General features: G+C 37.4%; 2 protein-coding genes across 2 annotated transcripts; one reads left to right on the forward strand and one right to left on the reverse strand.

Annotated features, from left to right (window-relative positions):
• Positions 1-4842: 4842 nt before the first annotated feature.
• LOC149832105 (protein PLASTID MOVEMENT IMPAIRED 2-like) lies at positions 4843-23483 on the reverse strand. The gene is made up of 5 exons (XM_090013161.1): positions 23293-23483; positions 21424-23125; positions 5860-5905; positions 5504-5798; positions 4843-4857 (listed from the first exon to the last, which is right to left on the reverse strand). Exons 1-5 carry the CDS (start codon positions 23425-23427, stop codon positions 4843-4845), a joined length of 2193 nt encoding a protein of 730 aa, XP_089869287.1. The 5' UTR covers positions 23428-23483.
• Positions 23484-28190: 4707 nt separating this feature from the next.
• LOC149832106 (uncharacterized) lies at positions 28191-59924 on the forward strand. Its single transcript, XM_090014324.1, has 20 exons — positions 28191-28430; positions 30152-30301; positions 40155-40330; positions 47161-47268; positions 54010-54180; positions 54451-54990; positions 55100-55174; positions 55259-55387; positions 55483-55557; positions 55654-55863; positions 56058-56210; positions 56297-56529; positions 56658-56775; positions 56872-57004; positions 57075-57279; positions 57707-57812; positions 57892-58032; positions 58119-58242; positions 58411-58527; positions 59394-59924. The coding sequence occupies exons 1-20, from the start codon at positions 28232-28234 to the stop codon at positions 59762-59764; spliced, it is 3534 nt and encodes a 1177-aa protein (XP_089870450.1). The 5' UTR covers positions 28191-28231; the 3' UTR covers positions 59765-59924.
• Positions 59925-60740: the final 816 nt, after the last annotated feature.

Here is a 60740-nt window from a genome sequence, read left to right on the forward strand (position 1 = left end):
AATGACCCAACTGGGCAACTGCCCTTATTCCTATATGACTAGTCTCCTAATTTTGGTGGGTACAGGTTTTTTTTTTTTCGGACAGAAAAAGCTGGGGTTAGGCATACCCCTACCAGTTATACAACCATACCATGAGGTTCGAACTTGCAATGTCCCAACACAAGGTGACGTGCACTAACTGCTCCTGCCAGACAAACAGATCCCCGTTAGTATTGATGGGTACATGTTGATTCGAACTTTTCCCTATTCACACATGCAGCGGGAGTTTGTTCAAATTGGTTCCGTTCAATATTTTATCGGCTATGTATCTTTTTTTATTTCTCTTGTTTTATGTATAAACTTTTTTGGAAAAGATGGACAAGAAGTCAATGCCAAACAATCTTCAAACTTTCACAGAGTGGTATGCTTATGTAGAGTCCAAATTGATGACTAAAGGAGTCGGCTTATCAATGGGAGATCATGGTGATTTTGATGACTCGGTTACACTTTGGTGGTGTTTGGATTATGGACATTGCAGAGAACTGGAGGGAAACTGGGGAATTCACATTTCCTTTTTTTGTGATTTATCCGAGGAATGAAGGAACTAGCAATGACAGCTTCCCGTTTCCCAATTTAATTCCTCTCCAATTCTTCATTTATTTTTCCTTGAAAGGCTAGCTGAGTTAGGCCGACCCCCTACCAGTTGTACAACGATACCATTGGGATTTGAACTTGCAACTTTCCAACACAAGGTGACACGCACCAGCTGCTCCTATAAGACAAGAGGAGCCCCTATTGGTCAATTCTTCATTTTCAATGACATTCCTTAGGGGGTAATTGGGAAAAATCACCACAAATTCCCTTTTCACAATAAAACTTGTTTGCCTAATTGTTTATATTATTTATGTTTATATGAATAATATAAACAAATATTTTGCGAGAATTTCTTGAGAAAAAACTCGCTTTTTGAAAATACCACGAGATTTATTCCTCATGGACATTTTCCCAAGGACAAGATTTGTGACTATGGCCTTTAAGCACTTTGGTCCCTGTTTCTGGCTGGAAACTCTCATATCCTGAAGTGGGAATTCTAGGACATGTTCCTTTAGTTTCCACAGAATTGCTTTCTCAGGAAAACCCGAGAAAGCAATTCTAAAAGTAATACTTTTACAAATTATTTACAAATGGGTATAGGCCGATTCACTTGAATCGTTGGCCAAACGATTCAGGGCCAATACTGACACAATATGCAAACATACGATTTATGAAAGTAATACTTTTCAATTTTAAATATATGAAAATATATTTTTCATAAAGTGAATTTATTAATAAAATTCAATCTAAAAACATTTATAAATTATTTAAATATATTGAAAATAAAAAAACATGTGTTCCTAGATACGGGATCTCAAAGTGGGTGTCCTCGTGACATAGATTTAAGCTTAGTCCGTGCTCACAAGTTGCACAAGATTCATCATACGGGTTACACGGTTAGACAATGACTTGACCAAGTCCTTGCAAAGATGGTGGGCAACTGTGGTAGCTTAGCTCAGTAACCTGGATATGGCTCATAGAGCACCGTAGCTAAAACTGGTGAAATTGGTGCAGAACACCTCTACTGTCCAATTCACCAATCATCCACCTGAGTCTGAAATCTGGCCATCTGAGTCGATCGATGACTCGAGACGAGACGCAGTCCGATGCCCAAGCCAACTTGGGGCCAAGTCCAACCAAGTCTTTGAAGTTGGTAGAGAATTTTTGGGCTGATGCTGAGATCAAACTAAACCCAGCATTTTGGTCTCTATTTGGTTGGCATTAGTAAGTCAAAGTAAGTTTGTAGATGAGGTTGGTGAGCGCAATCAGAGGAGGCCTAAACCCTCTCCTTTTCATTGAACCATTGCTAAGTTGACTTTCTTTTCCTTCTTTTTATTATTGAGTTCAGAATCTAGAAACCATGGCTCCACATTGGTCACCAAATTTCATGACTTCGATAACGATTTGAAGACTTAGCAACACTATTAGGTAGAGGTGTCAACGGGTCGGGTTTGGTTCGGATATCCAATCTTTCTATTCTGTTTATTTAGGTTCAGTTGTGCATATCCGATTAGATAAATGGGTCTGATCTAGTTTTAGAGTTTTACATTCCCGACTAACATTTGAATCCAATCAATATAAAAATCATAGCCAATTAGCTTAAAAAACTATCAGATTCTACCATCGAGGTGGTGTGTGGTAAGCGGGGTCCTGTGTCAAGCTGAAGGCCCAGGATCGAATCCCTCTGCCACATGGGGCTGCTGTTGTTCTGGTAGGGGTCCGCCTAACCCCAGCTTGCCTTATAAAAGAAGTAAAAGTATCAGATCCAGAATCTGTAATAGTTTTTTCTCTCTTTTTCTTCAAATGCAAATCCTACTCCAAATCAAATAGGCCAGATCCAATTATGTCAGATTGAGTAATGCCCACATCCAAATTGAATCCGACCTGTTTACGTTTCCTGGTTTGGGTCCAAAGGCTGGGTCCTACACAACTTTGCAATGTTGTTTATGTTTTGTGATTGTGTGATCGAGCAGTGTCCGGACTTGGCCTAATTTGGACCCGACCTGATCCAAACATCTTTTTGGAGGGGTGGAGAGAAGAACCTGATTCACTTTCATATTCCAGTCAACTTATGCTGAACCATAAACTTGGTCAAGTTCAAGAGATCATTGAGTCTCATCAAGTTGATGAATTTCCAATTTTTCCATATGAACTAGAAGATTGGGATCATCAACTTGGCCATGTGAAGTATGATTTTTATTTCTCCCTGAATCATATATGTGAAGTATGACTTACCTAACATTTCCAAAAACTAGTAAAAACTTATCACAAACGTTGGAGTTCATGAACTTGGTCATGTTTCATGTGAAGCCAAACATACACATAGTTAAGCTCAAGATCATCATTGGCCTTATGAACTGGAGCTGTTCTTTCCAATTCTTTAAGATATATCCATTAAATGCTTGTGCAGGTTCCCCCAGTCTGCTTAAAGCGCGATTTTTTTTTACCACTGAGACCGAGCTCAGCTATGATTCAATGTGGACCCAAGGTACTTCAAAGACCAGTAAATCGCTTCATGCAATGCAGCCTTGTGTGCTTGGTGAAACTAGATAAGGCCATGTTTGGGTTGGGGACTTTGGATCATGGAAACCAATTCATGCAGCTAGGGCTGGTCAACAATTCGAGCAGCTTACTGCTCGGATCGATTGGCTCATGTGAAGCTCGTTTGAACTCATCAAATGAGCTTGGCAAGCGGAGCTACGAGTAGCTCATATAGTCTAAATGAGCCAAGTATGAACAATGGGTGTTTGTATAATTGACCATGTTTGAGTTTGATCACATTAGGGATGGCAGTGGATCGGGGGGGGGGGGAACGGGGTTCCACCCCTCCCCGTCCCATTTGGACCTGGGATGGAGGACATGAAACGGGGATGGATGTTAAAATCAAAACCCTTGTGGGGATGAAGGTTGGATGGAATTACGCTTTCTCCTGCCTCGCCCCATCCCCATCTCCATCCTGCCCCATCCCCAATCCTTCTTTAGAGATAGCAGTGGACCTAGGGAAAACAGGGCCCCACTCCGCCTCACCCCGTTTAGACCAAAAAAAAAAAAAGGACATGAGGCGGGGATGGAGGTTAAAATCAAAACCCGTGCGAAGATGGAGGCGGGGATGGAGGGTAGGAATTTGAGACGGGGTGGGGGTGAAGACCATGATAACTTAACTAGCTGGCAAAAATGTGCATTCTTCTCTTTTTCCCAAGAATGTGTAGTTTTAACAATACACATTGATGACTCTGCTTCGGGACATTTAGTTTGAAAATTGGACCCCACAATATCAGAGATTGGCTCTTGAGATTGAATTTCTGTCAGTATCCCATGAGCTCGGTGACACGAGAAATTAACAACTTATACTGCTAGCATTTATGCCCATTCCTCTCCTTTTTCCCCACAATGCGGTTACTGTTACATTGATGACTTTGTCATTTGGGCATCCTAAGTCTGAAAATTGGGCCCATAGTACCATATGACAAAGATTGGCTTAGCAAAAATGACCCCATCCTTTGACATATATGATGGGTTTCATTCTATGTCAATCATAACCGTCCAGTCCAAGTATCTGGACGGCTAGGGTCAATCCACCTCCAGTTGAAAATGTGGACCAATCCTAACTGTTGATTAGACGGTTAAGATTGAATGCAGGATGAAATCATCCTGTGTCAAATGATGGGATCCATCCTCTTGGCCCAGTTGCCATTTAATTTCTGCCAATGCTTAAGAAATTTTAAAGGATGGGCTTCAAGGACTTTTCCTTTTCATTTTCTTTTAGAATGATGACAAAAACCCAACTTGTTATCTAAATGCCTTAACTTTTTTACTATTTTCTTTACAGGTTTTGCTTTCCATAATCTTGCTCAAAAACACTTAAAAATATTGCTTATTAACCTTTCAATAATTAAATTGTTAATTATGATTTTGCCTATTCTCATATTTTTCATTCATCACAAGATGAAAGAGATGCTTAAGACATTTAAGTTGAAGGACGCCGTGAATTCAATGTCCGGGGTGTGCCGTCGGTTAGGCAGAGGGTGTTCTAGCTCGGCTCATTCTTGTGGCGTGAAGCTCAAGCTCAAGACAAATCCGAGTTAAGCAAGCTGAATTCAAGCTGGCTCATTAATGAAAAAATGTATTTTTTTTAATTAAAAAGAATAGAATTAGACTCTAAACCTACTAAGAGAAGCTCAAACTGGATCATTACAAAATATATATGATTTTGAAGCTGTAAGTGATAGGATTTGAACTCAAAGCTTATCACTTGAAAGACAAAACACTTCAATCATCTCTAATCTATGACATAAAAAATATGTAGAACATACCTGTAATAGGAGTGTCAATGGGTCGGATTTGGTTCGAATCCAGGTCGACCTAGACCTGATTTGAGATGAGAGTCCCGGGTCCGGACTTGGGTCTAATTGGGCCAGATCATATAATGATTATATCAAGTAAAATAATTTTTTTTTTGTCTTTTTTACATTGAAAATTTGGGGATCTTAGTCAGAACTCAGGTTGGGCCCGCGTCTGGTATAAAATTTCACAAACCATATCCAGCTCCATATATTAATCGGACCCTTCAGGTCTGACCCAGATTCTAATCCAACCTTCTCATTTATCACCAAATCCTGACCCTATAGTGTTTGGTACAGGTCAGGTCCGGGTCAAACCCGGCCCAGTGAGACCCATACTTGTTACTAGTTAAAGAACCTATATGAGCCAAACACTCATTGTTCGTGCTAGGCTTGCTAAGTATGAGTTCCAAGTGTGCTCTTACGAGCCTACATGAGCGGAACCATGTGCGGCTCAGTTTCCCAGCCCTATTAGTGTGTCTTACGCTACAAGGCCAATGCAGCATGTTGAAGGGGGCACCTTAGGGGTTTTACGCCATTGGGTACGGTGACCATAGTTTAGAATGGAGTTCATTGTGAGGTAGACAAACCTTGACAAGTGACTCCTTTGAAGCGGTGTCAAGGTTGCTACAACCACGCAACTGCAGGAGTTTCAAGAATTTCATCTTTTCAAGGCCACAAACACTCTGTAGACTTTCACTATCACACAGGTACAGTGTTTCTAAATGTGCCAAGCTTGAGAGGTCCACTCTTTCCAAAGCATCACAGCGACCAAGATCCAAGAAAGTCAGTGATGAGGGAAGATCCGGGAGAGGCTGAAGCTCTTGACAACCGCACAAGTAGTGTGTCTTGAGCAGAGGGAGGTTTTCAATACTTGATGCCAGGCTGCATAAGTTGTTGTCATCTAATCTTAAGAATTTCAATGAAGACAGGCATCCAAAATCACTGGGAATTGCAGCATCTGATAGGCTGCACACTGCTAGATCCAGTTCCTGCAAGGAACAAAGAGAAGAAAAACTAAGGGGGAGCACAGAGAGACCAAAACTGTTGTGCAAATTTAGAACCCTCAAGTTACTTGGGCTTCAAAAATTCTGTGGTAGTTGATCGATCTGAAAGAACTATATGTCTAATGTACGCTAGTTCGAAAGTGTTTCCATATCTTCGGGCAACTCTGAGATGTAGATCTTGAGCGCTAGATAGCCTTCTGATCGGTTGTGTTATTATCGATAAGAGTGAGTTAATCGCTCTAATAGATATTCATATCGAAAAGGTGAACATAAAACCTTTTATTATTTACATTTTCTAAGGCAGGCACAATAGATTCATTATCGTTTCACTTTAGCAAAAATAATAATACTTAGAGTTGTTACGCCTCCTTAATTTTCAAAAATAACTTCAATTTGTGAAACTAATAGATCATGTTACCAGCGACAATTCGGCACTATACTTTTGGGTATAATCATGTTTCATAGGCTAATGTATACACTTACTATTATACCATGTGTGTTTGAAACATAATGACCTATCTTTGGGTAGAATCATTACTTTATAAAGTCACACACAATCGCAATATTGAATATTGCTCTCAATACAGTCAAAACAACTCTCAATCAACAATACTCATGTTACTTTAGTGATATCAAGAGTGAGTTGATCAAAATATTTTACCATAAGCATACGTAAAGCATGTCATAACACAAAAATAGTGTATACATTCATAATCTCATGCTTAAATAATCATGAATAACTTAAAACAACATAAAATATACCAAATATCATGCTATAATTACCAAAAAAATATAAGATTAATGATAAAGACATGCATTTATGAGTCATATTCGGGATTGGGGTCTAAAAATAGCCTAAACAGGTCCTTAAAGACCCTAAATCGATCATAGAAACCCTGAATTGGTTCAGGAAACCTCCAAACTTGTCAGGAAAACCCCTGAACCGGTGTCATAAACTATTGAACTAGTCTCAAAATGCGAACCGATTTTCAAAACCTCATAACTAATCTTAGGTTGCATGAACCAGTTCCAAAAACCATTGAACAAGTCCAAAAAACCACCGAACTGGTTTTCAGAATACCTATATCAGTTTTAGAAAGGTTGAACCAGTTCCTGAAACCCTAGAACCAATTTTTAAAACTCCTAAATCGGTCTCAAAATGACCGAATCGTTTCCATAACTGGTTCTATTCTGGATGGGTCAACAAGGTTCGATTCTGGACCTAATCTGACCCAATATCGGACCAAGAGTTGGTTAAACCAGATATTGGGTCTTCTTTATGTCAGACTCAAACCCGGTCCACTCGGAAACCATCTAGGTCTCAGACAAAGTCCAAGCGCATCAAGGACTGACCTAGTCCATTCAAAAATCTTTTGGGTCCCTAACTGGGTTCACTAGGTCATACCCAAAAACCCCATAACAGGGTTTGAGTTCGGGTTCTGGACCGGGTTCGATCAGATTTGGAACATACTTGGTCCACCAGAAACCCCAAAATGATTCTAGAACCAAGACTAGGTCCTACGCTAACCTGATCCAGTCGAAAAACATGCTAATGGGTTTGGACCTGGATCGGGTCCCGTCAAGTCATGTTCAAACTCGATCCACCTGAAAACTTATAATTAGGTTCGAGCCAGGATCAAGTCCCCCCAAGATGGACTCAAACCCAATCCACCCGGAACCCTGTAATGATAGAACAGGAGATCAAAATAAAATGGCAGCGAGCAATAATGCCAATCAAAAGAAAAACAGGCTTATTCATGATGGTTTTATGTCAATAAATGGCATTATTTCCAAAATGAAACGTTTACGAGAATTGCCAACGAATATAAGAAACACATTTCTGCATGGTAGTCGTTTTATGTGAACAAAATGTAAATATATATGGCTCAAAACCACCTAGTATCACATAAATTGATCAAAAGGCCATAATTAACAAGAAAAACCCTTTTCAAATAGTATGAATGTTTTTTTTTCTCTAATAAACAAGATGAAAAACCTGATTTTAGGAACTACCACTTCAATCTTAGATGGTCGAAAATAACTGAGGTTAGCATCTAGGCTGTAGATGAAGTTTAAACCTTCTGAGTTTTCTATCAATTTGTCTGAATGTTCACAGGCTGATAGGCCACCATATTGCCTGATTTCTGAATCTAAGATCTCGATATTTATAGCTTGAAGCTTCCCCAATTTTTTTTGTATCATACATGTTTCTCATATTTAATAAAATATATTCATTAGAGTATTTAGAATCCATGTTTTCCTATTTTTCTGAAGAATTGAATAAAGCTCAGTTGTTGCCAGATGTTCTCCAATATTTGAGATAAATATACAGAGCTTTGAACGATACACGCAAACCCAAAATTACAGGGAAAATTAAATGGCATACAACATTAACAGTGATTTGCTGATGAATAGGGGTAAAATCCGCATCACACAGAGATACCTCCTGTGCGTGAGAGAGGATATCATGATTCATTAAATGCCAAAAATGTGATTAGCAAAAAGGGAGGGGGGGGAGGAATACGAAACACAATTATTCCATAATGAAATATTGTAAAGAAAATACAGATAGATTATAAAATGCAATTAAGAAGATGACTGAATGCACGTCAAAACCGGAGATCAAATGTAGACCAGAAATTAAAATGCAGAGAGATATTAATGAAAGAGCATGTAAAATGATACGATAGATGAATAACAGGGCACCAACAAAACATGGGGATTGATAGCATATTACAGAAATATAACTAAATGATGATATGCAGAAACAAAAATATAGAATGCAAACTAAAAGGCGAAGCGTGATGTTGAATGGGCTTAAAACAATCAAAAATAAAAAAATGAATACAGAAGTGCATAAACGATGTGGGTTATGTTGGATTAACATTACAAAACATAAATGAGAGGTAATGAAGGAAGCAAGAGTGTAATCCGAAAGCAAAAACATACATAAATTAATTGATAATCATGCGTCAACAATGATGGCCACAGGATTTGCAAAGGGACATTAGATCTAAACAATGTGAATTAAGATTTACATTTGCACAGACTGAAGAAAATCGATAAAAAAAATTAAAAAAAATTGTAAGCAAAATGTTGGGATCTCTCATCCTGTTAATATTGCATATCTGTAAATCGGTTTTGCTAATGAGCAAGCCGATGTTACAGGGATGCTTTAATGGGAATGATTGAAATAAAGAGAAGAAAGCAAAGAAAACCGGAGGAATGAGATAAAGGGAGAGAAAATCATAAAGGATTAAAAGAAATACAATAAGAAAAACGTAAAAGAATATAGAAGAGAAAAAGGGCGATCATTTACCTGTAACTGCAGGGGGTGGTCGATGAACTTCCTTCAGTCAAATGGGAGAAAACCAGAGAAATCAGAAGAAAAAAAAAAGAGGAGGAGGAAAGGGGAAGAAGAAGGAACCAGAGGAAGAAGAAGTGTCGAGAGGGAAAGGGTGAAAACGGATGAGCCAAGAGAGGAGCGGATGCCTGTTTATATAGGCAGAAAGAGAGATCAAGAATGATCGAGAGAGAGCGGCCTCTGCGATTTCTTTGCAACAGAAAGTTGTTAGGGGCTTTTTCAAAGCATGTCCTTCAAATTTTTAAATTTTTTGAAACAAAGGCTCTTTTTATAAGGTTTTTCAAAAAAAGTGGTTTTAACAAAAGACAATTTTCAAAAAGGGCCTTTCGAGCTATTTTCTTTTTGTATTTTCTTTTTTCATTTTGATTTTTTGTTCTTTTTCTTTGTAATTTCTGTACTTTTTTGTGTTTTTGAAAATAAAAACTCTAAAACTATGAGAAAACAAAGGATTTTGAATTTTTTTTGTGAAATTTAAAAGTATTTACAAAAGAAGGGTTTTCTAAGAATTTGGGTTTTGATCTTTAGAATTTTCTTAAAAAAAAATGGGTTTGGATCTAGGTTTTGAGGAAATATTTGAGTTTTTGGACCTCAAATTGAGAAGTACAGGGTAGTGGATCCAAAATGGATATTGGATGAACTGTCTGAGCCTTTCAGGAATTATTTTTGGTATTTTTTGTAAAATTGAAGATTAGATAAAGAGGCTCAGATTCGGGTTTTGACACTGGATCCTGATCCAAAATCGAGTCAGATATAGAAAATGGATTTTGATTCCAGTGAATTCGAGAAATAACTGGAATTTTAGCTCAAAATCGACTCAACTACTCAGAAAATGGGGGTCAGGGGCAAAAGGGAGATTTTTATAAAGTTTTGAAAAAATTGAGGTGTTCACAATTCCCTGAACCGATTTTGGAAACCTCAGAGCCAGTCTTAGATTGCATGAACGAATCTAAAAAACCATTAAACTAGTCCAAAAAAACACTAATACCAGTATCGGTTCTAGAAAGGCTGAATCGGATCCAAAAACCCCAAAACCGATTTTAAGAACCCCTAAATTGGTCTATGAATAACTGAATTGGTTCCAGAACCGGTTCTTTTTTGGATGGGTCAACAAGATTCGGTTTTGGGCCTGATCTGACCCCCATATCGGATAAAGATCCATTTAAATTGGATATTGAATCTTCTCCAGGTTGGACTTAGACACAGTCCACCTGAAAACCATCCAGGTTCTGAACTGGATCCAATTGTGTCAAGGACTGACCTGGTCCACCCAAAAACCTTTTGGGTTCTGAACCGGGTTCATTGGGTCTAACCCGAAACCCTTATAACAGGGTTCAGGTTCTCGACCAGGTCCAACTGAATCTAGAACAAACCTGGTCCACCCGAAACCCCAAAACAGTTTTAGGACCAAGACCAGGTCCTATACAGACCCGATCCAGTGAGAAACCTGCTCATGGGTCTATGCTTGGGTCAGGTCCTGTCGAGTCAGGTTTAGACTTGATCCACCTGAAAACTCATAAATGAGTCTAGGCCTGGATTGAGTCATCCCCAGATGAGCTCAGAAACGATCCACCTAGAACCTCGTAATGGGTCTGGGTCTAGATCGGGTCCCCTAGTTCAGGATTCATAATTGATCCACCTGAAACTCACTTATTCAGTTCAAGTTCTGATCGGGTCTCTCTGAGGTGGGCTCAGACCCGATTCACCCAAAAACCTCAAAATGGGTCTAGCTTCTAAATTGGGTCTACAAGGATGGCGTCTAACTCGGTCCACTCGAAAACCATGTAATGGGTTCTAGGTCCAAGACGAAGTCACACCAATGCAACCCAGACCCAAATTCACCCATAACCTAATGTATTGAGTTTGGGTCTGGATTGGGTCCAACGAATCAGGATTCACTATAGCTATAGTGCTACAATGAATTCCGACTCCCCATCTTCCCAAACATTTTTTTGAGGAGTTTACGCCCCTCCACCTTGCTATCTTCTTCCATCAGCAATCGGCCTTAGCTACTGATGGCGACAGTCAGTCGACGACGATCGTCTGTCAACAACTGTAGTGGCTGAAATAGGAACTCATGGAAGGGGGGAGGTGTGATCGTTGCAAAAAAAAATCCTTTTTTTTTTCTCTTCTTTTTCCTTTCTCGCCTTTTTTCCTTTTTGAAGGGGAAAAAGAAGGAAAGAAGAGAGAAGAGAAAGAAAGAAAGAAAGAAAAGAAACTCTTTTGCAAGGTTACACTTGACCTTTATTTGAAAAAGATTTAAAATTTTACTCACCTCCATTTTTGAAAATTTGCGGGAAAGATCGAGAGATGGGATTCGCTCGTCAGTACGAGGTTCAACCATTCATGGTGCCTTTACCAGAGGTAATTAAACCAAGGATCGAATTAATGCATTTTGCTTTACCTTAAAAATTATCTAAATAATTATTCTGAAGCCCTAAAAGCACATAGAGTCATGCTTGTGCAATGAAAATGCAAAGATGTATGCTTTTGAGAAATGCCTCAGAAATTTTGAGACTTTTTCAAGTGATTTTAAAATAAGTTTGAAAACATCTTTGAAGAAATGGTTCAAAAAGTTGAATTTGATTTGGAAAACTGGAATTTGAACCTAAATTTGGAATTTGAAATGAATTTGAGATTTGAAAAAGGAAATTTGAAATTCTGAAGTGTAAATAATCAAAGATTGAAATAGATTGAAATTCGAATTGAAGAAGAAAGATTTGAATTTGAAAATGGAATTTGAAAAAGAATGAATTTTGAAACTGGAGTTCAAAGTCGAATTTGGAGTTTGAAATTTAAAGTTTATAATGAAAATTGGATTCAGATTGGAATCTGAAATTGACTTCAAAATTCGATTTGATATATTGAAATCAGAATTGAATTGGGAAATGGCATTGGAAATTGGAATTTAAAATTGAATTTAGAAATTGAAACTTGAATTTAAAGTTAGAACTTGAAATTGAAGTTAAAACTGGAATTTGAAATCAGTAAGGACTTTGAAAGTTGAATTGAACTTAAAAGTTGGAATATTGAATTGATTTTGAAATCAGAAGTTTAAATTTGAAATTGAAAATAAATTTAAAAACCCTGAATTGATTTTAAAACTTGCCTTGAAATCAAGATTGAATTTGTAAAATCGATTCAGGAACTCAGAGTCAATCTCAAAATTTGATTTTGAAATCTCAAGGTAAATTTCAGAACTTTGAATTGAAGTTGAATTAAAACTCATGATTTGAAATAGAATTTGAAATAGAATTTGAAAATAAAGAATTTTGAATGAGACTTGAAGTTGAAATGTAAAATTCAAAAAGGTGAAATTCAGAAATAAGAATTGAAAGTTGGAATTTGAAGATAATATAGAATTGAGAAAGTTGAAATTTGAATTTATAAAATAAGAATTGAAAATGATTTTTAAATTTAGAAATGAAAACTATATTTTTGAAAGTTTATTTCAAAAATCACTTGGAATTTGAAGATAGTTTGAAATGATTTGAAAAAGAATGCAATTCTATCCTGAATGATGAATGATTTGAAAGAATTTAAAGATTGAAATTTAAAATCATATTTTATTCTTTAATAGAATTGAAATAAGATTAAATCATAATACATTCATGACTATGGCCACAAACATATTATAATATAATCTATATTTGAATTTTAATTAAGAATAAAATAAATTTTTGGTGCCTTTATAGGATTTAAAATGTAATTAACTTTTAATATTTCCATGACTATGGCCACAAATATATCTCAAGTTAATTCATATATTAAATTTTGATAAAGGAAGAAAATAATATTTCAGAAAAATATGATGATTTTCAAAAGAGACCTAAATGGGGTCAAATGTTATTCCATAAAAGATAAAAATTCTAAGTATTGTTCACATTTTGACTATGACCATAAATATGAATCATTTACTTAGAATTAATTACCTCTTATTAGAATGGTACACGTGCCATTCGTGTTTCACCATCATGAATTTTTTTTTAAATAAAAATAAAAATAAAATGAGATGTCACAGGCAATTATGAAATCTACATGCTCAGACATTTTATTCTAAGCTAGAAAGAAAAATTTTTCATTAATATCTAATTTATTACAGTCTTTAAATTGAAATTGAAATCATAAGATTCTTAATCTATGAAGGAAATCAAGAACTTCCGCGTTTTTTCTACAAAAACTGAGTTAGCATAAAGCAAATGCAAAATATGAAAAAAAATTAAGATGCTATATTGAAACTAAAATGCATATAATGATGCTTGAATGCTAATGGAAAAGTATACATGAAAATGCATATGCAATGCATTATGCTGATGAAAAGAAAATGCATATATATCTAAGTATGATATTCATGTTAAATCAAGAGTGTATATGGGAATGCATTTATCGAAATGCATATGGGAATGCATCTACCTAAATGTATCTGAGAATGTAGTGCATGTATTTAATGAGAAAATGCATATGACTATGCATACACAACACTAACGTCAATGGAGAATTACAACATGGGGATGTCCAAGGGTAAGATTAGTGCTAAATGAAGAATGAGATGAGGCTTACAACAATTTTTGCAAAACTACCGTGAAAACCAAAGATTCACAACAATGTTTGCAAAACTGCTGTGAAAACCAAAGATTCACAGCAGTTTGTAAAACTGCTGCGAAAACCAAAGATCCACAGCAGTTTGCAAAACTGCTATGAATGCTAAGGATTTATAGCCTTAGCGATATAGCTCTGTAATAAGGCAGCTTATTACGGGTATGTGCAACGTGAAAGCTATTGTAAAATACCTGCAAGCATAGGGTGAAATGAAAGGTTGCAACATCGTACTGTGTTGATGTGCAATGAGTGTGCAATAGTGAGCAGGGTATGAAGGTGTGTAGCAATGCTGAAAGTGTAAACGCACGTGAAGTGTTGCTGCAATGGCAGCAAGTGGTGTGTTGGTGCAGGTGGCAATGGTGTAAGAAATTACAATAGCAGTGAAGAAGGTGGTGGCACTGTGTAGTGAAGATGGTGTGGGTGCTAATGTAGCAGGTGAAGCAGGGGTGGTGATGAGCAGTGTTTAGCACCGTTGCGGGTGCCCAAAATGAAGCCACAACAGTGCCTACGCATTGTTGTAGGTGTCAAGGGGAAAAACCACAATAGTGCATTGGCACTGTTGTAGGTATATGAGAGGCTACAGCAGTGCCAGGTGCATGAGAGGCTACAACAGGTGGTGAAGTAGCAGCGGGTGTAATGCTATTGTGTAGTGCAACAAGGAATGAAGGTGCAGGGAATGGTGATAGAAAAGTGCAGAGGTTGGTGTATAAAGACTGTGCATAAGAGATATAGTGAAGTGCAGCATGTTTCAATACTGTGAACATACACTGTAGTAGAAGCAGGAGAAACTGGGAGTTTATGAGGACAACTTGTTATATATGACATCTTCACCCATTAATCTACTATGCAATCTTTGATAAGAGTGATATAATCCAAACCTGGCATATTCTTTATTAAGACCAGTGACAAAGATACTCTTGGATGAAGAAATCGGTGACTTTACTCATGTCAGTGATAGAGTATGCTTGAGTCACATATTGAATTATGTTTACAGAAACAGATTTGGGCATAGAACTATAATGTAACTACTCAACATCCCTTCTTAAAGGATAGTAAGCATTAGTTTCTAATAGGAGGGTCAATGCAAAATCAAATACTTCAAAGTCATGGAAATGGTCACAGTGTTTACTCCCATCACTCCTTCTAGGACCATGTCTCTATTCCACACCAATTGATATCTAGTTCAAAAAATAACCAACTAATACAGTGAAAAATTCTATGGATACAGTACAACACACGTATTGCTTGCCTAAGACTAAGTCCAGATGAAGTGGCATGGTTTCCTATGAGGGTATGTGTTGGTATGCTCCAAGGATGAAGATTTTAACTGAGGATACCTTGCTGGAAAAAAATGACATGCTAAGATGATGTGACCTGTCACAATAGACAAATATTTCTGAACTATCACTAGCCAGTTTGGACTTGATGATATCTACCTTGCTCAAAATGGGACAGTCGAACTAGAGCATTCAAGAAAGCACCACTAAACTACCTTTTTCCCTAAACTAAAGTTTCCAGGTTTCTAAGAGAGATCAATGAAATGCAGGTCCTATGAGTGATATACAGAAAAGGGGGAGGGTAGACAATACTAAGTGAAATGAATAGTGTAGAGGAGATGAAGTGTAATGTACATTAACAGGTGCACAGGTGTTGTGTGATGTGTTGTTGTGCGTGAGAGAATGCAGAGTGTAGGTGAACGACTATGTAAGCAGGAGTGCTGAAGGTGGAGTGTCTGGATAGAAAAAATGCAAGGGGAAGTGTAGTGGAATGTGCTATAGTGGGTGGTGTGCTGCCAAATTGCAGAGTGAAAATAGCATCTTGAATCCATGGTTCTGAATAGCACAAAAATAGGAAAAGTACCACGATCTTAAGAAAGATAATCCTCTGCAGTAACATGGTCCAAGAGACCCAGTTGTGATGAAATTTCCATAACAAGAGGACCTCTGTGTTTCAAAGCCCTGGAAATCATGTTGAGCTTAAAGATATACAACAAAGAAAAATGTGCCTCACATGAAAGTATCAGAAACTAACGAAATTTTCTGCTCACAGAGTGACTCAAGATATACACGAGAAAGAAGGTAACATGGATAGAATGAATAAATCTTGGCTTCATTGTAAGGAGAAATATCAGCAACGGAGTGACAGCCCGAGAATTCTTGCGCAATCCTCAGGCCATTGTAGCTACAATCAATACCTTGGTCTCCTCTCATTCCTCAACAATAGAATCACTACTTGAGTATTGAGCACTTGGTATAAGGTAGTGCCACAAGCCAATAGTTTCCCAAATTTCCATATCCTCCTATAATTTCCTATTTGGAAATGTGAATGCCACATTAAAGACATATGTACTTGCATCCCAGAGAAGGATGAAAACAAGGAGCAACCCATTCAACCGATGCCAATGGAACAGAGAAGGCATATAATACATAACCAACATAGGCTAGCAGTCTAAATGCATATAAACTTGCAAAATTGAAAATCCAAAATGAAAGAGCAAGTGATGACACCAGAAACTCATTTGATATTAAAATTTCGGAAGATTGTATCCCTTGGGAAAACATTAGTGTGCCTTATACCCGATCTTGACTGTTTGGTGAAAAATGAATGCCCTGATGGATGACGCCAAACAGAAATGCAGTGGATGATGAAGCACAATGCAATCAGAATGAATGAAATACCGTGAACAAAAGTGAATGAGGTACAATCAGATGCTATCAAAACAAGAAATCAAATGCAAACAGATAATCACGATCAACAGAAAAACAAAATAGAGAACCGATGATCAAAATGCAAGCCGATTATCAAAATGGAGCCAGAACTCCGATGCAAACAGAAAATTGAGATAATAAAAGGAAATCAGAAATAAAACCAGCTATAGATTGGAATGCAGTGTAAATGAAACAACAAAATACAAAAGAAAAAAAAATGTTGGAATGGGACCATTCCAGTGATGTTGCACGTATGTGGATTGATGTTGCTATAAGCAAATCAATGCCACAAGGGTGCTTTAATGGAGTAGGAGAAACCAAGAAAAACCAGATTTAAGAGAGAAAAGAAGAGAAGGATTCTTACATCGGCTCTTTGCTATAGGAAGTTGATTCTTCTCCAATCGATTAGGGAGAAAACCAGAAGAAAAAGTAAGAAGAGACAAGGGGGAGAAGAAGGGGATCGAGAGGCGATGTGCTTCGTGGATGGAAGGGAGAGGATGGATGGTTCATGGATGCCTGAAGAAGCGACCCCTACGGTCTCTTTTATAACAAGAGACCGTTAGAAAAAATTTCAGATGAGTCCTTCAACTTTCACAAAATTTTGGAAGTAAGGTTGTAATTTACCAAGTTTTTTCAAAAATAATATGAAAGCTATATTTTTTTCTGAAATCTTTTTATGTTTTGAAAGAAAACCTAAAATATGAGAAAAATAGAGGGATTTTAGGAAATGGGATCCAGATAAGGTTTTTGAAAATATTTTTGTAAAATATTCGCTTTAGAATTTTAAGATTTTCTGAAATGAGGTTTTTAGGAAGATACATGGTTGATTTCAGAAATCGGGTCTTAAAATGGATCTGGATCCGAGATTTTTGGTAAATTTTTGAGTTTGGATCTCAAAATTTAGAGAATAAAATGAGTGGATCCAAATGGATACTGGATGAACTGTCTGAGCCAATCAGAAAATTATTTTTGTATTTTTAGATTTTAAATTGAAAATTGGATAATAGGGATCAAAATTGAATTTGGATATTTGATCTGGATCCGAAATTAGGTAAAATATGGAAATTGAATTTGGGTTTCGGATCTTCAACCAGTGAATCCGAGAAATGAATGAAATTTGATCAGAAATTGACCCAATTTATTTAGAGGATGGGGGTCAGGGTTAAAAAAGAGAATTTTTGATTTTTTTGAAAAATTTTAGGGTATTCACAGGAGGGTGTTCTTCCTTTGCCACATGCAGTTTCCGACGTCCATGGTTGGGGCAAACCCGACCATCCTGCGACTGCAGCCTCCTTGACTGATGTTGGCGGTGCCCCCTATCTCCCACATAGAATTAATCGCTCTATACAAGATTCATATCGAAAAGGTAAACATGAGACCCTTTATTATTCACCTTTTCTAAGGCAAGCACAATAAAGTAATTATCGTTTCACTTTGGTAAAAATATTAATACTCAGAGTTATTATGCATCCTCAATTCTTAATGAATTGACTTCAACTGGTAAAACTAGTAAATCATGTAACTAGAAGCAATTCACCACTATACCTTTGGGTATAATCATGCTTCATGTGTTGTTGTACACACCTACTATTGCACCCTGTGTGAATTTGAAATACAATGACATGCCTTTGGGTAAAATCATTGCTTCATAAAGTCACACACAATCGCAATACCGAATATTGTTCTCAACATAGTCAAAAGAACCCTCAATCAACATCACTCAGGTTACTTTTGCATATCAAGAGTGAGTTGATCGGAATCTTTTACCGTAAACATATGTAAATTATATGAAAACACAAAAATAGTGCATACATTCATAATCTCATGCTTAAATAATCATGAATAACTTAAAACAACATGAAACATACTAAATATCATGTTAAAATTATCAAAAAGTATGAGATTAATGATAAAGTTATGCATTTATGTGTCATATCTGGGATTTTGGTTTTAAAACGACCTAAATGGGTCCTTAAATACCTTAAACCGATCATAGAAACCTTGAACTAGTCCATGAAACCTTTGAACCAGTCAGGAAAACCTCTGAACTAGTCTCAGGAGGACCGAACTGGTCTCATAAACTACTGAATGAATCTCAAAATTCCCTAAACCGACTTTGGAAACCTCAGAACCGGTCTCAGATGCATGAACCTGTCTAAAAAACCATTGAACCGGTCCAAAAACCACTAAATTGGTTTCTAGCATACCTATATTGTTTCTAGAAAGGTTGAACCAGTTCCAGAAACCCCATAAACGATTTTTAGAACCTCTAAATTGGTCTCTAAATGATTGAATCACTTCCAGAAACCCCAAAAACGGTTTCAGAACCCCTAAATCGCTCTCTGAATGACTGAATCAGTTTCAGAATCGATTCTATTCTGAATGGGTCATGAGTGTCCAATTCTGGACCTGATCCAACCCAATATTGAACTAAGACATGTTTAAACTGGATACCGAGTCTTCTCCAGGTTGGACTTAAACCCGATCCACCTTAAAACTATTTGGGTCCCAAACTGGGTCCAACCACATTGGGGACTAACCTGATGCACCCAAAAACCTTTTAAGTCTTGAACTAGGTTCACTGGGTCTCACCGGGAACCCCGTAAAAGGGTTCAGGTTTTTTACCAGGTCTGATCAAATCTGAAACATACCCGGTCCACCCGAAATAGTTCTAGGACCAAGATCGGGTCCTACGCAGACCTGGTCGAGTCGAAAACCCGCTAATGTGTCTGGGCCTAGATCAAGTCCTACCGAGTCGGGTTTTGACTTGATCCACCTAAAAACTCATAAATGGGTCTGGGCCTGGATCGAGTCCCCTCGAGATAGGCTCAGATCTGATCCATCCGAAACCCCATAACAGGTTTGGGTCTAGATTGGGTCCCCCGGTTTGAGATTCAGAACAGATCCACCTGAAACCCACTTATTGGGTCCGAGTTCAGATTGGGTCCCTTCAAGGTGGGCTTAGACCCAATCCACTCAAAAATCATGAAATGAGTCAGAGTCCTTGTCTAGATCTACTCAAATGGTGTTTGACCCAATCCACCCGAAAACCATGTAATGGGTTTTGGATCTAGGACTGAGTCACACGAATGCAGCCTGGACCCGAATTCACCCAGAACCATGTCTGGGTCATGGACCGGGTTTGACCTAGCCAGTCATGGATCTGATCCACTCATAACCCCTAACGAGATTGGTTCTTGGACCAGATAAAGCACATACCCGATTCATTGGTCCCTCGAATGGGTCTAGGTCTGGATGAGATCCCACTAGTTCAGGTGCAGACTCATCCACTGATACCCACCAATGGGTCTAAAAATGCTCTTCCTGAAATACAGTCTGTTGGAGATCTCAAATGCCAATGAGGTCTGAATGAAATTGCTCAGAATTTAATTGCGAACAACTTTTGTTTTGATGCCATTATCGAATGTTGTGTCGAATTACCGAAAAAGGCAAATTAAGGTGCCTATGCATAGATAGATTTATGTTAGAATTATGTAGAGCCACCAAAAAACACTGTCGGAATCCCTCCACACAACTTTGATGTTGCTCAAATTACTCAAACAAGTTCCTCACATGTCAATGAACTCAGATCCACTGGCGGATCATCGATCCTCCATCGGATATGGCCAAAATTTAAGGATGTAAAATAAAGATCGCCTCGATAGTCAATGATGGACAACCAACCAAGTGGTTGTCTTAAACGACTATGGCAAGCAGTGAGTCTTTTGTCAATGCTTCCCCTATCGTCGTTCCATATCCCAAAACCAAACGGGAGTTCGATGAGAAAGAACAATGCCGACAAAAAATTTTGGCAATCGTTGCATGGACGCCAACACACCCACACCTCGAATATGCGCGGTGTGAGCCCATAACCCAATATTAACATAAAATGGATCACGGAAAAGCCACTTACCGGATGCGGCTTTGGATGATCCGAACAACACTTCGGTGGATGTGGGTGGTGGGCATTCTCCTCAGCAAATCAATGCCCTCAATGAATCCAAGCCAGAATGTTGAGCAATCCTTGAACCCAGAGATTCAATTCACGCACAAATGTGACACTCAACAACAGCGTATGCCCTCACGGTAGTCTTTATCAAGCTACCATGGATCTCTTATTTATAAAGAGATATGAGGGAGGCCCATAATGGGTACTAGTGGAGGTCTCTAACTAACCCTCAAAATTCAAAAGCCTCTCTCTCATGTACTTGTTTTGATATGCCCGTGTGAATATGGGTCACATCTAGGTTAGATCCAAGTCCTACCTCAAATCCAACAAACACATGATAAACTAGAAAAGAACTCTGAGTCAGGTCATTATAACTTACAAAGTTCCTCCTTTGCTCATTTCCTCAGCAGTCCTTGGATTTAATTGAAGGTAAAGACAAATTACTATAAAAAAGATAAAAGACGAGGATAAAAGATGGGACAAACAATTCCTGAAGTGTTCCCGCATGTCTCTGGCTGGAGAGAGAGATAGGGCTTTCACTTGGAGTTTAACAAATGCCTCCAAGATTAAAAGACCTACCTCAAAAAGATGCATAGGGAGTACACAGTGAATAAAAACCAGGAAGCTTTGAGTATATACGTTCAAAATTGCAAAAATGAGATTCTAGAACAACTAGATAGGTTAATACAGTCCGTTGATGGAAACTATGATATATCACTTGTATGTAGCTTTTTGCTTGTTAACACTAGCCGTCTGTAGGTACCTTTTCTAAAATAAGGTATGCTCAGAAGATAAATAGAGAGCAAAATTGCAATTCATGCAAGAATGATGCTCTTCAGCTGATCAACCGTTTGCTACTTACTGTGACTTTTTTTAACCTTTGTACCTGTAAAAAGCCTTTCCAAATTGGGAATGACCATCTTCTTCTTCTTCTTCATACCAAAGGAAGGGGAGCGCACATAATTCCAGTGTGCCGGTGATGGAGTCCTGTATGCTTTTGATCGTCGTCCTGAGGTCGAGCAACCGTATTCTTTTGTGTGTCTTTTAGGCAATGCTTCCTCTAACTGTTGTTTCTCTGATTCGTGCATCCTCCACTTGATCAAGTCAACCTCAATCACTTTCTTTGCTGCCAGTGTCTTCTTTATAGCATCCAACTCTTGTTCTTCAGAGAGTTTTAGCTCTGCTATCTCTTTTTCTGCAAACTCTGTTTTCATCATAATCTCCTTCTCACCAGATCTTATTGCCTCTACCCATGATTTTGCAGCTGCCACGTTCTTGTCGGCAATCTCATCAGCTCCTTCGGCTCGTGTTGTCAAGTACTCGAATTCGAAACTGGATATTGATATGGAAGGACTGCGTTGGGATGATGCAGCTCTAGCCATCACAGTCTTCTCTGAGAGAACGCTCAAGTTCTCTAGAGCTGTCATCTCTGCAGCCTTGATCTCCTCTAGATCTTGCATCGCCGATCGTAATCTCTGCTCTGATTCATTTGTAGCAATCCCAGTTGCTTGCATCTCTGATCTGATCTTCTGAAATTCTTTGTTGGTCATCGCTTTTTCTTTCTTAGCGGCCTCTGCCTCAGATCTCAACTGTGTCAGTTTGCCAGATAAGTCGGAAAGTATCCATTTTGCGTTCTCCTCTGCATTGATTGCAATTTCCAATTCCTTCTTGGCTTTAAGAAGTTTGGAATTGACACCCTCAGCTTTAGACTGATTCAACTCATTCCTAATTTTGTCCATGGAAATCATGATACGAAACCCCTCTTCTCCTAAGCTCTGCAATTCCTTTTTTGCTTGATCAAGTTCGGTAATGGCCGACGCCAACTCTGAAGGCGCTGCTAAATCCTCTTCCTCTGTCTTGGTGATCAACTCTGACAGAGAACTGTCTGTTCTCTGCGGCGCCTTCCCATTGATTTCTTCCATTGCTTTCATCCATTCTAGTTCATTCTGTAGAACCTCTATCTCACTGTTTGTAAGTGCTAGAGCGGCTTCAAGATCCTTGCAAACGCCAACTTCATGGAGCAATTGATTCATCCTCTTTCCGGCTTTTGCCATCTTATAAGAAAATTGAGCAGCATTAGCCTCTCTTTCGGCTTCAGCAGCACGCAGTTCTTTCATAGCCTCTACTGTCGCCAGTTCAACCAATACATGCTCTTCATCGGCTTCCTCTACCTTGTTCCTCAGTGCGCTTTCAGCAATTGAATTTTCTCTAGCTTTTGCTGTAAATTCTGTGGTTTGCCGTTCAGCCTCTGATTTCTTTTTCAGAGCATTTGATATGTCCTGCTTCAATTTCCCCAGTTCCTGCTTCGCCAATTCTAATTCGCTGTTCACTTCATAGTATTGATTCTTAACACTTTGAATACTAGATTCAAAAACTCCATCCCTTTTTTTCTCACTGAAAGCATTCACACACTGCAATTCTGCTTCTGTACATGTTCTCAACATTTTTATCTGTGAATTGAGGCTTTCAACTGTCTTTTCGGCAACAAAGAGCTCAGATTCTGCTTGAGATTTCACACTCTCTGCAATTTTCTTTCTACCAATGAACTTATTGATATCTCTCTTGGCAATATGGAGTTCTCTACCCTTCTGTATTACAAATCAAAGCCATCATATGCAAAAAGGAACAAATCACTATAACTCCCTAGCAAGCAGAAGAACAATCCCAGAATCTGAAGTCTTAACATTATATCTAAACACATGTACTTGAAACAACTAATATAACTATATTTAAAAATGAAAATTCAGTGACCCACCTCAGAATTGGACAATTTGGTTTTCTTCCATTTTGTACTCCCTACAGTTAGCTTCTCTCCATACAGGCTAACAGCAGCCTTTACTGACCCTTTCTGCACTAGGTTATCAATCTCTCCTCTCTCTGCTGCCTCCATACCGGCTATTCAAGAGAGAGAGAGAGAGAGAGAGAGAGAGAGAGAGAATTCACCATCTCACTATAGAAGTCTAACGGAAAAGCATAAATAAAAAAAACAGTGTGGCCTATCCCCATCAAATTTATTGTGAATATATATATATATATATATATATATATATATATGGTGCTAAAATACAGTGAGATTCAGTACGACATTCTGCATGGCAATAAATTCGTAGAAGAGAAGATAAGATTTCAGGAATTGAAAATAAAAAAATTGTAAGGAACTGAACACAAGAGAAACATGAGACAATCACAGCACTGTGGTGGCAATCTCGAAAATTTTTAGACTTTGGAACCTTTTAATATATTCCTGCATAGTTACAAAAAGTAATAAAATCAGTCATTTTCACCCCACAGCCACAATCAAGCTGTTATCGGACTTGTCGCTTCAAAGAATTAACCACCAAAAGTTACTCCGATAAGTTTGGCATGCATAACAAATATCCTTATCATCATAAAATATTACACTTATGCCATTTTAACTCTTGAAAATTTCACATATTTTTGGGAAGTTAAAGCATCCTAGATGTGACAAATTATGCCTGGTGTACAAGTTCAAAATTTGTAAATATCTGAGCACAACATAGAACTGTGGTGGCAATTTCGAAAATTTTTAGGCGTTGGAGCCTTCTGATATATTCCTGCATAGTTACATAAAGTAATGAAATTAGTCATTTTCAACCCCCCACAGCCACAATCAGGCTTTTGTCCGACTTGTCTCTTCAAAGAATTAACCACCAAAGTTGCTCCCATAAGTTTGGCATAGGTAACAAATACCCTCATCATCATAAAATATTACACTTATGCCATTCTCACTTCTGAAAAGCACACTATATGTATGAGCGGATAAAGCATCAAAGATGTGACAAATCATGCCTGGTGTACAAGATCAACAAATGGTTATTCTTGAACCCTAAAAAATGGATTGCTTTTTAATTTGAAAAACTGTACTAGACAAGGAAAATGTGGTAAACGTTTGCTTTAATCACAGTTGGGGTGTGGCGTCACACTGGAGAAAGACAAAGTTGGTCACAAGGTCAGTCTTATAATTGCCTCAAGAGGTTTGGCACAGAGGAGAGGGGGCCTTAACCACTGGACAGGTGATCAGGGTTTCATTTTCATGAGTGTCAACTCCGCGCATTAATGAGGGTAAAAGATAAGCTCTTTCTTAACAAAAGATTTGTGGCTCTTTGAAAGAAGGGATGTGCCATAGGTAGCGGACCCGACCCGCCAACCTGTTTAATAAATGGGTCATCATGTCGTATAATTGTGTCGTGTCGACTTGACCCGTTTATTAAACGGGTTAACCGTGTCGTATCGGGTTACCCGTTTAATAAATAAATCATGTTCGTGTTTGTCACATCCGACCCGTTTAATAAACGGGTCGTGTTTGTGTTGAGGTATTTTAACCCACCAACCCGCCGACCCGACCCGATTGCCACCCCTAGCCATAGGTTTACGTGGTCGAGGCAGTTATTGTAATTACAATAGGATTAGCCATCACAATTAGGTTTTTGATCTTGAGAGTAGTTTATGTGCCCTTTATTAATAAAAAAAAGGTCAATTTTGTAATTAGCTTTTTCAAGTGTCAATGGATAGGGATGGCAGTGGGGCGGGGCGGGGCGGGGGACAAGGTTTCCACCCCCGCCCCGCCTCAAAATTTTATCCTCCACCCCCGCCCCGCCTCCGCGGCGGGGATGGATTTTATCCTCCACCCCCGCCTTCATCCCCGTTTCATGTCCTCCACCCCCGCCCCGTCCCCGCCCCGTCCCCGTCCCCGCCCCGCCCCCGCCCCGTCCCCGTCCCGACCCCGTCCCCGACCCCGCGGGATGAGCGTGCTCGTCACCGGCGCCGCTGGCTTTGTCGGCACCCACGTCTCGCTCGCCCTCCGGAAGCGCGGTGACGGTGTCGTCGGCCTCGACAACTTCAACGACTACTACGACCCCTCGCTCAAGAAGGCCCGCCGTCGAATCCTCGGCGACCACGGCGTCTTCGTCATCGCCGGCGACATCAACGACGCCCGGCTCCTGGCCAAGCTCTTCGACCTCGTCGCCTTCACCCACGTGATGCACCTCGCCGCCCAGGCCGGAGTCCGGTACGCTATCGAGAACCCGGCGTCCTACGTGCACAGTAACGTCGCCCGGCTCCAGGGTTAGGAAATTAGGGAAGGGAGTTAGGGTTAGTAAACAGTTCATCTGAGTTGGGGGCGGGGATGGGGCGGGGCCGGGACGGGGATGGGCCGGGGGCGGGGCGGGGATGGGCCGGGGCGGGGCCGTGGCGGGGATGGGGCGGGGCGGGGCGGGGCGGGGGAACGTGCCAGTCCATCCCCGCCTCCACCCCCGGACGGGGATGGATTTTAACCTTCATCCCCGCCTCCATCCCCGTTTCATACCCTTCATCCCCGGTCCAAACGGGGCGAGGCGGGGCGGGGCCCCGCTTTCCCCCGGTCCACTGCCATCCCTATCAATGGATGAGCAATCTCAAATGAGAATCCTAATCACAACTTGTACTTTTTATATTTGCAAAAACTTGATAAAGTGCTATAATTGCAATTTGCATTCACTTGGGAGTTGATTCTGGTCACCTACTTTTGTTGGGCCCCATTACTTTTGGCCTTTATACTGTGGACAAAACATGCATGGACCCCAAAAAGGGTTTGTTTGTAATTTTGCTAACTGTATAGGGCAGCACTGCAGAACTGGATTGTGATTAGAAAAAAAGACGAGGGTATGATATGGTCTAACTTAATGGTAGACTGAACACTTCATTTTCAGAAATTACTGTTTGGGCCCCATTTTATTTTGGCCTTTATACTGTATAACCTAAATACGTAGATCTACACCAACCAGAGATTTTGGACCACTGGGATGTTTTCCTTTTTTATTTTCTTTTTTCCTCCTAAGAGAGATTGTACATGCAGGACTGAGGTGCTGGTACTGGGTCAGGTCTGGATCTGTCTAGACCCAAGTCACTGACTTAGGCAGATCAGGTAACTACATAGATGTGTTTGGATCATGCTTTTCTCACGTAAAAATGTGATCTTTTGAGTTATGAAATTTTGGCACATTGTGAGGGATTGTCCTTTTTACCCTTTAAAAACCTATTAAATTATCATATTGAAAATAAGTTTTCTATTAAACAAACCAATTACTGCTAATATATATATCTTTTATAATGATCACCAGAGGTAATTTAATCTTTTTCGACACATGTTCATTTTTAAAATTTTGTTTTGTTTTTATTATTTAGTTAATCAATGGAGCCCACATTAGAGCTGTTGGGATACCTCCAACGGTCATACGTTGGGGGCTCCACCTCTTAGGGTCCCATTTTTTGTATAAATCAGATGTTGGCTAAATGGATTTGAGTTGGATATGGCCACTACCATATCCAACAAATCAGATGTTGGCTAAATGGATTTAGGATTTGGATTCAGATTGAAATTTAGATAAAGCTAATATAATATCCGATTTTTTATATGCAATCTGATTAAGATATCCCCTCAAATCTGGACATCTATTGGACTGGGTAGCAAAAAAACAAAACCATATTTGCATCTAATTGCAATCCAATGCAGTTTTGGCTAATCAAATCTTACTAAACTATATAGGTTTTGGTTGGATATCATGTATTCGATCCATTGACATCCCTAATTTTTAAGCAAAAATGAAAGATCTTTGGCCCCGTACCCAATTCAAATGTCAAACTCAAATCTTATTGGGGATTTGAGTTCCATTTTTAGAGCAAAAATTGGGAGAGGAACACGGCAGGCTTAGATATGGTTCATCTTAAAAATGATAAATATCCATCCAAACAATGAACAAGCTCATTGTCAGCAGTTCATTTTATACCAAACCCGGGCATGACCCAAGTTTCAATTAAGACCCACAAATTTTCAATGTAAAAATGATAAAAAATAGTATTTACCGGGTATGACCTGGGTCTGGTTCATGTAGTTTTTATTGGGTCCGGGTATCATTTCTCTTACGGTGAATCTAATTAGATCCGATTCCAAACCCGATACCATATCAAAAAATCGTGCCATGTTTACCTGAGTCCAAATCAAACCCGATCCGTTGACACCCCTAGGCCTGAGTCAGTTGGGCTTGGGCCGGCCCTTTACCCATCCCTACTTCCAAGTCAAGTTCTGATCAAGATGGAATCGGGTCAAGCTGTACAAAACCCGATCTAAACGACGACCTTAAAAGCTTAAGCCTTACACGATCCCGATTTATTTACTTTATCACGTTCTTCTTGGCCCACGTCTCTACATATGGAAGTGGGTGACTCGTTTCGAACTCAAAAGTCAAGCTCTGTCGTTTTAGGCTGCCACTTACAAAATCGACGGTAATTAATATGAACGGCAACAAATCATTCGTTCGGCTTATTTTTAAAATACGTCAATGATTCAGAGAAGTAGAACCATTATCCACATTTTGTTATCACCGGTAAGGCGAAAAAAGAATACTCTTTGACTGAAATGAATTTTCAAAATAAGTTCAAAGACTATCTTCCAACCAAGATGAAGAATATATTTCTTTTCTTCCTAAAAGTTGTTCTACTTTTTCATTTAAGACGAAAACGCCACAAAATTTGGCAAATGGAGACATAGGTCTTGATTTTTGAGTGGTCACATGTATCACAAATGGAACATATGAGCGCACCGACCATATGTTCCATTTGTGGACTTCTTCCCCGTCTTCTTACTTCTTCGAACTAAGAAAGGAAGGAGGAGATGGAGGGATGAGCGAGAGGAGAGGATGGACGTGGAGAGGGCGTCGCTCTGCAACTGCGTGGTGAACTTCCTTCTGGAGGAGAACTACCTGCTCACGGCCTTCGAGCTCCTCCACGAGCTCCTCGACGATGGCCGCGACAACCAGGCCATCCGCCTCAAGGAGTTCTTCTCCGACCCTTCCCTCTTCCCTCCGGACCAGATCTCCCGCTTCAACTCCCTCGGACGTAACTCTCTCTCTCTCTCTCTCGCACGCAACATTTGTTTAAAGAAATGTGAATCAAATGCAGTCGATCGTGATCTAACTAGGATAATTCTACGAGATCGTACGTTTCTTTAGGTCTCTACTTGTTCTGGAAAATCTAGTTTGAATGCGCTCAATCGTGATCTAACTGGTACAGTTCTACGAGATCTTACACTTCTTTAGGTCTCTACTTGTTCTGGCTGGAAAATGAACTTTGAATGTGCTCAATCGTGATCTAAGTAGTACAACGAGTTTCTGGTGAATCTTTGTCTTTTAAAGACTCGTTCTTCTTTCAATTTGGTAAATTTAGGGGAAGTGCGTTAAATCGTGGCCCATAAGGGGAATTCTCTCGAGATCTTGTGTTTTCTTGCAAATTTTATGGTGAAAATTTTCATTTGGTTTTGTTAATGCAGATTGGGCTTGAAATTGTCCAATTATTGATCCAATATGGGAGATTCCTCGTGATCTGACTTTTTTCATTATATCTGGTGGATCTCCTCCGTCCATATCTACTCGTGTGGTTCAAATGCACGATCCTCGTCTAACTAGGACAAGTGTTCGACATCTTTCACTTCTGCTAATTTCTAGTGAATCTTTTTCTTTGTGGTTTAGTTCATCAATCAATTAGATTAACATACGCGAAATGCATTCAAGTATGACCTCGATGGGAAATTCTTCAAGATTTTGCGTTTTCATGCAGCTTTATGTAATTATTTTATTTGCATGTGTTCTGTTTGGTTTGTACATGGATGTAACTTTGATTTTTTCAGTGATTCCGTTAGAACTGATGTTTCTTTCGCATCTCTGGTAAATCTCCTCTTTCAATATCTACTCTTTTCAATTATTGTAGGCTTAATCTTGAACGGAATTAATCTCAATCTACTAGGGCAGTTTGTCGTGTCTTGATCTCTCACTTTAGGCTTATTTTTTTCGATTTCATCTGTCTTTTGATCTTATTTCCTTTTCAATTTCTGAGGGATGTAGCTTTAACAGGTTACATCATCCCTTAGCTAGGCCACATGATAGGTGGATACCATTTTCTTTCTGAAATTTATGGAATTTCCTCTCTTTATTTTTTTGTGATTTTTGCGAAGTTTTTATCCTTTATTAGGCTGCTTCTTTGAACATGCATAGGTGTAGTTTGAAGCCTTTTGGCATGATCATGTTCAATTCTTTAGTATCTTGAATGTATTCGTTTTGATATCTTAATATACTATAAAATCCTAATATGCTATTGTCATAGTGTTTTGAGAAGTTAAAGCTGTAGAAATTATGGGTAACCAATATGGAACATTGAACTTTTACCTAAACGTTCATCCACTTCAACACCACAGATGAGCAATCAAGTCAACAACTAATATTATAAATACTTATTGCATCCCCGTTGAGAGTCTTTATACGTAAGTCACCATGGGATACTGATGTCAACAGTAGGCATACAGTCCTATTAAAGTCAATACACAAAGGTCGAGATTATGCATGGTTCCATCTTGATTTTCAAAAGAAATTTCAGCATTCAGTTTTCTTGTTGGTTCTTGTACACAATTGTCTGGAAAACTTATACCATAGAACAATCTCTCATATCTGAGTAACATCTTTTCCTTTCTCCTTTCCCATTGTGTTATTCCATTAATAATTTTTCTGTAAATTTATCTAGATAATTAGTGAAATGCATTGAAAACTGTTGCTTGTGTATTTATGCAGTTGCAAATCCTCAGAGTTTGCTGGAAGAAAAGGAAACAGTAGAAGAAAAATTAGCAGTCAGTGAATATGAGCTTAGACTGGCTCAGGAGGATATTTTGAAACTAAAAGCAGATTTGGAAAAGCATAGTGAATCTCCTGTTGATGATCCAGGTGGTTACCCTTGATTGACTATTTTTTCTTCTTCTTATATGCATCGAGCTTTCTAACCATATCTATGTTGTATGTATTGTAATGAGATGGACTAAATCCAAGAACGTCGCTTATGGACAAACAAAAACACACTTCAATCAAGTAGAATACTTGATTGAATCATCCAAACCACCCTCACAAGGGTAAAAAATATATATATATATATTATTGTGCGGAGGAACTCTCCAAAAGAGATAACAAATGCAAGGCCTTAATGGCCTATTTATACATGAGCAAGAGAGCGGGCAGCTCCAAGTGGCTGTTGGGGCTGCTCCAACAGCTATTTGGAGCTGTCCCCTTAGTCTGAAAAAGCTGACAACAACCAAAAAAATAAATACAAAAACCAAAGAAAATAAAAAAGGAGAATAGTCAGCCCCTAATGGGCTGATGCCTATTACAAGAAAAGACCAAAATACCCCTGATGGGTATTTCAATTTACATAGAATATAAATACATATATGTATATGTATATACATATATGTATATGTATATACATATATGTATATACATATGCGTATATGTATATCTTAACACCCCCTCTCAAACTCATGGTGGAAGAACCGAGAGTTTGCCAAGTAGGAAGTGAAATCTAGGCGACGATAGCGCTTTGGTGAAGAAGTCCGCGAGTTGATACTCTGATCGAACATAAGGCAGTGTGATAGTCTTCCGTAGAAATTCTTCACGAACATAGTGACAATCCATTTCAATGTGTTTTGTCCTCTCATGAAACGTATGATTGCTTGCAATATATACATCGCTCTTGTTATCACAGCATAATTTGGAGGGTTTTGTTATGTGAATTCCTAAGTCCTCCAGTAATTGTCGCAACCATATTAACTTAGGCGTAGTCATTGCCATGGCACGATACTCAACTTTAGTTGAGGAAATGGACACCTTTTGTTGTTTCTTGCATCGCCATGATATTAGGGAGTCGTCTACAAAAACACATAAACCAGTAGTTGAGCGTCTATCATTCACATCTCTTCCCCAGTCAGAATCAGAGTATGCAATGACTTCTAACGAAAAAGATGATGATAAAAATAATCTGTGACTTATGGAATTCTTAATATATTTAATAATTCTCATTACAACACTCATATGTACTGTAATTGGAGCATGCTGAAATTGACTGACATAATGAATAACATGAGAAATATCAGGACGAGTAATAGTAAGATAAGACAAAGCTTCAATCATTTGTCTGTATGGGGTTGAATCTTGCAGAAGTTCTCCATCATCTTTCTTCATTTTTTGCATTTATGACCTTTGGAGTGTCAACCTGTTTTTCATCTGAGAGTCCTGATCTCTCAATGATCTCTGCTGCATACTTAGTCTGTGACAAAAAATAATCACGAGGTGAGTAAGCCACTTCAATTCCAAGAAAATATCGTAAAAAGCCAAGATCTGTCATATCAAAGTTGTCTTTAAGCACATCTTTGATATGATTTACTCCCTTCTTATCGCCTCCTGTGATTATCATATCATCTACGTAAAGCAACAATATAATTATCCCTGCATCGGAAGACTTAACAAAAAACGCAGTGTCAGTAAAACAAGATTTAAAATGAAGCTGAGTCATCACATTACTGAACCTATCATACCAAGCTTTGGGAGCTTATTTTAAGCCATACAGGGCTTTTCATAGCCGAAGAGTTTTTCCATGTGCTAAATTCAAACCTGGTGGAGGATCCATATAGACCTCCTCATCCAGATTACCATTCAAAAAGATATTTTTTACGTCAATTTGAAATATAGGCTATTTTTTAATTGATGTTATAGAGATAAGATTTCTAACAGTCGTCATTCGAGGAACTGGGACAAAGGTTTCATCGTAATCAATTCCATATTCTTGACTGTATCCCTTAGCAACCAATTTAGCTTTATATCTTTCCAATGACCCATTACATTTAGTTTTTTATTTTGTAGACCCATCTACATCCTATAGTTTTCCTTTCTTTAGGTAATGTTTGGATTTCTCAAGTTTTTGCCTTTTCTAAAGCTTCTAATTCGTCATTCATCGCTTTAATCCATTCTTGATGATTTTTAGCTTCATGATAAAATGATGGTTCTGTATATGAGTGTATAGCCATAAGACATGATCTATACTTAGGTTCAAAGGAATCATATGATACAAATCTACTGGGGGCTTTTGAAATTCTTATCGATTTTCTAATACTAGTAGAATCTATATCTTGATTTTGAGAATATCTTTCTAAAGCGCATGGTGGGTGATCTTCGGTACGTCAAGTATATGTTTGTATGTTATTATGAAATAGGTCATCGTTTACATTTTCACTTGCATCATGAGTGTCTTCATTTTTTCACTCTCATGCTCATCATGAATGTTTTCACACCTTTCATGTTCGTTGACAAGGTAAAAAAAAATGAATAATCATAGTTCTCTTGGATTTTTTATTTGCTAAAACCATTTTCATTTTCAAGACTAATATGTTACTAAAATTATAACTAATAATAATAACAAATGTTAAAAATATCTAAGTATTTAACAATAACAATAGTAGACTAATTTACTACTAGTCTACTATTGTTATTGTTAAATACTTAGATATTTTTAACATTTGTTATTATTATTAGTTATAATTTTAGTAACATATTAGTCTACTCCCTAAAAATTTGTTACTAGTTAAATACTTAGATAGATCAAGTTGTATTAATGTTATTGTTATATATTTTTCTCGTACTTTTCAGTATTTATTTATACGTACTAAACTACTACTAGTCTACTATTGCATATGTTATTGACCCTGCACTCAATATTTTCAATCTTGATTGTGTGCATAATTAATTTTAATATAACATTTTTTTTTCGTTTTTAGGACAAAAATGATGGATAAATACGAAGGACTTGTGTCATCTTCATCCCCACATGTGAGTTCTGCTGTTAGTGTTACTGGTAGTTGTAGTGAGAGTATTGATTCAAGTTCTTTAGCTGCAACATGTGATGATGGGGCCCACTATGGGCACATGTAGATAAGTTTGTAAAAACTGGAGGAGGTGGTGGAAACAAGAGATTTCGATGCAAGCTTTGTAAAAGAGATTTTGTTGAGTTTTACACAAGAGTTAATGTTCATTTGTTAAAGATACCAGGACATGGCATTTCTGGATACAGAAGAGTTGATGAGGCAATGCGAAGACAATACAAGAAAATTCAAAATGAATATTAGAAGAGGAAGACAATGAGTGATTCTTGTACAATTAGTGTACCATTTTTAAGCCACCAAGAAGATGCTAAAAAAAAAAGAAAAGTGGATGTAGGAGGTAGAGGAAGATGAACGATATAGGTATCATTCAATACATCTGGAAGGGAGGAGATGAATAAAAAAGTAGGGAGGCAGTGATAAATGTGCAAGGGTTGCTAGGTCGTCGCCCAGAAGCGACGCGTCACACCGGCGCCCGGGTGTGGTGTCAAATAGGCAAGGGTTCCCTCACTTTGTTGGACGGGTGGGGGTAAAGAAGTTAGTCCAAGACCATAAAATTAGGTTAGCCACTTGGAACATAGGGTCTTTAACTGGTAAGTTGGTAGAGTTAGTAGATGTTATGTGTAGGAGAAAGATTGATATTTTATGTCTTCAAGAGACCAAATGGGTAGGTGAGAAAGCTAAAGTGATAGAACCTTGGGGATATAAGATTTGGTATACAGGAATAAATAGGAATAGGAATGGAGTAGGGATTGTTATGAGTCGTCAGTTTATAGATAATGTAGTTGAGGTCCGTAGGAAGGGTGATAGAATTTTACTTATTAAATTAGTATTAGGTACGGATATTATTAATATTATTAGTGTTTATGCACCTCAAGTAGGTTTAGATGATTCCATTAAGCATCAATTTTGGAAAGATTTAGATGGAGTAGTACAAGAGACATCTTATGGAGAAAAGCTTTTCATCGGCGGTGACCTTAATGGACATGTAGGCATTAGTAGGGATGGATTTGAGAATATCCATGGAGGCTATGGTATAGGAGAAAGAAATGAAAGTGGAGAAAGGATTTTAGATTTTTGTTTGTCCTATGATATGATCTTAGCAAACACTTGGTTTAGGAAGAGGGAGTCTCACCTAGTAACATTTAAAAGTGGGGTTAATACGAGTCAGATAGATTTTTTCCTACTTAGAAAGAGAGATAGGGGTTGTTGCATCGATTGCAAGGTTATACCAGGAGAAAGTGTAGCTACACAACATAGAGTCTTAATTTTAGATCTTAGAATTAGACAATGCCGCAAAAGGGATAGACATAGGATAGATCCTAGAATTAAGTGGTGGGCACTGAAAGGAGCTAAACAAGGAATGTTTGTAGAGCAGGTAGTTAAGGAAGTTGATTGGTGTCTCGAGGAGGATTCATAATCAATGTGGAATAAGATAGCGGGTGGTATGAGAAAAGTAGCTAAGGAGGTATTGGGTGAGTCTAAAGGCGGTGCACCACTAGGTAAGGATACATCATGGTGGAACGAGGATGTCAAATTAGCTATTAAGGTTAAAAGAGAGTGTTATAGAAATCTAAGTAAGAGTCGTGATAATGAGAATTTGGAGAAGTATATGATAGCAAAGAAGGAAGCTAAAAAAGTTGTTCGAAACGCGAGGGCTAAGGTATATAAGGAGGTTTATGACAAGTTGGATACCAAAGAAGGCGAGAAGGATATTTATAGGCTTGCAAAGATGAGAGATAGGAAATCGAAGGATTTGGGTATGGTTAGATGTATCAAAGATGAAACACAAAGGGTTTTAGTCAAAGATGAGGAGATTAAGGAGAGATGGAAAGATTATTTTGATAAGCTATTTAATGATAGTCATGCTCAAGATCTTGGAGACTTCTCCATCCCTTTTCATGAGATAAATCGTGACTTCATGCGCAAGATTCAAAAGAAAGAAATTGCAGAGGCTTTGAAGAAAATGAAATCAAGAAGGGCAGTTGGCCCAGATGGTATACCTATCGAGGCTTGGAAATGCTTGGGAGAGAAAGGTTTAGAATGGTTGACAAATCTTTTTAACTTGATTTGGCGAACAAATAAGATGCCTAATGAGTGGAGGAAGAGTACTTTGGTGCCTTTATATAAGAATAAGGGTGATATACGAGATTGCACAAACTATCGTGGTATAAAACTCATGAGTCATACTATGAAACTTTGGGAGATGGTGATTGAGTCTAGGTTGAGGAAGGTTGTCATGATATCGGAGAATCAATTTGGTTTTATGCCTGGAAGATCAACTATGGAAGCTATACATCTTCTTAGACAACTTATTGAAAGATATAGAGAGAGGAACAAAGATTTGCATATGGTTTTTATTGATTTAGAGAAGGCATACGATAGAGTACCTAGGGACGTTCTCTGGTGGACAATGATGAAGAAAGGTGTTTCTCTCAAGTACATTAGTATAATTAAAGATATGTATGAAGGAGTAGTAACCAATGTCCGCACTTGTGGAGGGGTGACAACCAATTTTTCGATAACGGTTGGGTTACATCAAGGATCTGCTTTAAGCCCTTTCCTATTTGCGATAGTGATGGATGAGCTTACGAGATCAATTCAAGAAAATGTACCGTGGTGTATGTTGTTTGCTGATGATATTGTTTTGATTGATGAGTCTAGAGCTGGGGTTAATGCTAAGTTAGAATTATGGAGACAGACATTGGAAGCTAGAGGTTTTAAGTTGAGTAAGAGTAAGACTGAATATATGGAATGTCGGTTTAGTAAGCAACGAAGTAGTGATGGGAGTGTAGTGAAGCTTGGTGAGCAAGATATACTGGTGAATGATTATTTCAAATATTTGGGATCCATCATTCAAAAGTATGGAGAAATTGATGGAGATGTAAATCATAGGATAAAGGTTGGGTGGATGAAATGGAAAAGTGCTACTGGAGTGCTGTGCGATCGTAGAATGCCATTGCGGTTGAAGGGAAAGTTTTATAGGACGACTATTAGACTCGCTTTACTATATGGTACGGAATGTTGGGCTGCCAAGAGACATCATATTCAAAAAATGAGTGTAGCTGAGATGCGGATGCTTAGATGGATGTGTGGAAATACAATAAAAGATAAGATTCGGAACGAAGAGATACGTAAGAAGGTAGGTGTTGAACCCATTGAAAATAAGATGTGAGAGAATCGTTTACGGTGGTTTGGACATATTCGGCGAAGGCCTAATGATGCTCCAGTTAGAAGGTTGGAGAAATGGGAAAATATATTAGTTAAAAGAGGTCGGGGTAGGCCTAGGAAGACTTGGATGGAGATGATAGGAAAGGATATGAATGCTTTGAACCTCACCGAGGACATGGCGTTGGATAGAAATGATTGGAGGAAAAGGATTCATGTGGAAGACCCAAAATGAATTTCTTTTTTGGTTCATATCGCTGACCCCAATTGTTTTGGGATGAAGGCGTAGTTGTTGTTGTTGTTGTATTTTTATTCTAGTTCACTCCCACTTAATGCAGTTAGAAATCTTTATTGGAAGGATTTAGTTACTTTTTTGACAAATTGTAATTTGAATGACTATGTACCTCCAAGCTCAGAAAAACTATGAACCACACTTCTTGCAAAAGAGAGGACAAATGTTGAGAGATTGCTAGAGATTAAAAAATATTCATGGGAACAAAATGGAGTTTTCATTGTTTTTGATGGGTGAACAAATATTCAAAGGTGCCGACTAATTAATTTCATTGTTTATTCGCTTAGTGACTCAGTATTCTGTATCTGGGCAATATAAAAATGTTGAGTATTTGAAGAGATTGTTTATAAAAGTAATAAAAGAAGTGAGTAATTAGAAAGTAGTACAAATCATCACAGACCACGCTCCAGTTTGTAAAAGTGCAGCATTGAGTTTGGAGAGTGAGTATCCTTATATTTTTTGGACTCTCTATATAGCACACAACTTGAATTTGGCCCTCAAGAGCATCTGCAACCCCCCAAAAGATGAAAATTCACTAGCATATGCTCTATGTTCATGGATTGAGGAATTAGAAAAAAATGTCAAAAACATTAAGAATTTTGTTGTCAACCACCATCATGCTAATGCTATATTTAATAGGCATTCTAACCTAAAATTGTTAAAAGTCGTTGAAACACGTTTTGCGTCCATCATTGTGATGGTGAAGAAGATTAAAGAAGTGAAGAATGCTTTGATTAACATGGTGACTGATGAGAATTGGTATTTCTATCGTGCTGATGATGTTGTCAAGTCTCAAGAAATTAAAAAATTCATTATTGATGATGAGTTTTGGGACAAAGTCGTATACTTTCTTCAATTTACTCAACCTATTTGGGAAATGTTGAGAGTAGTTGATAAGGATGAGCCCTTGCTTCACAAAGTTTATGAATGTGGGATAATATAATTGAAAAAAATTTCAAGCATAAAAGAAAAAATCTTATATTTGATGATTACATTTTTTTTAACCATATTCATTCAATTTTAGTCAGAAGATGAGATAAGAACAACACTCGTTTGCATTTCATGGCACATTCTCTTAATCCAAAATATTATGCAAAAAAGTAGCAGGAAGGTGATATTGGTCGTGTCCTTTCAAATTTAGACCCAAAGCTATCAAGTTATCAAGAATCATATATTTTAAATCAAGTCATACAAGAGTTTAAAATTTTTGCATCTTCAAGATTATATGTACATACATTACTAGCGAGAAAGGAGGAGAACATAGATCCTATCATATGGTTGTCAACATTTGGATCAGAAACACCTCTTCTCTAACGTCTTGCATTGAGATTGCTATTTCAGCTTGTTAGTTCATTCTGTTGTGAAATAAATTAGAGCATATATTCTCAAATCCATAATATGAAGATAAATAAACTCACCAGCAAGCGTGCAAATGATTTAATATATATTCATTTTAATCTTCAACTACTTTCACGAATCAATAATAAATACAGGTACTAATTGATCTCTTAGTTATTTGACTATTTCTTAGTTTTTTCATTTAAATATACTTGTATTTAACATTTTTAAATTGGATTTATAATGCAGACAAGGATCATCCAAATTTTGGGACATAAACCTAGAAGAATGTGACTTAAAGGGAGAGCATAATTTCAACATTACAAACATGGATTTATCTGAGCTCAGTCTTCCTTCTTATGATGCATTTGATGATAAAGCAAAAAATTATTAGGATCCATTACCTCATCAACATTGTGTAGGATATACTTTTGGTATGGAATTATGCATTGTTTGCTTCTTTTGTTAGTATATTGTATAATTTACTTTTTTTTTTTTTACTAATTTGATTGTTTCTATAATATATTTAGGTTGATTTAATTGTGATGTTAGTTTTTATGATGTAGAATAGAATTGTAGATTGTTAATTTGATTTATTGCATGCATGATGATGAATTGATTTGATGATATTATGATAATTGTTTTTTATTTCATTAGTGTTACTGTTGCTAACTGTTAAAACTTAAAGATTATATATATATATATATATATATATATATATATATATATATATATATGCCCTCCCGCACCTCCGCACCCAAGTTTTTTTAAAGTGCCGCATCGCCGCACCCGCATCCGCACCCACACCGGCACCCATGTGACATAGATAATGAGGTATGCGAAAGGGACTCTAAGCCATGGTCTATTATATCATAAAAAATAATCTCCAAAATTTGTGTATGCATCATGTTATTGGGTATTTTGATGCTGATTGGGATGACAACCCAAACCAAAGAAGATCTGTATCTGGTTATTGTGTATATTTAGGGAAAAATCTAATATGTTGCATAGCTAGATCTAGTACAAAAGCGAAATATAGAGTTGTGGGAAGCCTAGTTACTGAAATATCATGCATGAGAGATTTCTTACGGGCAATCAAATTAAAAGTTTCAAGATCTGTATTATATTGTGACAATAAAAGCACCATTGCTCTGGCAACAAATCTTGTTTTGCATGATAGATCAAAACATTTTCAGATTGATTATCTCTTTATTAGGGACAAAATTGAGTCAGAGGAGATGGAAACAAAATTTGTTGATTCAGACCAGCATGTGGCAGATATATTCACCAAAGGTTTTTGAAGGGATAGGCATAATTTTCTGAAGAGCAAGTCATTCATGTCAGATGACATGTATTACTTGAGGGGGAATGTTAGAACAGATGAAAGGCAAAACTGTTATTTCTGGTGGTGACGTCTTGTTAAGCATAATTTTTTGAAGAGCAAGTCATGCATGTCAGATGACATGTATAACTTGAGGAAGAGTGTTAGAACAGGTGAAAGGCAAAACTGTCATTTTTGGTGGTGACGTCTTGTTATGGATATGTTTGTAATTTCTGAGTTTTATATGTATTCTTCATGTAACGTCCTATATGTGATAGATGTGTAATTATTTTTGTTTTCTTGTACTATTTTGTATTCAACCCTATTAGTGTGTGTGTGTGTGTGTGTATATATATATATATATATATATATATATATAATGAAACATTTAGGTGCTACCCTTCACCAAGTATCAGAAGCTTAAGGGCCAACCTAACATGTCTTCCTCTCTCCTCTTCCTCTTCTCTATTGCTGTTGATAGTTCAGGGATCGTGTTAACACTTTGTGAACTTGTTTGGCTTAACCATGCATTTTCTTCTATGATTATAGCTTGTATCTTTTTTTCGTTTTTTGTTATTTGATGGTTGTTTTCATTGTAGTTTAGTGGTACATATTCTAATGCATGGGTCACGAACTGCTACCCTTCTATTAAGCTGGTTTTACATGGAGAAATTAAGGATAAGTATATTTGCTACTTTATTTTAAAAATTTACTATGTTAACCGATGGACCTTTTCTCATATTATTGTGGTTGCAGAGTTTCATACAGTGGCTTCTATAAATGATGGAAATACTTCTAAGGGAAAAAGAACAAGCTCATTTCTTGATTTAGGTCCTTTGAAGGATAATGAGCGTAGGGATCTGAATTGTGCAATAAAGGAATATTTAGTTTTTGCTGGATACAAGCTTACAGCACTGACATTTTATGAAGAGGTTGGTCAAATTGTGCACATTCATGTCAACGTTTCAGTATGCAGGCATGCATAGGTTGTTTCAGATTATATTTCTGTGTTAGCTGCCACTAACTTTTATTCCTTATTTCACTTGAAGGTGCCAGTCAATTGCTTTTATTGTGTCATTTAATTGTGTGTATGCAACTATGCATGTACATATGTGTGTTGTATGTGCATGGTCAATTCACAATCTAAATCTATAAATCATGAATGCACCTAAAAGTACAAATTCTTGAACAACTATTGTAAAATGTTATTATTGATAAACATTTAACTATAAATCCAAGTTGAGAATTGCAATGTAATTCTCAATGACAAATTTTAGCTACAAAATGGATCAACATTATAAGGGCAAATATGTAGATGAAGTTGCTGAAAAAGGTGCATAGGATCCGATCCATGGATCCGATCCATGTACCTTTTCTATGTAACATGTAATGTAATTTTTTGTTTTTCATTTATCGGGTCTGGATACACCAGACCCGGACCCATACCTTAATGTAACTTAAATACCTAAGTTTAGGTCACGATTTCATATAGAAATCGTGACAGCCGAAGTCGATCTCTCCCTCTCTATTTCTCTTCTCTTTCTCAATACAGGAACCGAGAGAAAAATTTACATGGTATCAAAGCTAAGATCCAACTAAGGGTGGAAGTGGATTCCGAAGGTGCCGAAAATCAAGGTTTGAGGTTTCGCCTACTCTTTTCTTCATCTCCTTCAGTTTTTTCTTTTACCACGATTCCAATCTCCACTTCTCCTTTCTCTTTCTGTTTTCCCACCTTTTTCTTGCTGTGAATCTCTAATATCACGTGGATTTCATTTCCACGATCTCTTCCTTTAGTGGATTCACATTCCACACGAATCCCTAATCAGTTCACGTCACACAGGATTCACGTGAATCCCTAATCAGTTCACATCTCACGTGAATCTTGGTTTTTTTTTATCCTTTCTGTTTTCTCATTTTTTCATGCAGTGAATCCCTAATCGTTTCACATCTCACGTGAATCTTGATTTTTTATCACGGTTTAAATATCAACCTCTCGTTTTCCCCTTTTTTTGTTTTCCCAATTTTTTTCACTCAGTGAATCACACGTGAATCCCTAATTTCACGTGTACTTCATTTCTGCGATTACTTCATTTAGTGGATTCACATCTCACGTGAATCCCTAATCTGTTCACGCAGGATCCAACAAAATTTTTGTTGTTCAGCGTGCTGTGGGACAGAAAATCTGTTTCATTCCTTTGCCTAATTTTTTTTCGTATCATTCTTGTTTTGACTGTTACAAGTGGGATTCACATTGAAAACTCAGTGCTTTCTTCTGACAGTTTCTGATCGGTCTATCCTTAAGTTACTACAGCCGGAAAAAAAAAAAAAAAAACCATCAGCAAACCACTCTGACTGCAGATTGAGCAATCTGTCAATACTCAAAAACTCAAAAAAAGGCGGTTCTCCTTCTTGTTAAAACCCTTTTCATGGATCTTCATTCCTCTTCATCCAACCTTTCCTCAAGTTTTCTCACTCAACTCGTTTATGAAAAGTTAACTACCTCAAACTTCTTGATTTGGAAGAGGCAAATTATTCCTTTTATAAGGAGTCAAGGTCTCTTAGGTCACCTTGATGGAACCACTCCCGTCCCACTCGAATTTGTTACGAGAGAAGAAAAAGACGACAAAGGAGTAAGTTCAATTGTGTATGTCAAGAATGTTGAGTACCTCAACTGGGAAAGGAAAGATCAATCAGTGGTTGCTTACATCACTTTCACCTTGTCCCAAGAGGTCCTTGTTGCCATCCCCGACAATTGTACTGCTCTGCAACTTTGGGAAAAATTGGTTCAAACATATTCACAAGTTTCACAAGCGAGAATGGTTTTTCTCAAGAGGAAATTCCAGATGTTGAGAAAAGATTCCATGACTATCATGGAATATCTGAACAAGATGAAGACTATCACAGATCAACTTGCAGTTATAGGATGCGCGGTGAATGACAGCGATATGGTACAACAGACTCTGCGTGGATTGGGATCCGACTACAACATGATCGTCACTTCCTTATTATGTCTCCCTGCTCTACCTACCTTTGATGAGTTGCGAGCAAAATTAATTCAGTATGAGATGACTCTGAAAGGGTTCTCTGAGGAATCTCACGTTTACACAAATTCTCAAGAAGTTTTTGCCACAGGGGTGTCTTATGGTAGAGGACGCGGACGAGGAGGACAAGGGCGAAGTGGACACGGAGGGCGTGGTTTACTTCCCACTCCAAATATGTTAGCTCATGCGCAGGGGCCAAGATCCATTCCTACCTGCTTCCTTTGTAATAAAAAGGGGCATATCAAGGCAAATTGTTGGCATAATCCAGAGAATAAAGGAAAGGGTCCACAAACAGAAAACAAGAGGAAGTTCTCAAGCAGTGGAGAGATTAAAGATTTGTTGATATCTGCCTTATTAGAGTTGAAATTGAAGCAAAGCGATGAAGGCACCTGGTTTGTCGACTCAGGGGCAGCGACTCATGTAACAGGTGATGCAGGTAAGATTTCTAATCCCATTCCTTATTTTGGAAAAAGTAAGATTGTCACTGGAGATGGGTCCCACCATCCTGTTTCTCATGTTGGAAAAACTGTCATTCCCATGTCACATTCCACTCTTACTCTTTCTGACGTTCTTCATGCTCCTGACATTAAGAAAAATATTGTCTCTGTCTCCAAACTTATTGATGATAATAATGCTTCAGTTGAATTCACTCCCTTCTCTGTGCAGGTCAAGGACCTTCGCACGAGGGAAACATTCGCTGAAGGAAAGAGACGAGGCAATATGTATGTCTTTGAAGAAGCTCCTTGTCATGCTGTCCGCCCTGTCCACCTGAATTCAGAGCCTTCATTAGAGTCGTGTTCATCTTCTTCTGCTAATGTTTTTAGTATTTCTGAATGTAATAAGTCATTCTTATGGCATAGTCGATTAGGACATTGTGGGGGTCATTTCATTGAGAAACTTGTATCTAATAATCTCATTCCAAAAGAAAGTCTAAATAGGGATGAGAACAGTCACAAATGTTCCAGTTGTCTTTCCTGCAAGAGTCATGTATTGCCTTTTCATTCCATTAATAAGAGAGCTTCAAAACCTTTTGAGATCATCTGTTCTGATGTATGGGGACCAGCCCCAGTTGTTTCTGGATCTGGGAGCAAATACTATCTAATCTTTGTTGATAGTTATACTCGATACACTTGGATATATTTCATAAAAAATAAGTCGGAAGTCTTCTCTTTGTTTCAAAATTTTCTTTCACTTGTCAAAAATCAATTTTCTGAGTCCATTCAATTTTTCCAATGTGATGGAGGTGGGGAATTCTCATCCCGTGATTTTATCTCTTTTCTTCAAAGTAATGGAATAGGAAGAAGGGTGTCCTGTCCTCACACCCCTCAACAAAATGGAATTGCTGAACGAAAACACAGGCATATCGTTGAAAGTGCCATGAGTATGCTTCATGACAGCAATCTTCCCATCAACTTATGGACAGAAGCCTTCCATTCTGCTGTGCATGTGATAAACAGACTGCCTATGGTTATTCTGGAAAATAAGTCTCCTTATCACTGTCTTTTTGGAACTTATCCCAGTTATTATGATCTGCGTGTTTTTGGATGTCTTTGTTATGTGCATATCGATCAGTCCCTGAGAAACAAGTTTCAAGACAAAGCCCAAAAGTGCAGATTTGTAGGATATGCAGATGACTACAAAGGGTATAGGTGTTATGATCCCAACAACAAACGTATCAGAACCTCAAGAAATGTTGTCTTTGATGAACAAAATTTTGATCACGGAGCTAACACAACGAGTATGCCAACTGAAATTTACCATCCTTGGCTAAGCTCAGAACTTTTTGCTGGCTCCAATGAAACATGTTCCTCAGATTGCGTGCGACAAGAAGAAGAGGTTTTTGAGAACACTGGGACGTCGGGGTCACAGAATGCAGAGGAAGTACCGGGCAGATACAAAGGCATTGTCTATTCCAGACAGAGACCGACAACATCAAGTCTTTTAGATCAGGTCTCAGCCGCCAATCCTACTCCTTCTCATACCCTCGCAGTCAGAAAATAAAACCGCATACGGCATCCTATTGACAGGTGGGTTAGCTATAACAACTTCTCCTTGGACCTTCAATTGTTTTTAACTGCCATCAATAAGGATGAAGAGCCCATCATGTATTATCAGGCAGCAACTTCTATGAAATGGGTAGAAGCCATGAATGATGAAATGCAAGCCTTGCATGAATGTGGAACATGGGAAGTTGTTCCCAGACCACCCGACAAAACTGTTGTCGGATGCAAATGGGTCTACAAAATCAAGTACAAGCCAGATGGAACTATTGAACGATATAAAGCAAGGCTTGTAGCAAAAGGATTCACTCAAGAAGCAGGGCAAGATTATGATGAGACTTTTAGTCCGGTTGTAAGAATGTGAACGATTCGAATTATCATTTCCCTGGCTGTTGAACATGGATGGAAGTTGAGCCAGCTTGATGTAAAAAATGCATTCTTACATGGGGATTTGAAGGAGGAGGTATACATGGAACAACCCCCTGGATATCAAGAACAAAATTGTAAAACCCATGTATGCAGGTTAAAAAGAGCCATCTACGGCCTGAAGCAAGCCTTTCGCTCTTGGTTTGATAGCTTCTCATCTGAAATTCAGAAACATGGATTTTCACGTTTTATGCTGGACCACTCATTATTTATTTTTAAAAGCCAGTTTGTGACCACTCTATTATTAATTTATGTCGATGATATTATCATCACAGGAAACTCTGCGGACCACATTCAAGAAATAAAAGACTTATTAGGTCAAATGTTCAAAATGAAAGACCTTGGAGTTCTACGCTATTTCCTTGGTGTAGAAGTTGACAACCAGGCTCATGGATTGACACTCACTCAACACAAGTACACCGTAGATGTTCTCAGCAAGACAGGCATGAAAGACTGCAAACCTCTAGGAACTTCAAGTGTACTTCATCAAAAACTTAGCGCTCATGATGGAGATCTGTGTGATGACCCCACCAGGTATCGCAGCATAATAGGAATGTTACAATACCTCACATTCACTAGACCTGATATTGTTTATTCAGTCAATCAAGTGTCTCAATTTATGCATGCGCCATGTACTGGACATATGGAAGCGGTTAAGAGGATCCTTAGATATCTGAAAGGGACTATTGGGGATGGATTGATATATTTACCACAGTCCCATGGCCAAAACGAGCACGAAATTGCTGTACATTGTGATGCAGATTGGGCAGGAGATCCCGACGAAAGAAGATCTACATCAGGATATTGTGCCTTCATTGGAAGAAATTTAGTCTCTTGGAGCAGTAGAAAACAAAAAGCTATCGCTAGATCAAGCACTGAGGCTGAATATAGATCCATGGCTGCTGCCACTGCCGAAGTCACATGGATCAGGCATCTTCTAACTGAAGTAGGAGAAAAGATCTCCCACAGTGCCTTGTTCTGCGACAATCAAAGTGCTATCAGTATGTCATTCAATCCAGTACATCACAGTCGTGCCAAACACATTGAGATCGACCAACACTTTGTGAGACAGAAGGTTGAAGAAAAAGAGATTGAACCTGAGTTTGTCAGTATTGAAAGACAGGTTGCAGACATATTTACAAAAGGGTTAACCAAGGATCGCTTTTGGATGCTTAAAAGCAAGTTGTTCATGGTCCAAAACCATGATCAACTTGAGGGGGGGTGAAAAAGGTGCATAGGATCCGATCCATGGATCCGATCCATGTACCTTTTCTATGTAACATGTAATGTAATTTTTTGTTTTTCATTTATCGGGTCTGGATACACCAGACCCGGACCCATACCTTAATGTAACTTAAATACCTAAGTTTAGGTCACGATTTCATATAGAAATCGTGACAGCCGAAGTCGCTCTCTCCCTTTTCTCTCCCTCTCTATTTCTCTTCTCTTTCTCAATACAGGAACCGAGAGAAAAATTTACAGTTGCAGGGCGTAGTGATGCCTGTCCAAACACAGTTTGATTATGTCCATGCGGTGTCATGGTGTCCATGTTGGTAACCTCTACACACACACACACCATGATTGGTTAACCCTATAAGTCGTCATGCTCTCGTCATCCTCACTTTATCCTTCAAACCTAAAAAATCCAGCATGATGTAGATAAATTTCATGTTCAGTCAACCTGAATCTATGCAAATTGATCTTGTTTTACCAAATGTATGTATGACTAGTTTATCTCCATCAAAGGGAATGTTGCTTGAAAACATGGAAAGTTGACTAATTCTGACTATATTAGGACATATTGACTTCTGATTAGTTGCAATGAATGGACAAATCAGGAAAGGTTTTAATTTGTCCATGTATAATTATATCATCACCGAAAGCGGCATGGATTAAGTGACCAGGAAATTGTCTATTTTATTCTAGAATGTCAAAATATTATTAGATGAAGGTGATGCAACAAGAAGCTGCATGAGTGCATTGTAAAATTTGAAGTGTTCTCTGAAGATATTAAATGATTAAGGCAGTGGGAAACTGTTTCATGCTACTGGTACAACTTCCTTTCCAGAATTTTTAGTTGTGATGTTCTGAATAATTCAACAAGAACTTGAAATAGATATTGCTTATTTAAGCTGTATCTTTTATGTCAAATCAGTGAATTTTTATCCCACTTCTCGACCACTTTGTGGTACTGGATTGTTACTCATTATTATCTTTACTGACCGTTGAATGTGCTGAAGTTTTTCCTGTGTATTGTGTCTCAAGTGATGTCTTTTTTCCATTTGGACCTTTCAGGTTAAGGATCAAGACCTTGATGTCTGGCCGAACACACCAGTTTCTGTGAATGATTCTCTGCGCCGTTATTATTATCAGTATCTCTCGTCCACCACTGAGGCTGCTGAGGTATTCATTCCTTACATTAAATATGATTTTCCTGCCATTTATTTATGATATGTCCTTTTTCTTTTTTATTGTCAAGCTGGGTTGAGGCAGATCCCTACAAGTTAAAATTACAAGGAATCTTGCTGGGAAACCACTCCAGCTGTTTATCTTCCCATATATGATTTTTTCTCATCCCTTCTATCGCAGCCTATGTAACATGGGTACTTCTAGAGAAGTGGGATAAATCTCAGGAAATACTCGGTGCATATATATATATATCATAGTCAGAGATATAGGAAATATTTTGAAAATATTATAAATTTATATATGTCACTATATTATTGCATTAATATCATGATATTATCAGTTACCTTTTACTTCTTTTTATTTCTTTTCTATATATTGCCTTGCCGAGCTATATCCGATATTGATATTTGTGAGTATGATATATGTCACGAAATGGTGCGAATTCCAATGAACTCCAAGATGATCTCCAAGACTTGAAACATTATACAAAACTTAAGAATTAAAAGACACATCAAAATGTAAAAAGATAATTTTATTCATAATGGACATTAAAAGAAATACAAAAAATAAAATTACATTCAAGCTTCATTAGAATGCACTCAACGAAAAAAACAATACAAAACCCTAATACTACCCATCACTCTCTCACTTCACACACCCTCCCATATTTATAGAGAAGAAAAGAGAAAAGAGAAAAGAGAAAAGAGAAAAGAGGGGGGAAAGGCCTCAAATGGGAGAGAGTTTGACTAACTCCCAACGGCTAGAGTTTTAGCCGTTGGGAGTAAGTTAAAGCTAGTTTGACTTCTTCCATATATATTATATATACAACAACAACAACTACGCCTTCATCCCAAAACAATTGGGGTCGGCGATATGAACCAAAAAAGAAAATCATTCTGGGTCTTCCACATGAATCCTTCTCTTCCAATCATTTTTATCCAATGCCATGTCCTCGGTGAGGTTCAAAGCATTCATATCCTTTCCTATCATCTTCATCCAAGTCTTCTTAGGCCTACCCCGACCTCTTTTAACTAATATATTTTCCCATTTCTCCATCCTTCTAACTGGAGCATCATTAGGCCTTCGCCGAATATATCCAAACCACCGTAAACGATTTTCTCTCATCTTATTTTCAATGGATGCAACGCCTACCTTCTTACGTATCTCCTCGTTTCGAATCTTATCTTTTATTGTATTTCCACACATCCATCTAAGCATACACATCTCAGCTACACTCATTTTTTGAATATGATGTCTCTTGGTAGCCCAACATTCCGTACCATATATATATATATAAATAAATAGACAAAAATGTAACCCAAGAATGCTCAAGCATTCACAAAGTCCAATAATGGACAAACAATATTGGCATTCAAACAATAAGTCCACAACAGGACAATATGAAAGCCTAAAAAGGCTACACAAGCATGAGAAATAATGGAATATTTATTGGAATGGGCATTCAAAGGCATACAAATACAAGGGGGAATGACCCCTATTTATACAACAAAAAGGAGGAAAAGCGAGAGCCATTGGGGGCTCCCCATAGAGATGTTGGGACCCCCAATGCGTGTTCCAAAAAGGGAGTAAAAAAGGAAAAATACAAAAAATGAAAACGTAAAATAACCTAAAAAATAAATAGTTGTTTCTATAAACAACTATATAAAAAAACAAAAATATCCCTATCAGGTATTACAAATGAATTACATATTTATATATATATATATATATATACATGTATATATATACTTATGTATATATATTTTTAACACTCCCCCTCAAACTTGATGGAGAATGTTATCTCGAAAGTTTGGAAAAACAAAACGAATCTTAGGAAGAAGTCCAAGTCTTTAAGGAAAATCTCCATCTTTATGGCATCTCGGAAATTCTTTGCAAATATAAGTGTTTAGAATGCCTTTATTGGTGATCATCCCCAAGAACCTTCATTGGTTATCTCCATAATGTATCGACGGTATCACTTCTTAAAGATACTGAAAAGAACGAACGAACCAAAAAAAGACTCCAAGAACACAAAGAACAATATTCTAGCCCAAGAGTTGCAAAACAATATACTATAAAGCAAGAATAAAATGGTTTGAACAAAATATTAACAACTTTTTGAATCATTAAATATTAAAATTCAAGAAACCATAACATTGATCATAAGAAGATTTGATTATTTAAAGGACATATAATTCATTAACAAGAGATAAACAATTATGCATAATTTTTTTTAAATGAAATGGTGGTCTTCCAAAAAGCACACAAATTTCTCAAAAGAATGTTTATTAAAGACACTTCAAACAAAAACCCATAAAAGGGTATAAGTGGAAGAGCACAATAAAAATAAGTAAATCTTTATTTATGACAAAAATGCTTAAGAAGCATTGAATATGCACCATGTGAAAATGTCTTCAAGACTAAAAGAACATCAAGTTCAAAAAATGACTTTAATGTGAAAATATCTTCAATAAAATCAAGTCCAAAAATGACTTGGTTAACCCACAAGAATCACAAAGAGGCTAAGTGCACAAAGGCACAATGAAATACTCACAATGGAGTGCAATTGTAAGGACGTCTTCAAAGAGACTATATGCACAAGAACACTAAGTTCTCAATTGTGAAGTGTGCACAAAGGCACAAGAAGAACACTTGGAACAAGTGTGCACAAAGGCACAACAATTCAATAGATCACAAATGCACAAAGGCATGAAAATAACATAGAATCTTTATTTAGAGAACTCAAAATCTTTAGAAAGAGCTAATGAACTTTATGCATATAATTATGTGAATCATGCACATGAAACAACAAATGAAAAGATAACAACTTTTATCAAAGATGAGTTAATTAAATTTATGCATACCACAATAATCAATTAAAAGCATAATTCACTCATCCATCCTAGAGTGATTTTAAGTAAGGACCAAATATACACATATATATATATATATATGTTATCAATGAAATGCATGAATTTTATCGATACATATTTTTCCATACAAGGAGGAACAATTAGTAAAAAAATTTAAAAGATTCATTAAAGAATTTAAAAGATCCTACATGACAAAGGGAATGATATAAGCAAGTCAAAACCAATTTGCGGAAGATGACAAATTTAAAAAATCCCATAACATCAAGAAATGATATTTTGCAAACTTTAATAATGCAATGCAAGATGCATGAAATTATTTTAATCAATCATTTCTCATAGAAGAGAAGATGAGTTTGCTAATTTTGAAAAAATTCTCAAACACTTGAATGAGTAAATTAGAGCATCGGTTTAACCATCATAAGCAATCACCTCCTAGTCCTCCAAACCTCAAATATCTAGTGTATCAGTGACTAGACTAAGAGCATAAACAACATGCCACTAAAGGGCCAAACACACACATGAAGGTGTGTATAAACACATCTTGTCTACATATAATGACACTTGAAATGAGTGTATCAGCGACTAGAACAAGAGCACAAAGCCAACAATGGGCTAAAAATTACACATGAAAGTGTGAATAAATGTTTCTTTGTCTATATATAGTGACACTCAAAATCAAGTGTATCAGCTACTAGAGCAAGAGCACAAAGCTAAAAACCACACACGAAGGTGTGAATTAACATCTCTTGTCTATATATAATGACACTTAAAACAAGTTTATCAGCTACTAGAGAAAGAGTACAAAGCCAACAATGGACTAAAAACTACAAACAAAAGTGTGAATCAACATCTCTTATCTACATATAATGATACTTAGATAAGAGGCATAAAAAGAGAAGGCACCCGAGGTAAGAAAGCTTGTAATGGAAACACTTTTGCAATTTAAAAAGTATCAATTTGGATCACATTTCGAAACACTATGGTTTCAAAAAATAGATAGTCATCACAGATACACATAATTAAAAACATCCATAATAAAGTCAATGGCCAATGAATAAAGGAGTGATACAACACACTCACAATTAGAGATCTCATAACTGTCAGTTAGAGTCAAACTACAAGCTAACAATCTAAAATGATATAAAACGAAGTGCACACAACTCACCCCAACAAACATCTCTGATTCAACAATAACAAGGTCAAGAAGAATGATGCATCATATAAAAGTCTGTGATCGATAATACAAATGCCATAAGAAGGTTATAAATACTCACGAAAATCAATTTTCAAATAAGTGAGTTCATAAATAAGAACCGATTTAAAAAATAAAGTATCAAATCAAATCCTAATAATAGTAGATATAAATTTTGAATGTATATAGTGCAATCATATGCACATCAAGTGTCAATTGATGCAATACAAGATGTCTTATAACAATTTTCATAATCTTGAATAAGCAAATAACGAGTCATGCCTAACATACTAACATAGGTACTCTTCGTAGAGGTGGTGAAATTATGAAGTTTGAGAATCTCACAAAAGATCGTAAGTCTGCTAATGCGAACCAAGTGCACTAAGCAAATCTTATACAAAAGATCAATAAATCTCATTAAAGAGACTAGAACACATATGACTTAAGAAGTTAGAGCTAAATTATAAGTCTATTATGAAGCAATTGAAGACAATCAAATTGGAGATTCCCAAGAATATCAATATGCAAGAGAGAAATCTCAAAAGCTAAACACATTTTATACGATAACAAGTCAAGTTTATGCCTTTCAATAATTAAGGCATATAAAAAAGAAAATCTTAATCCATCGCATGTCATTTGAAAATAATCTTTACTTAATAGAGCAATATTGCTCAAATATATATGAAATAACACATTAAAGAAAACCATATTAAAAATAGATCACGATAAAGGATTATGCTTGATCACATCATAAAAATTTCAAAGATAGTCCATACATATGTCAAGAAATATAGATAGATTTTAGTATTTTTCCAAAACACATAATATTATAAGAAAACATATATTCAACTTAACTACAAAGGTGTTCTCTAAAGAACACACTCACAATACCCACAAAGGGAACAAAAAAGAGGTATTTTAAACGAACACAATCACAAATCCCACAAGAGGATACACAATAAGGAACAATACAAAAGTAAATATTTTTTATCAAATGAAATAAGTGTGTAAAAATATATGCAAAATATAGTTTTACACTACACATATCCATAGTCTAACATATCCATAGTCTAAGACATCAAACATCACAATTTTTTACATACTTCACACAAAATATTTATTTTTAACACTTCTTTTTAGAACTTACCATACATATAAAAGCCAAGAAGCCAAGGATACATACCAGACTGCAAAACCTTTGAATCCATTTCATTTACCAATACGAATCCTTTTCAAGATCGATGCCTCGCTCTGATACCATGTCACGAAATGGTGCAAATTCCAATGAACTCCAAGACTCAAAACATTATACAAAACTTAAGAATTAAAAGACATATCAAAATGTAAAAAAATAATTTTATTCATAATGGACATTAAAAGAAATATAAAAATAAAATTACATTCAAGCCTCACTACAATGCACTCAACGAAAAAAACAATACAAAACCCTAATACTACCCTTCCCTCTCTCACTTTACGAAGGCATACACCCTCCCATATATATAGAGAAGAAAAGAGGAGAAAAGAAGGGGAAAGGCCTCAAATAGGAGAGAGAGCTCCCAACAGCTAGAATTCTAGCCATTGGGAGTGAGTCAAAGCTAGTTTGACTTTTCCCATATATATATATATATATATATATGTGTGTGTGTGTGTGTGTGTGTGTGTGTGTGTGTGTGTGTGTGTGTGTGTGTGTGTGTGTGTGTCACTTATTTTTTAAAATATCAATTCATCTTTGTGAGATATTCAAGAAGAGTTCCCAAGAATTTGTTTTGTGTGTTGGTTTACAAATGTTGGAATTATCAGGGGGTCTTTAGAATATCCAAATGTTGGAATTATCAGGAAAATATCAGGGAAATGGAATCAAGTTCTTGTTAAATATCCATTTGTTAAAATATTGCTACTAATTCCTTTCTTTTCATGTGTATTGCCACATACTTTTGGGCGGTGTTTGGATGCAACCACTTATCCAGATGAATGGGGGAAAGTGGGATCTTCTATTATAGATGATAATGTGATTTCCCAGCTTATTCTGTTTATCTGGATAAGTGGGTGCACCCACACACACACCCTTATGATTAATTTCATTGCTAAGGAAATGTATACCAGTAGTCTTTTGTTTCTCTTTTTGAAAGAAAATTTTGCATGTAAACTTAAATCAAAAGCTGGGTTGACACTGTAGTTTCCTTTGAAATGCTGTTTGAAGTTTTCTCAGATTGATACACAAAGAAGAGGGACGTTTTGCTAGTGAATCTGTTCATGTATTATAAATTGTTGGAGGGAATTTCAAGATTAATATCTACATGTACCAGGTGAAAAACAGTTAAAGAAAATGCAAACAAGGCACTCATTCTTTATCTATGTTTTTGGTTGTTGTAAAAATGCATATCCCCGGTATGCCATTATCAGGGTAAATTTGTTAATATCCTGAAATTTTATTATGCATTTAGTTATATAGTTTTTTCTATATATTCTGGGTTTCTGAAAATAAAAGAGGTCAACACGAAAGAAATAAGCATTGGACTTGTGAATGTGGTTTTAGGTAAGTTTTGCATGATATTTCTTTCTTCTACATGTATCCATTAAAGGGTTGCTGGATCCAGATAATCTTTTGAGAATTGAAGCTTCATGTGTGGCTATTGTTGAGTGGCTGCTTGCCTTTGCTTGATTCAGGAAAGAATGTCAATTCTCTGGGAAAATGAAACGTTATTAAGAGAAAATGAGATGCTGATGAAGGAGAAGGATTCTTTGATGAGAGCGAAGGGGCTGTCTGATGGTCAAATAGTTTCGTTAAGCAAGTCAGTGGAATCCTTGCAAAAGGAAATCAAAGACCGAGAAAAATTGGTAGGCATTTACTTGTTATTAGTCACAACAATTGGCTATTTTTCACATGGGGAACTTCTTTCAATTTCCTTTTTCCATTTTTTTGCCCTTTATTTTTACACGAAAGGCATGGAGAAGTACCGAAAAGGAAAGAGATGATTGGAATATGGTTAAGATTAGGGAAATAGTGAATAACAAGTTAAATTTATCCAAAAATGATGTCAACCTAGTTTCTTGTCTATTTGAAAATTTCCTGCTGCTGATAGAAAATGAATGCATCTTACTTGGCAGATACAAGAGCTGAAAAAGTCACTGGAGGTTGATAGAAAGGACCTTAATGATTGCAGAGCTGAAATCACTTCATTGAAAATGCACATAGAAGGATTTCGAGCTAATAGTGGGTGGATTAATGCAGACAGATCTGTGGAAAGCTACAAATCAGATATAAAATCATTACAGATGGAAATAGAAAAATTGAAAGAGAATGGTGCCATTACCAGAAGCCGTGGTGATTCTGTTGGTCCACAAAGTGTAGTTGAACAGGCAGAAGTGGAAGTGGTTGAAATACATGAAGATAAAGTAATTGTATCTCATGCTGCGGATGTAATAGCTGGAAATTCAGATACAGGGGATGCTGCATGTCAAAACCCATTGGATATTAGGCATGAAGATTATAAGGATCTAAACAATGAAGTGCTAGGCTCTTCTAATGGTTACATAGGCCTTGTTGGAGTCATTGATAATAAAAATAGTCCTGAAACTCCTTTTAAAGAGGGGAACCATCATGTTAAGTCAAACAGTCTTAAGGGAGAAAAATGTTCTGGGAAGATGGTAATGCTTATCAAATTCTTTTAAATCTTTTAAGATCAGTGTAAATCTTTTATTCTGCAATCTGAACTTCTTCGGCTAAAGATCGTAAGTGTTGATGCTTGTTCCGCAGGGTTTGGAAACCATACAGGTCCTTTCAGATGCTTTGCCAAAAATTGTTCCTTATGTACTCATAAATCATCGAGAGGTTTGCTTACGTGTTGCCTTAAGTTTTTCTAATAATTTTGCACTCTGCTGATTGCTGATTTTTCCTTCTCTTTGTATTGTGCAGGAGCTTCTTCCACTTATAATGTGTGCTATTGAACGACATCCAGATAGCAACACACGAGATTCTTTAACACACACATTGTTTAATTTAATTAAAAAACCAGATGAACAACAGAGGAGAATTATAATGGATGTCAGTATTTTAATATTTTACTCATGTTTATGTTGGTCCTCGACTTTTCTCTCTAGTAGCACACATTGTTTTGGTTACTTTTCTGTTTTTCTCAGGCCTGTGTCAATCTAGCTAAGAATGTTGGTGAGACGAGAACTGAGTTGGAGTTGCTACCACAGTGTTGGGAACAGGTTCCCTGCCATGCATGAATCTGCAAGCTCTAAATAACTTGATATCAGAAAATGGCTGTGAGTTGCATGCTTATACAGTGTTCTGTTGGCCTGTAGATTAATCACATGTATGAGGAGCGTAGGCTGCTCGTTGCGCAATCATGTGGAGAGCTGGCAGAATTTGTGAGACCTGAAATCCGTGCATCACTCATTTTATCAATCATACAACAGCTGGTTGAGGATTCTGCCATTGTCGTGCGAGAAGCTGCTGCTCATAACTTGGCGTTGCTGATTCCTCTCTTCCCGGATATGGAGAAATATTTCAAGGTCAGCCTCACTAAATATGCTCAGAGGCAAACATGGAGCAGAAAACTGAGATTGCCTGCAATGTAAGCTCTAGAACAGGGTGAAAGACATGGTTTAGGGATGGCACAGAGACTTTCTCATGTCATAATACTATGTCATTCTTCTTTCTTTCCATTTCCTTTTTTTGTCCAAGTCAAAAAAATTTTGGTACACAGGTGGAGGAGTTGATGTTCCAATTAGTATGTGATCCTGCGGGAGCTGTTGTTGAAACTTCACTAAAAGAGCTAGTTCCTGCTATCATAAGATGGGGAAACAAACTGGACCATATTCTACGAGTTTTACTTTCTCATATCTTGGTCTCAGCTCAGGTAATTGTATATCTAATAGTGCTTATGTGTATGGACTCTCAAATTTTTATTTCACCAGAAATCTCATGCCACTCATATTTTATCAGCGGTGCCCGCAATTATCAAGGGTTGAAGCCTCTGTGGATTCTCATTTCCGAGTTTTGGGTGAACGTGAGTGCTGGAATATTGATGTTTTGCTTCGGATGCTAATGGAGTTGCTTCCTCTTGTGCATCACAAAGCAATTGTGAGCTGTCCGTTTTCCAATTATACTGACTCTCTTGCAAACACTGATGAGGGCAAATCCTTTTTTTGCAGCTCTTTACTTAAGCTGTATGCAGGGTAATGTCATTGTCTCAATTATGACTTGAGTTGCATATTTCAGCTTGCTCCTAGGATCAGTTGTAGATGTTGTTGAGTTCCCAACTTGATTATATTCTCCCTGACTGATTCTGAGTTGGAATTAATAGGGAATATATTGAATGGCCTGCGTTTGATTGGTTGCACATTGACTGTTTCCCTGGACTAATCCAGCTATCATGCTTGTTACCTCCTAAGGAAGACAAACTCAGGAACCGTATAGCTAAGGTATGTTCTAGTTCCACATCTTTTGGTTGTTGATCGCATTGCAATGGGTTGATAAAAGGCCTTCTGAATATCTAACTAATTCATCAACATTTGCAGTTTCTTTGGTCTGTTTGCGAACTATTTGGTGATCAGTATGCAGATCACATTATGTTGCCTCTTTTCTTACTAGCAGCAGGGGATGTTGCTGACTTTAAATTTTTTCCATTTGCTCTGCAATCAAGAATAAAAGGTGATGAATTTGTCATCAAAATGTGTTTTTGCCTGTTTCACAGCTGTATGATAAATGTTTTTAGTTCCAGGCTTGCAACCTAAAATTGATGTGGCTGAGAAACTTGCTGTTGCATGTGTCCTTCCTCTTCTTTTGACGGGTATACTTGGTTCTCCTGGAAGACATGAACAGCTTGCAGAATACCTCAGAAAGCTTTTGGTCCAAAATGCAGAACGAGAAAGTTCTAGGACACCTTATTATAGTTATGAGCTTCTCAATGCAGTCCGATTCCTTTGGTTGGTTCTTGTTACCATCCTCTCGTTGATTTGTTTCTTATCATGTGATCTTTTGTATGGTTAGCAGTTTTTCCTAGTATGACATTTTTCTTTGACACGTCCATCTGATGCACTTGTTACTCAGTTCACCCATGGTCTTAAGGACTAGAACTTGTTGGAATGTGTACATCAATGTGTAGTCATGTTGCATGAGGGCTGGCATTTTCTTTGTCCATGTTTGTGCACTTGTTACTCAGTTCACCCGTGGTCTTAAGGAACATCAATGTGTAGTCGTGTTGCATGAGGGCTTGCATTTTCTTTGTCCATCTTTGTGCACTTGTGTATGTGCCCACGTTCGTGCCTGATGAGATTTTCTTCCTTGAATTTGTATGTCTGTGTGTGCACGTGTGTCTGCATTTATGGCTCATGTGATTCTTTATCTATGTAGTACATTTAAAGAACATCAAGGGATCATCTTCAATATATTATGGGAAATGGTAGTTAGTCCCAATGTCACAATGAAGATTGGTGCAGCAAACCAGTTGAAAGTGCTGGTGCGTGCAACTATTGAAGTGATTATTGATCTGAATGATCTCCTATTTCCATATGCAATCATATTGTTTCCCTATGTAGGTACCATACATTGATGTGAAAATTGCTTCGTCTCATGTGCTGCCTGCTCTTGTAACACTTGGCTCTGATCCTAATCTGGATGTAAAGTATGCCAGTGTAGAAGCTTTTGGATTTGTTGCCCAGCATTTCAAGAGTGACATGGTACATCTTCATTATCCAATTTCTTGTTGATAGTTATTGAAACAAGTTTTTGAGCATTGTAGACTTGTACCTTCGCATCTTTGCAGATTGTTGACAAGATACGAGTTCAGATGGATGCCTTTTTGGAAGATGGGTCTCATGAAGCCACTCTTGCTGTTATCCGAGCATTGGTGGTAGCGATACCTCATGCATCTGACAAACTAAGGGATTATATCCTTAATCTCATCAATTTTTATATATGTTTTCTTTCACAATCCTGCTAAATGTGGTTTGCCTATTTCTTTGACATTTGTGCACATCTCCTGTTGTGCTGAAGTGTTATCGTATTGCTGAGAATTGTCTTCTTTGTTACTTTATGTTTCCTTGACATTTTGTCACATCTTTTGTCTAAGATTTTCCGTCTTACTTCTTTGCCAACTCATGGAATTGATTTGAGACACCACCGTGAAAGAGCTGATGCTTTCTGTGAATCAATCCGTGCTTTGGATGCTACAGGTACATTGCTATATGATATTAGTGATAATGGTTCTTTTTTTTATTATGGATTCTTCAACTCTCGTTCAACTATGGAGCATCGCCTTACCAAAATCTGTTAGAATTTGTATTACTATGGTGAAAAGCTTTAAGTAATTGACAAGAGCAGACCATTACAATGGTGACTGGCCTCTCCTTCCACCATTAAAATCCCTCTCAGGGGAAAAACTAGTCACCTTTAACCATTAAGGCACGTCTTTCTATTTATTGGTGTAATCCTCCAAGACTGAGGCATGTTTTAGCCATGTGGGAAGTGGCGTTTGGAACATTTACACAAGGGGTGGAGGGGTACGGAAAACTTTCATCATAAACATGCAGTCTTTCTCACCAATGAAAATTCATTCACTCATTTACTAAACACCATTTTCTTCATATAAAAGTTTCTACCTTCTCATGTGATGGTGTTTCATGGGGTTTTCAAGCGTGACTAAGAATTTTGAGTTTCTGGGAAAATCTATGCATTTATTAAATGGTAAGGGAACAAATTTTGAAAAAAGTGTCTTTTGTAAAAGGTTATTTTTCACAAAAATAACATGGTAATTTTAGTGATAAATTCAAGTTGACCAATATTTTCAATTTCTTACAAGAAATTACACTTTTCTTTTCTTTTCTTTTCTTTTGTTGAATATAATGTGCAAACAAAATGGGTTAAGACATTGATGCTGATGAGGTATACTTTTTGCTTTGAGAGTGTAATTTTGAAGAGGTAAATTATGGTTAAAGGGTTTTAATGTATGGAGAGATGAATTATGGAAAATGGTTTTCTAAAGTATTGAGTATTGTTTTGTGGGAATTAAGTCCGATGCCACTGAATTTCTTGTGTGCAGATCTTCCAGCAACTAGCGTGAAAGAGCTTTTTTTGCCTGTTGTACATAACTTGTTGAAAGACTCTGATGCGCTGGATCCTGCGCATAAGGAAGCTCTGGAGGTCATAATTAAGGAAAGATCAGGCGGAACATTTGATGCCATTAGTAAGGTCATGGGTGCACATCTTGGCATTGCCTCCTCCGTAAGCAGCTTGTTTGCTGAGAGCGGACTTCTGGGGAAGAAAGAAACAGGGGAAATATCAGAACCAGTTGCCCAGCCTCAGCCTGCTGTGGCTGATGACACAAGGCTCAGACGGATTATGAGAGGCAGTTTCAGCGACATGATCCGTGGCAAAGCGAAGGCGCCAGATGAATTTCCTCACAACCAGTGAGGCCCAAATCCATGCATTCATTGAGAACCACAGTTTTTGTAATACGTTTTTTGTTCATTTTTTTATTTGTTTGCCTCTGGTGTCGATGCCAGTAGGAAGGCTTTTGGCATGAATATTTGATAATTTCTATATAATAAACCTGAGTTGAAATGCTTGTAAACTTGGTGTTGGAGAGAGAGAGAGAGAGAGAGAGAGAGAGCACTCTTTTACACAAGGCTTTATTAGGTCATTGATCAGTCAACATATCTCAGTATCAAACCCCTATAAGGTGGGTTAGATCAGGGTTCATGTTGATCCGACCCTTGCGATTGTACTAAAAAAAGTGGATTATGCCCCTATAGGTGCAATTAGTATGTATTTCCAATCTGATGACCAGTTTGTTATGACGCGATATTAGAATGTTAAAATTTTGATTTCCGTGAAAATTTGTCTAAAAGATCTAACATGAACAATTTTGCATGTAAAAGTTAAGGTCTGTGTTATTCGCATGGTACCTCATTATTGACATACCTTACCTTTTTTTGTTGCTTATATATTATCATTATTTTTCTTTTGAGAGGATTGTTATCATGACCATTGCCACAACCATCATCACTATTAACACCACCACCATCCATCACCATTTCCGCCACCTCCATCCACACCACCATTACCACTATCTATCACCACTGTCTATGCAATGTACCTAGCTGAACCAAACCGCATCTTTTCCCCGTACCCCCAGCCACCTTAGCTCACTTTCCTTATCACTTTCACTTTTCATCCACTCTTCATATATAAGAGATCCGGTCCCCCAAAATTCAGCTCAGCTTGTACTAAGGTGACCACCCTAGGCCTGGCCCAAAATTGCCCTACAAATTAGTTATATCATCAGAACCAATGATGATGGCAATGGTGGTGGTAATGTAGTGGTGGTGTTAATGGTGATGGATAGAAGTGGTGGCAATGATGATGATGGTGGTGGTGATGGTTGTGG

This window comes from Nuphar pumila, chromosome 7, assembly GCF_984573655.1.
Source record: "Nuphar pumila chromosome 7, dmNupPumi1.hap1.1, whole genome shotgun sequence".
In the NCBI taxonomy this organism is placed as follows: Eukaryota; Viridiplantae; Streptophyta; class Magnoliopsida; order Nymphaeales; family Nymphaeaceae; genus Nuphar; species Nuphar pumila.

Coding starts and splice junctions, on each gene's coding strand:
- LOC149832105 (XM_090013161.1), bottom strand. CDS start 23,427: ATGGAGGCAGCAGAGAGAGGAGAGATTGATAACCTAGTGCAGAAAGGG. Junction 5,906..21,423: donor TTTGGAAAGGCTTTTTACAG/GTACAAAGGTTA, acceptor TGTTCCTTGCAG/GAACTGGATCTAGCAGTGTG. Junction 5,799..5,859: donor ATCAGATGCTGCAATTCCCA/GTGATTTTGGAT, acceptor CAACTTATGCAG/CCTGGCATCAAGTATTGAAA.
- LOC149832106 (XM_090014324.1), top strand. CDS start 28,232: ATGGACGTGGAGAGGGCGTCGCTCTGCAACTGCGTGGTGAACTTCCTT. Junction 54,181..54,450: donor TCAAAGACCGAGAAAAATTG/GTAGGCATTTAC, acceptor CTTACTTGGCAG/ATACAAGAGCTGAAAAAGTC. Junction 55,558..55,653: donor TACCACAGTGTTGGGAACAG/GTTCCCTGCCAT, acceptor GTTGGCCTGTAG/ATTAATCACATGTATGAGGA.